Source organism: Mirounga leonina, unplaced genomic scaffold, assembly GCF_011800145.1.
Source record: "Mirounga leonina isolate KUSES-001 unplaced genomic scaffold, KU_Mleo_1.0 Mir_129, whole genome shotgun sequence".
In the NCBI taxonomy this organism is placed as follows: domain Eukaryota; kingdom Metazoa; phylum Chordata; class Mammalia; order Carnivora; family Phocidae; genus Mirounga; species Mirounga leonina.
In genome coordinates, this window is record NW_023270323.1 from 51,996,269 (window position 1) to 52,068,357 (window position 72,089).

The window sequence follows — 72,089 nt, forward strand, 5'->3', positions numbered from 1 at the left end:
AGCTACAAAGAAGGCAGGGCCTTTATTCTCAAGGAACTCATGTTTAGTAGAGGAAGACAAAAGCTAACAAGTAAGCAATAAATTAGGTAATACCAGGTATTGATCAATACTATGTAGATGATAAATAGTCTAATATGGAAGGGAGTAATTTAAGGGGATTTGCTTTATTCACACCTGTTGCTGAAAGTCTTTCTAAGGAAGCAATATTTGATTTAAAACATGATAAAAAGAGAGAAGAATTACAGAATTCAGAGAAAGGAGTGTTCTAAGAAGAAAGAACAGCAAATACAAACACTAGGGAATAAAAATAATCTTGAAGTGTTTAAGGAAACAAAATTTTTAAGTATGAATTGAGCGATTATAAACAAGGGTGGAGCAGAGGCAGATGATGTTGGGGAGAAAGTTAGATTATTAAGACCCTTTGGAGATCAAATAAAGAATAGTTTGTTTTAAAGTAAAGTTTTTTTTTTTTTTTAAGGTTTTGGTGTAATGTGGTTTGGTTTGCTCTGATTTCTGTGTGAAGGATGGAATTTGGGAAGTGGTGCGTGGTAGCTATGCATGCGTTAGACCAGTTGCAAGTTGATATAGTGTCTCAGGAGAACGGAAAAGATGATTGGGGTTTTAGGAATGGGAACAGTGAGGGGATTAGGGTTATATAATGGAGGAAAAGCTGACCAGCCTTATACATGGGAAGGTAAGAGATGAGATGAAAAGGGAAGACTCAAGAAAGTTGTAGGTTTTTGTTCTGCCTAATTGCAAAGAATGCAGTACAATTTTTCAGAACTATCTTTTGGCAATGGATTCAGAGGGAAAAATACAGAACGATCTTAAATAGAGCCAAGTAGAAACGTTATGTTGGCTGCTAGATATACCAGTAGAGAGCTCAGAGGAAACATCTGATCTAGAGACATACGTTTCAGGGCTATTATGGTATTGATGGTATTGGAAATAGTAGAAACTTATGAGCTTCCCCAGGAAGAGACTGTAACTAGAGAAGAAAAAAAGAATATGTGATCGAGTCCCATAGTATTGGTATTAAAATTATTCAAGAGGAAGAACCAGTAAAAGACAACAAGAAGATAGAGCCTACAAGGGAAGATGTGGGCCAGTTTAACTAAGGTATACCAGAAGCCTAGCTGAATGCTCAACCTAACCAAATGCTGCTCAGGGTTTATGTACAATGAGGACAAGAATTAACCACAGAACCTGATATAAGACCTGCTATATGATAACCTAATGTATGATATAAAGTTCTTTGTGACTGAGCATCTTAATTCTGACTGAAATATACTAGCAAGTACATTGAGTTCCATAATATGTAATTGTTTTGTATATTAACTTACCTTCAATACTGATTGCTAAGTATTTTGTAATCAACAACTTTTCCAATTTTCCATTTTGTGATGAACAAGATCTCACACTTATCATTCCTCATCTGTAATTTGCCTTTGATTTAAAATGTACTGTTATGGGGCGCCTGGGTGGCTCAGTCAGTTAAACGCCTGCCTTCGGCTCAGGTCATGATCCCAGGGTCCTGGGATCAAACCCCACATCAGGCTTTCTGCTCCATGGGAAGCCCGCTTCTCCCTCTCCCTCTGCCTGCTGCTCCCCCTGCCTATGCTCTCTCTCTCTGTCAAATAAATAAATAAAATCTTCAAAAAAAATAAAAGGTACTGTTACTGGATCATAAAGAATAACCTAAATATATTTTCAATTTGAATTAAAATAGAGCCTTGCAGGGCATCAGTAAGGGCAGAAGCAGTGTGGCTGGGATTGGAGCTGGGGTTCCATCCGCAATGGAACTCAGCGCCGCGTACCTCCGGGAGAAGCTGCAGCAGGACCTGGAGGCAGAGCATGTGGAAGTCGAGGACACGACTCCCAAGCATTGGCGTCCAGCTTCCGAGTCCTGGTGGTGTCGGCCAAGTTCAGGGGGAAGCCACTGCTTCAGAGACACCGGCTGGTGAACACGTGCCTAGCGGAAGAGCTTCTGCACATTCATGCCTTTGAGCAGAAAACCCTGACCCCAGAGCAGTGGGGCCGTGAGCAGCAGAAATAAGAGACCAAGGCCTGCACAGCCACTAAATTATGAATCAGGGCCAAAAAAAAAAAAAAAAAAATCCTTGCCAAACTATTTATGCTTTAGTACATTTCATTATCTGCCATTATTTTCCTTTCTTCCACCTCCATTTTTCCTTTTAGTTAAGGTGTTCTCTGGTAACATTTTTTTCATTGAATGTTTTCTAGTTTTCACTTTCTGAAAGCATTGGGGAAACCAGACACATGCACATATACACACACTGCTGAAGAAGCATTTTGAACAAACTGGAAATATTTTGAACTGAATCTGCAAGGTCAGATTTTTTTTTTTTAAGATTTTATTTATTTATTTGACACAGAGAGAGACACAGCGAGAGAGGGAACGCAAGCAGGGGGGGGAGTGGGAGAGGCAGAAGCAGGCTTCCCGCTGAGCGGGGAGCCCGATGTGGGGCTCGATCCCAGGACCCCGGGATCATGACCTGAGCCGAAGGCAGACGCTTAACGGCTGAGCCACCCAGGCCCCCATATTTTACCTTTCTGATTCCAGTTTCAAATCTCAAGGAAAGTTTTTCTTTGGTCTATTATGGGTTTAAATGGATTTAAATATCATTAGAAGACGATTATAATAAGAACCAAATATTATTAGACATACTCTCCCAACCCATTATTTTCTTCACATTCTGGCTATTTTGCAGTTGACCTTATGAAGCTTCTCATTCATTTCTTCCACATCCCTTGTAAAGAAGTCATTTTTTGTTAATGTTGATTATCTTCTTTGGAGTTTCAGTAGGTTACAATTTACCTTTCTCTGGAAATTCTTCGTGTGATTTTTGAGTCTAGCACCGATTTTCTTCTTACAGTAGGACCATTGGCATCAGGAGTCTTCAGCTTAACAGGCAGTGGATATCATAGTGGCAGTGAAATTACTGTGAATGGAGTTCATTTTGCTGATTAGAATACTCATCCACCCCTGGGGTGCCCTCTTCTATTGTCACCATCACTTGTCACACCTACACTGAAAGGAATGCAAAATGGTTATGTCAAAAGATAAAATTAGTCTCATAATAATTCACATGTTTAAAATACTTAGAACAAAAAAGAATATTCAGCCACCTTTTCTGTCACCGTTGTATATTAGCTTTGGCAACTGGATCTGACGCATTAGAACAGGAGGTGGATATCTGCTCTTCAGCAAGACAATACACATTTCACTCAAAGACTTGACTAGATTCTTTATGCTGAACTCAGGGAGATAAGCTAACTTTCCCTGAGTTGCCAAGGGCAACTTGATTGCACATGAAATTAGGAGCTACTCTGAGAAAATAATGTCTAGACACATTCTTATATTTCATTTCAGGGAAATATTCACCTTATATCTGTTACCTCCTACTGTCAAAACACTGCTGATGAATACTGCCTATCCCTTGAATCACCTATCTGAGCTCTATGAAGGAGTGAGCATAATAGAAGTGAATATTTCCATGTGGCAAGAAACTTCATTTCAGCATAAAATTGTCAAGTAGCACTAATACATTTGACTTCTCATATATGTATTTTTTATATTTGAAATTGTTGACACATGTTCAGGTTATGCCTCCACTTATTGCCTCAGAAATGTCATTCCATTGAAGATTTCCTCTGCCTCTCCCTCTTGCTTCTGTTATATATTCAATTCTTCTAATTACAATTCCAACTTTTTTTCATAGTAGATGGTAATTTATGCCACTTATTATATTCCCTATACTTAATTATGAAGAATCATAGTTACAATATGAATATGCCTGTATATAAGTGTGACTATGACTTTGACTGTGAAAGTTACAGGGAAGTAAGATACCAGAGATAGAGACGGTGAGCCCTCAGGCAGGCATTTTTATGTAGCTGTATCTTGGCAGTTTCCATGTCTCAACTTTTGGCATGGAGGTCTAGAGTCATTTACACTCAGAGTGAGTCAGAAACTAAAGAGGACTCATTAAAATAAAACTTACAAAAGACTGATGTATAAACCACATATTTTATGATAAATAATTGACAGGAAATCCTAATACTTATGCAAGCTCTTCGGGGTATAATCCAAATTCACCATTTGGAAAGTCTACACCAGAAATCAAGTTATACTTTGGAAATTGGTAAGTGATCCTGAGTTAGAGTAAGGGAGCAGATTGGAGGTGAATGGCACATCTGGCTCCACTGGGGTGCTCTTACCAACCATATAAGCATGATTGAGAGAGTACCTCTCCCGTAAGCAGATTGGAAACACACTGGCAATCATCTTTTTATGGCTCCTTTTTGAACTTTTCTTTTCTTTGGACTTTGGACAGACCATCCTTCTAATCCTAGTACTTTATTTCTCAGATACCCCAGGACATGTGTAAGTTTGACTTAATATGTCATGGGGTCTTCACTAGATTTCAAGACCCTGGCTTCCTGTATTGGGTCTTAGAGACATTCTTTTTTTTTTTTTTTTTTTTTTTTTTTAAGATTTTATTTATTCATCTGAGAGAGAGAGAGAGACAGAGCACAAGCAGGGGGAGAGGCAGAGCGAGAGGGAGAAGTGGGTTTCCCACCGAGTAGAGAGCCTGATGCGGGGCTTGATCCCAGGACTCTGGGATCATGACCTGAACCGAAGGCAGATGCTTAACTGACTGAGCCACCCAGGTGCCCCTTGTTCTGTTTTTTTTTTTGAAGATGGTGTTTGTAGTTATAGTGGTTCTCATGTGTCACATGCTAACTGTTGCCAATTCAGTAACTTTAGCTTATTTCAAGCTCTAGTGACACATGATGGGAGTCCCCTTTGTGCCTATTCAATCTCATGTGACCATCCCATGTAGCTTTCCCATACCCAGTTTATGAGTAGTAGAACCTTATTAATTACCAATGGGCTAAAGAGGATGAGGCCTTGCCTATTAACCTCCACACTGCCCAACACTTGCACATAGAGAAATCTATTTCAATGAGATAGAAACTATTCATTTTAGGGGTGCTTGGGTGGCTCAGTTGTTGGGTGTCTGCCTTCGGCTCAGGTCATGATCTCGGGGTCCTGGGATCGAGCCCTGCATCCGACTCTCTGCTCAGTGGGGAGCCTGCTTCTCCCTCTCCCGCTCCCCCTGCTTGTGTTCCCTCTCTCACTGTGTCTCTCTGTGTCAAATAAATAAATAAAATCTTAAAAAAAAAAAGAAACTATTCGTTTTAACCCTGAAAGTAGCATGACAGAATCGCTACAAAAGTGTACAGAGCACAGCTGAAAGAACTAGGAGTGGCAAACTCCCTCAGTATCGGGGACAAAGGGAAATGAGGATAGGGATGCAGAGAAATTTTGAAGTTCTATTGTTAAAAAAAAGAGTAATTGTGTTTAAAAAATATTCCCAAATTCTTTTCAGTAAGGTTGATGATTAAGTGGGGGAGGAAAACCTTTAAGGACTGAGGAAAAACTTGGGACAAACTGTGGAAAATGTGATAGGGAGATGTGAGAAAATGCCTCTTTCTTTTGTGATGTTAAATCCAGAGTTTCACAGGCAACTACTTGCAAGGACTCTTGATGGGTCGGTTAGCTAACTAGGGGACATCAGCCTGTTTTTGGAGGTTTCCAGAATTGTTCACCTTAAAGAACATGATTGATTGATTGATTGATTTATGACTTCCAGCAAAGCCAAGAGAGCCTGATGCTTCTAAGCTAAAATATCACAAGATAATATGAAGAAACGAAATGCTGAGATAATTAGAAACCTAAACAATTAAACTTACAAGAAAGAAGTTTGCACTCTCAAACTAACTGACCCCATCTTTTTACCCATAGAACCGCAAGAAAGAGTCTGGTTGTGCCTGTGTCTCTTACCTTTTTGTTCTTGTCTGTCACCATCTGTAATCTGTACCATAGAGGAGGGCCATTGTAGCTACACTATGAGAGTGTAGGAAAGAGACACAAATCTGAAGAAAATGCCTAACCTTTAGACAGTTACCTAAAACTTGTTATCCCTCTCTAATTTGCCAGCATGAATAGCAACTTCTTCAGATGATTATTTAAAATTAACCTGCCTTTCAGGTCAGTCCTCAAATTTGGAAGTAGATAACTGTATAGACTATGGTATCAAGACTATAGGTCTGTGGTCTATAGAAAGATGGAGTAGTTAAGACATTCATGTGGGGAAGAATGACATCTAAACTTTTCTTCAGAGGGTGTCATTCACTGATTACACAAACCATGCTCACCTAGGAAACAAGAAACACATACTTCAAATTATAAAGTTCAGGGACATGGTATGCAAGATGTAACAAACAAAAAATATTGGTTAAAATGTAACAAAACCATTCAAAATGGGGAGCTGAGCTCCTAAGAAACAAGGGAGAAACAAAGAGCCCCAAAATGAGGAAAATGAAAACCAGAGCAGGAAACATGAATGGAAGTTTGGACTGCCCTGTGAGAGTTTAAGGAGACTAGTAACAATGGATTTGGGTTTGGGTGGCTGGTGGGGACAGCAACTGGGATTCCAGTCAAGGGATGGTTTGGAACTGACTGTGTTGATTTTGCCTATACTGTATTTTTTATTAGCGCTCATTTCTGTTCAGTACTGTAAAATACATTTAAAATATGGGTCGACCAAGATAAATATCTGATAGAAGAAAAGGAAAAAAAGAATAAATGAAGGGAGGAATAAAAGAAGGTACATTTGTATATATACCTATCTATATAAGAAAAATGTAGTGTGTAAAGTACTTTTTGAGTACTTACGCTGTAAATTATCCTTTTTTTTTTTTTTATTCAGCTGGGGATTTAGTTTTCATTTAATGAGATCCTCCAACTATCACTCAATTTTTTTAAATCTAAAAAATGACATTTGAAGAACATGATCTATAACTTATTTAATTAATATATATTTAATTGCTTCAGGCACTTCAAAATATGAAACACTCAACCTTTATAAGAAATCACTTAGGGCTCAAATTCTAGCTCACAAACTATTTTCAAAGAGGATGAAAGAAACAATGAATCACTTTTGGCCATTCCAGTGAAAAATTCAGAATTAGAAACAAGGAATAAAAACACTGAAAATCTCTATTACTTCACTCATCTCTGATTTTGTTTTTGACCTTGTGAAAGTTCCCTCTGTGTTTTAGTTCTTTGCTTTTCAAAATGGAGTGTTTTTATTTTCCCCAGCAGTTTTTCAAAGAGGAGCTATCTAATGCACAGCTTTAAATAGTTTGGGGAATGAAGCAAAATATGAATTATTAAATAAATAACATCTAATGTTTATAGCCTAGAACAAAAATATTGTGGGTATAAGAAAAAAAAATCTTTCTGTTCTGTTTCTAATCCTGGAGATGAAATGTTCTCTTCTGTGATTCCATTCTCCTCCTGACCCAAAGAATGCAAGGAGATTTCATCAGGATGAAAACTTTATGATTATCTGCTCATAATAAGGGAGGATCAGGGTGAATACGTGAGAAACACCACAGGAAATATTAATAATTCCTTCCTATTTTTTGTTTTTGCCTCTCCTTTATGGGCCCAATTAAAATGTTATTTAAATTTTATTGGAACAGTTGTTTATACTTTTGCTGAATGAGCATTTTAAGCTATGCAAGTAGGCAATGAGAAATAGATTGACTATTCCACCCACTCTTAAACCTATAAACATGTTGAGACTTTTCACAACAATAATCTAAGAGGAATGTCTGTATTGGGCGCTATTTATCTAACAGTTAACACCATAGGAAAAAGCAACATAAAATATTAAATTACTCAGGAATTATGTCATTTATTTTAGAAAGCCATATTTATATGCAACTAATGAATCATTGAACACTATATCAAAAACTAATGATGTACTATACAGTGGCTAACTGAACATAATAAAAAAAAACATGATAAAGAATCAAAACCTAAAAAAAAAAAAGCAAGCTATATCTTTTTCTTTTACATAAGGGATTAGCTATATCTGTCAGTCCATCCATCAATCTATATATCTATGTTCACAACTACATCTAGCTTTTTACTTCATAATCTTGGATTCTAGTTGTATTAAGAGTCTCTGCCTTACTCACTTTAAATAGAAAACACATAAAAAGGCAATTTCTTTCACTTTCACCTGGCCTGGCACAATATGGGGTTCCAGGACTTTTATTAGAGAAGGAGTTGCATAACTTTCTTCATTTCTCTTTCCTCTGGGCTACATCTTCATGGCTGTGTGCTGGAAGTCATCACAGGAATTTCCAGCCGCATTTTCTGAGCCTTTTGGGATGGCCTGGAATTCCAGTCACTGGATGTGTCTTGGGTTTCTTCATTTTCTGGGGGGAGAAGCCCATAGTGGCCTTGAAAAACTTTTTTTTTTTTTTACTCTTTTTTTACTCTGACTCATTAAAATGTGTTTCTCCTGATAAATATTATAGAAAGTGAAGTTACTTTAAAAATGAAATTTTAAATAAAAAGGAATCTTCTTTTACAATTTATGATTACAGTTACCTCTTTCAATCAATTACTATATACCTTCTCTTGTCTTCCTCTGGGTGTTAGAGGTCCCTAAGATATTTTTCCTCAATTATACTTTAGGTGATCCTTATCTTTGAGTGAAGGTCACAGGAGGTATTCTATCCTTCAGTTAGTAATCTATCATAAGTTAGAATTTTTCTTCAAGAAATGTGCTAATGGAGTATGAAATTGTTTCTTTTGGTTTCCCATATAATTTTCAATGAAGCTTGTATTGTGACAGGGTGACAGGTTATGGCTGTTCAGACCCCTCAATTTCCATAAATTTTTTGTTAAAGATTTTATTTATTTATTTGACAGAGAGAGAGAGAAAGGGAACACAAGCAGGGAAAGGAGAGAAGCAGACTCCCCACTGAGCAGGGAGCCCGATGTGGGGCTTGATCCCAGGACCTTGGGACCATGACCTGAGTCGAAGGCAAAGGCTTAACTGCCTGACCCAACCGGGTCCCCATCTATAAATATTTTTTACTATAAATAGAACAAACTGATGGTTGCCAGAGGGAAAAGAGTTAGGGGGGTGCACAAAATGGGTGAAGAGGAGGAGATAAAGGCTTCTAGTTATGGAATGACTAAGTCATGGGGATAAAAGCCACAGCATTGGGAATATAGTCAATGGTATCGTAATAGTGTTGTATGGTGACAGACGGTAGCTACACTTGTGAACATAGCCTAACCTATAGAGAAGTTGAATCACTATGTTGTACACCTGAAACTAATGTAACATTGTGTGTCAACTATTCTCAAATAAAAAAAAATAAAGTAAGTGTGATTCACTTTTATTGGATTACAGATGTGTGGAATCTGCTCATGTCATTGTAAGTCTTCAGTGCAATCAGGCAGACTTTTGCCCACAAATGTGAGTTATATATTGACTCATAAACTCTTACTCCTAGTTTCTTCTACTGAAAAGAAAGCTTTAAAAACTTCTTCATTTTGGAAAATTTTCAATATATCTATAAATAGAAGAGTAAGGTAAACCTTTGTGTATACTCATCTTCTAGCTTCAACAATTATCAACATTTTGGTAGTCATGTTTCATTGACCGCACCTGCCATTTTTCTTAAGCTAAAGTATTTGAAAGAAAATCCCACATATCATGTCATTCCTCCAATAATGTTATCAGCATGTGCATCTAACTCAGAACCTTTAAAAAAAAAAAGCACACACATCGCATTATTACTCAAAGTCGAAACTAATCTTTAAAATTCTTTAATAACCATCCACATTTATATGGGCCTAATTGTCCAAAGATGACCCTTTATTAGGGTTCATTTGCTAATATCAGGATCCAAATAAAGCCCAGATATTGCTTTTTTTGATTATTTTTTTATGGGACAGATTTGTTGGGGGAATTCAAGTTGTTTGTCCTTGTAGCACGTCCTGTTTGGATTATTGCTTCCAATGATGTCATTTATCTTATCCTACTATCACCCACATATCACACTGGTAGTTAGATCTAGAACTTTAATTAGATTTAGATTCAACTGGTGGGGAGTTCAGGAATGTTTCATAGGACATCAGATCAGAAGCCATGTGGTCTGTGGTTGTCTCACTTTTGGTGATGCTTAAGCTGATTTGAGATAATGCCAGTGTGATCCTTCTTTCATAAAATTTCTTGTCAAATTTTATTCAGTGTTTGCAGTAGATCATTGTCAAGCTCTATTATTTTATTAGGTGGTGTAAGGTGATAACTTTATAATTCTATCATCCCTTTTGCATTTATTAGCTAGAATGCTGATTGCTGATTGATTGATTGATTTTTAAGTAGGCTCTCTGCCCAGTGTGAAGCCCAAGATGGAACTTCAACTCATGACCCTAAAGACCTGAGCTGAGATCAAGAGTCAGATGTTTAACTGACTGAGCCACTCAGGTGCCTTTTTAAAAAATGAATTTTCACACAACTGTTTTTTTTTTTTATCTTGAAATACAATTTGTGCAGAATAGACACTATAAATGATTGATTTGTGCAGAATAGACACTATAAATGATTGATTTGTTCACTTTATTATTGAGTTTTCAAAATAATGAGTTCATACCCTGGTAACTTTCAATGGAGAGCCATGTGTTGTGTGTTTATGTGCACTTGGGGGAGAGTAGTATTTTGAATTCATAAATATTATGTTTGATGCATTTCATTTTTTTAAAAATTCAGTACTATTTTAACATTTCCTGCAGGACAAGTGTGCTGGTAATGAATTCTCTTAGTTTTTGTCTAAAAAAAAAAATCTTTATTTCTCTTTTATTTTTTGCAGATAATTTTGTTGGATATAGAATTCTAGGTTGGAGTGGACGTGTGCATATGTGTTTAACATTTTAAATATTTCACTCTGCTTTCTTCTTGCTTGCATAATTTCCTCTATAGATGAGATGTTTTCCTACACTGGCTTCTTTCAAGATATTATCTTTCTCTTTGTTTGCAGATTGAATATGATATACTTAGGTGTAGTTTTGTTGATATTTATTCTGCTTGGTGTTTTCTGAACTTTCTGGATCTATGATTTGATGTCTGTCATTAATTTTGGAAAATTCTTAATTATTATTATTTCAAATTCTCCCCTGAGACTCCAATTATGAGTATTTTTTTCTACCTTATGAAATTGCCCACAGTTCTTGGATGTTCTGAGGTTTTTTTTGTTTGTTAATTTTTTTTTTTTTTTGTCTTTTTTTTTGGCATTTCTGTTTGGGAGGATTCTAGTAACATATCTTTAAGCCCACAGAATCTTTCCTTGGCCATGTCCAGTATCCTGATGAGCCTATCAATAGCATTCTTCATTCTTGTTGCAAGAATTTTAATTTATAGCATTTCTTTATGATTCTTTTTTTAGATTTGTTGTCTCAGTATTTAGATTACCTGTCTATTCTTGCATGGTGTCTACTTTTTCCATTAACCTGTAACATATAAATCATAGTTATATTAAATTCCCCGTCTGATAATTCCATTATCTGTATCATATTACAGTCTGGTTCTGATGCTTACTTTGTCTATTCATATTGTATTTTTATTTGCCCTTTGTTGTGTCTTATAATTTTTGTTGAAAGTTGGACGTGTTGTATCAGGTAATAGGAACTGAGCTATATAGGTCTTTAGTGTGAGGATTAACGTTAATCCAGTTAGGAACTGGGCTATGTTTAATGTTTTCTGTTGCTAAGGTGTCAGATTTCGAATTTCTCTAGTGTCTTAGTATATGCTGTTCCTCATAACCTTGAACTTTCCTATATATTCCTCCTGAGAGAGAATTTGTGTCTCTCAGCTCTTCCAGATGTAATCTGCTGCAATTATACTGGAGCCCTGTTTGTGTGTTGATCAGATGGTAGAAAGAGGAAGAATTCTGTAATCTTATTATAGACACGTCTTTCCCTGGACATGTATCTTTGTGCTGTGATCTTTAGAAATGTTTCTCCAGTAGTTTACTTTCCCTTCTGTTCTTTCTTCCCTGTCTCACCTCTCATTTCCAATTTTCTTGGAGACTTGACTCCTATTTATTATTTTTTTTTCCTGTTTATATGAGATAGGAAGTACTGAAGTGGGAGGAATGCCCTTCCCAGCTGGGATGAAGCACTGGTAAAGCCTTTTTCCATAGAAAGCAGATCTTTATTATGGAGAGGGCTCTGGGCCATTTCACATGTTTACTTTTCCCTTCTCCTTCCAGAACCAGGAGGGGGCTTATCTCAGGTGTTCACCCTAAGAACCTGGTGGGTTTCCCAAAAGTCATGCCCATGAAGTATCCTTCCTAAGACTGTGGCATCCAAGAACTTTTAATTTTCATATTAGGCCACACTCAGCTTCCAGCAATTTGTCAAAATTGCCATTTAAGTCTTCCTACCAGTTCATACTCCATAGGTTTCTGTACAGGTAAGAAGATCTTGGCTGTGATTTCTGGATTCACCTGTTTCTACAGATTTCAGAGTTGTAGTTTGCTTTGAAACCTCAGTTCTCTGATAGGTCCAAGAAAAGTGATTAATTTTTTTTTTTTAGCAAATTAACTTATTTAGTACTTTTTCCATTCCATATCATCAGGAGGATTGATTTCAACTTTCCTTTTACCTACATCAGACCAGTTGGTACTCAAAACTGTACCACCAGACTCCATAAACGATTTGTTCATAGCACGTTTCACTTCATCAGAACCATCTGAATAGATCTGCTGAAATAATTTGTTTAAAGCTGCATCTCCCTCCAACTTCTCATTTTTTTCTTCTTCTTTGATCTCACCAACCAATTTATCCCAATTTCTTGTATAATGAGATGATGATGGATATAAGTTCTTTACATCTGCTATGAACTGTTTGGTTTAGGCATATCTCCTTGCCCCTCTAGCTTTTCCCATCTCACAGCCTCTGTCTTTTTCATTTTAATTTCAATCTTGGTTGAAAGTACTTTAAATGTGCTCTGTTCTGGGATTATAGGATGAAGAAGTCTCAGTTGCAAATTGTAATCCTCTCCAGAAGGAAGTTTCACCAAAGCAGACAACTCTTTTTCTGAAAATTCCACATTTACATTATTCTTCTGAACATTCTTGATCATAAGTGTAATGATTACTTGAGATTCTGTTTGATACCAGTCATACTTGATTTTTGACTGATGAGTCCTCTGGGATGCACACACCTCAGATTGTGATCCATTCTGGGCCTCTTGACACGTTTTAATCCAGACGGTGAAATCAGGATCTGCACTATCTAATTTCTGTCCTCCTATAAAAGTTTCTAAAGCAGCAGCATAGTTTTTTTCATGGTATTCACATATCCCTTTTCTCAGCATAGCAGTGGAATTATTTGGATTAAGTCCAAGAGATTTCTTTGCATCAGCAACAGCATTGCAGTAATTCCCAAGAAGAATGTGACAACAAGCTCTTTGACAATAATATTGAGCATCCTCTGGTTTCTGTTCCAAAGCCTTAATCAGCTCCTCTCACGCCGCCTGGGGGTCCTCCTCGATCAGAGCATCTGAGAAGCTCTGGAAAAACTTCTGGGCTCTTGCAGGTTCTGCTGCAGCTGCCGCCATCCCTAAAAATCGCTGTTGCTGTTAGAGCAGCTTCCTCCGAGGTTATGAGCTACACCGCCACCGCCCAACGGGGAAACTTCTGGAGAAGCACCAACCGAGCTTCCGTCCTAAGTAAAAAGTGATTAATTTTCACCTTGTATAACTTTTTCTTCTTGTAAGTTTCTTCTTCCAAGTTCTTTAAATATCAGAGCTGAAACTGGAAGTCAAATTCAGTATTCTTGTTGAACCCTCAAATTATTCCATCCTAGAACCATGGGAGAGTCAGCAAATTGGATTGCATATCATTTAGATATGACCCAATTTTTATTTTACTGATTCCTTGCTTTCTGGTAAAAGATATCTTAAGCTCATCTTGTACATTGTCCTTGCCAAACTTACCATGAGCAAGTTTTTAAAGGAGCCCTAAAAGTAATCATTAAAAAGCAAAACAAACAAATAAAAAATAAGATATCCTTGTTGAAAGTTAAGCTAAACTCTGTGGTGTTGCTGCCTTGGCATCTATATTGTTTGGCCAAGTGATCTACAGGGACCTTAAACCAATACTAGCCCCTCATACAAGTGCATGTCCTAACTAGCAGCCCACAGAATCACAAGCATATGTAAGTTCCTAGTTTGATTTTCCAACGGCTCTTGTGATCAACAGTTTCCCTTGTCTCCCAGAACCTGTATGCTTTGTGTGTCTCTAAGAAAGATCCCTGTGGGGCTTCCCAAAGCCCCACTCTTTTAATTTGAATAAACCAATCTGGCCCTAACCCAGGAGCCCCAAGACTTTCCACCCATGCACTAATAAAGGCATTTTGCACAAGGTCCTGATTTCTCTTTCTGCACTCTGCCTGGACTTCCTAGTGTTGTCCCTCAAGGTGTGCCATGTGTTTCCTGGAAGGACTGATGAGTAATAAACTTCTCTACTTGAATTTCTTTTGTGGTCTGTTATTGAACTGTAGCTCACCACCTGGCACCCTGTGTTCCATTAAACAAATGTTCATTAGACAGATTTATATCAATCTTTGTGATAATTTTCTTATTAATCTGAAGATATATGTATTTATAAAGCATAATCTATTGATGAGTGTTAAGCATAGTTAGTATTTCTTCAATAATTCAGTAATATTTATTGAGCATCTCCTCTGTGCCAGGCACTATTCTAGGTGCCTGAAGGTATAGTAGTGAACAAAATAAGATCTCTGTAGTCATGGCACTTCATTTTAGAAAGGGCAAGCAACACACAATCAACTCTAATGAACAATTAAATACATAGAGTATTATAAATTGCTAGGTACAGTGGAAAAAGAAAAAAAATAGAACAGAGTAAGAGGGATCAGGAGTATGTGAATTTGTATGGTGAATTGCAATTTTGAAAACAGTGGTCAGGGTAGTCTTATTAAGTGATAATTGAGTCAAACCTAAAATGAGTGAGGGGGTCAACCATCCTGATATCTGTGTCAGAGTGTTCTAGACATATTCCATTGCCATATATCCAACAACTACCATGTCCAATTAAACAGTAATGACAACATTTCTCTACCCTTGGATTTAAGTATCCATGAGACATCACATTAGAGACATCTTTAATCTTTTGGAGACCTGAAGCACTAAGTTGAGAAATTTAAATTTAAATTTAAATTAAATTAAATTAAATTAAAATTAAAATTTTTGTATTCTAATCTGTCTAAAGAAATCCTAATCTGTCTAAAAAGAAAAATAATTGTATTATATAAAAGTACTTCTCTAACATTTAAGGAACATTTTTGAAAACTTTCCAGATAATTTTTACTAGATGTGTCTACAGTGAATTGAAAGCAATACTATGCCTCGGACCGTCAGTTTCTGACTTTTCCATCTCAGTCACATTTAATTAAAGAAAATGTTCTTGTCAAGTAAAATTCTTTCATGTACATAAAGAGAACTGAAAGATCACTAACTGTGATCTCCAATGTAAGAAAATAATTAAGATTTAATTATTAAACTAAAAATGAATTTGCCATATATATATGAAAGAGAATAAGTAAAATAAAATCAAGTCTCTTGGCATAACCTTGGAAAAGGTATGATTCTGGAAAACCAGAAGAATGAGATAATCTAAAGGAACATCATGAATAAAAAATATTTCTGAACTGGAAACAATAAGACAAAATCTTCAAGAGTACATCATAGTTAACATATTTTTTCATGTATTTTTCCACTTTGACATTTTAACATATCTTTTGAAGTTGCATATGTTAATTTACAATGTTTGAAATTGGAATTTTAATGAGTCCAATCATAATACTCCTTCATACATAAAAGTCAAAGACTTTAATATACATTACCTTCTTAATTAGCCACAATTCTAAGTTTTAGAAAGGAGAAAGCTTATTATCCAAACAAAAATCAGAGAGGTTAAAAGATTGATTCTAACTTATAATATAGCCAAAATTAGAAATTATATCTTACTGCTGTTAGTCCAGGGAACTCTTTTGCAAATCATTTCTTACATAAAATGGATCTTTATTTTAAAAAAAACAAAAAAACAAAAAAACAGCCTGGGTCACTGGTGCTTTTAAAACAGAATACTTTTGTTTGGGAAGTTATAGGATAATAATATGCAAGGGGAGAGAGATTGACTGAAATAGGGAAAAAGAGATCATTTAAGTTGTCCATTTAAAGTTGATTTTAAATTAGGAATTCTTCCTACTGACAGCTTAAAAAGAATTGAAGCAATAACAAAACAGTAATTTTTCTGCAGCCTGTGATTTCCCAATGATGAGATAAGCTAAGCTACTATCAAGGATCCACCCTATATGACAGTTAAACATGGCCACAAATTCTTTGATATTTCTCTTATTGAGGGATGGAGTCTATTTTCCTTTCTTTTTAATTTGGGTGGGGTCTGTGATTGCTTGACCCCTTTAGGAAATAGTAGAAGTAATGTTGAGTCATTTTCTGGGCCCAAGCCTTAAGAAATTAGAAGCCATCATGTATGTTGCCCAACTACCTTGCTGGAAAGACCATGGATGGAAGCCTTGAGATAACCTGATGAGTCCAGCCTTCCAGCCATCCCAGCAGGACTGACTTCCCAGACTCACCCAGGTAGCTTAATGTCCCAGTGGATGCCAAATGAAACTGTAGAATCATCCAGGCAAACCTCACCAACTCCTGATTTATAAAACAATGAAATATAATAAAATGGTTCTTGTTTCAGTCACTGAATTTTGGAGATGTTTGTAGTGCAGCCCTAGATAAGGGCAACATCCCCTACCCTTACCTGATCTCTTACTGGCTTATGGGACTCTTTCAGCTATTTCTCTCTCTCTCTCTCTCTCTCTTTTTTTTTTATTATTGTGTTATGTTAATCATCATACATTACATCATTAGTTTTTGATGTAGTGTTCCATGATTCATTGTTTGCGTATAACACCCAGTGCTCCATGCAGAACGTGCCCTCTTTAATACCCATCACCAGGCTAACCCATCCCCCTACCCCCCTCACCTCGAGAACCCTCAGTTTGTTTTTCAGAATCCATAGTCTCTCATAGTTTGTCTCCCCCTCCGATTCCCCCCTTCATTCTTCCCTTCCTGCTATCTTCTTCTTCTTTTTTTTTAACATATAATGTATTATTTGTTTTAGAGGTACAGGTCTGTGATTCAACAGTCTTACACAATTCACAGCACTCACCATAGCACATACCCTCCCCAATGTTTATCACCCAGCCACCCCATCCCTCCCACCCCCCACCACTCCAGCAACCCATATGAGGAATTCTTAATCTTTTTTTTTTTAAGATTTATTTATTTTAGAGAGAGTGCTTGAGTGGGCAGGGCGGAGGAGAGGGAGAGAGAATCTCAAGCAGACTCTGTGCTGCGCATGAAGCCCGATGCGGGGCTCAATCCCACGACCCTGAGATCATGACCCAACCTGAAACCAAGAGTCAGAGGCTCAACTGACCACACCACCCAGGTGCCCCTCAGGTATTTCTATATAAGGTGCTCATGAAATCCAAAAAGGGAGAAAATTTCTCCCTAAGAGATGAACATAATGTTCACAAGTATTTCTCATGCCACAATGTAATCTTCCTTCTTTACTCAGTCATTGACTTGGAGCTTTAAATCTCACTTCTGTAAAATGGGTTTCCCTGCCATTTATCAGCCTATGTACCGTGGGCATCTCGCCCTACTCCCTCTCCCATCTGCTCTTAAAGTAAAAGACATCATCAGAAACTGTAAACCTAAATTTTGTTGTTCATTTCTGCGGCTCTCTTTTACTGACAAATTATGCCCATAAGGTCCTTCTACAAATGAACAGAAGAAGAGACCATGGGATGTGCAGGTACTCACTGTTCTTAATCTTACTTTGCTCCTTATTCTCCCCAACTAGCTATAAACAGTCTATATAACCAGTTGAAATCCCAGTTTTCATTAACAGAGTAACCTCTGGAGCAAAAGCACTGACTCCAGAAAGCCACTCTTAAAATGCATGCATCATGACTGGGAGGATAGAAATAACAGAAGCGCTAGCTCAAATGTGGCCAATTGTTTTTATCTTATGTATGAATTCCTGCTTATTGGTAGTGGCTGTATGCTGTGCTTTGATTTGAAGAAGTCTGACTAAGCTCAGAGAGAATGAGTTCAAGGGTCAATTATTGATGTCTTCCATGAGTGCAAAAGGAGGAATTTGCTATTGTTGATAGTTTATCGCCATAGGTAAGGAAGACTCCAAGGGAAACACAGATATGTAGAAAAGAGGCAAAGACAAGAGGTACATTTGGTTTGCTTAGACCACAGCTCCAGTACTGAGGCATTGGTGATAATTGGAGCATGATCATGGGTCCTTTAGAGTCAACAAGAAGTATAATTTTAACTATATATTTTGCTGACAGCTAGTCTTCTCTGAAGCTCCTCTTGGATTACTCAGTGTTAGGGTGAGTGGATTTTTTACAATAGCAATAACTTTGTGTAAGTTTTTTAAAAAAATACCTTTACTAATATTATCTCATTATGCATTTTATCACAACTCTGTGATTAGGCCAACCAGGATTGGTATGTTTGTTTCCATCAAAGAGGGAATAATTAAGGGCACCTGGGTGGCTCAGTCAGTTAAGCAACTGCCTTCAGCTCATGTCCTGCTCATTGGGCTCCCTACTTAGTGGGGTACTTGCTTCTCCCTCTCCCTCTGCTGCTCCACCTACTTGTGCTCTCTCGCTCTCTTCTTATGTCAAATAAATAAATAAAATCTTTTTTTTTAAAGAGGGAATAAATGTAAAAAAGTTAAGGATCTTGTCCAATATCATACATCAGGTGGAGAACCATAATTTCCTGATGTTGGATTATTGCAGATTTTTCTGCCCACTGTGAAATCCTTAATCTTGATGTTTTTTTCAGGACATCTAAAAAACTGCTGCTTGATACTTTGCTCTAAAATACGCTTTATCTCTTTGCAGTGAAACAGAAGACTTAAAATGAAATGCTCATCTTTTATTAAAATTTTCTAGCATGTTTGATGTGACAAGATAAGAAGTGGAAAAACTTTAAAGGAACCAAATCTGTTAGGTCTTTAAGATTTAAAATAAATTGCTACAAACAACTGAAATACAAACTGAAATACAAACTTGAAAGTATAATATGTATATATATATAGGAAACCAGACTTCACTTCCACTGAGGTCTGATTAATAGTTGAAAAATATTCATTGAAAAATTAATGCTATAACTGTCAACATGAAACACAATTCACCTTTATCAAGAATATCTGAATGCCAACTTCCAAATGACACAAGTTTAAAGATAAAATTCAGTGGGTATTTCCTGACAGAAATAATATCCCAAAGACAGTATTTCCTAATGGAACATTAATATAATTCTTTTCTTCTTCCCTTCTGTTCTTTACTCTAAAGTTTGTGGATCTCAGATTTACCCAAAGAATACAAAAATACAGATTCAAAGGTGGTACATGAGCCCTCATGTTTTTTTTTTTTTTTTTTTAAGATTTTATTTATTTTTTTGACAGAGAGAGACATAGCAAGAGCAGGAACACAAGCAGGGGGAGTGGGAGAGGGAGAAGCAGGCTTCCCGCAGAGCAGGGAGCCCGATGTGGGACTCGATCCCAGGACCCTGGGATCATGACCTGAGCCGAAGGCAGACGCTTAACGACTGAGCCACCCAGGCTCCCAGCCCTCATGTTTATAGCAGCTTTATTAATAATAGCCAAACTATGGAGACAGCCCAAATATCCATTGACTGATGAATGGATAAGGAAGAAAATTGGCATATGTATACAATGGAATATAACTCAGCCATCAAAAAATGAAATATTGCATTTGCAACAATGTGGATGAAGTTAGAGTTTATTATGTTAAGTGAAATGTCAGTCATTGAAGGACAAATACCATATGATCTCAATCATATGTGCAATTTAAGAAAGAAAACAGATCAACATATGGAAAGGGGGAAAAGAAAAAAAGGAGAGAGGAAAACAAACCATAAGAGACTCTTTTTTTTTTTTTAAAGATTTTATTTATTTATTTGAGACAGAGAGAATGAGAGACAGAGAGAATGAGAGGGAGGAGGGTCAGAGGGAGAAGCAGACTCCCTGCCAAGCAGGGACCCCATGCGGGACTCGATCCCGGGACTCCAGGATCATGACCTGAGCCGAAGGCAGTCGCTTAACCAACTGAGCCACCCAGGTGCCCAAGAGACTCTTAATGATAGAGAACAAACTGAGGGATGGTGGAGGGAGCTGGGTGAGGGATGGGCTAGATGGGTGATGGGGATTAAAGAGGGCACTTCTGTTGAGCACTGGGTATTGTATGTAAGTGATGAATAACTGAATTCTACTCCAGAAACCAATATTGCACTCTATGTTCACTAACTGAAATTTAAATTTTAAAAAAGTTACGGGGAAAAAAATAAGGTTCGTAGATCTCTATAGTCATGTCCTCATTAATTATCTCTATTCTAGACTTTAGCCATTGAGAAATTAATAAGGGAATAGTATTAATTATTCTCCAAGTTTCAAAATTCAGTACTATGGGAAGATAACTATTACTTCTCTTTAAGTTTTATCTCTTGCTGCCTATCTCTGTCCTGTTTTAGGAGTCTTGTTTTCTGGTTCCTTACCTTACTCTGGCCACCATCCTTCCCAGGAATAAGCACCTTACTCCAGTTTAATAACAAATTGTTGGTTTGTGACTATATAGTTATGGTAATATTTATTGTTACAATCATGGATACCATCACGAAGCTGGTCAACAACTTATGTTTATATTTTATATAAATAAGAATTTTTTTAATGAATATAAAACAGCAGGAATTCAATTTTCCTTAAGAATAAATGAGAAAGATTGTTCTAAATTAAAGCAGGGGACCAACAAGAAAATATTTCAATGAAATATCAAAATAAATGGTAGATATTTTATCTTGATGAAGAAAATGGACAACTCTCTGTCCTGGATTAATTAGATATTCATGTCAGTGAAAGTGTCTTTTAGGGGCGCCTGGGTGGCTCAGTCATTTAGCATCTGCTTTCGGCTCAGGTCATGGTCCCAGGGTCCTGGGATCAAGCCCCGCATCGGGCTCCCTGCCTAGCAGGAAGACTGCTTCTCCCTCTCCCACTCCCCCTGCTTGTGTTCCCTCTCTCACTGTTTTTCTCTGTCAAAAAAATAAATAAAATCTTAAAAAAAAAAAAAGAAAGTGTCTTTTAAATCTACAAGTGTATATTGGTAAACATAGTTTATTCTTCTCAAAAATATCTATGTAGGTCAGTTAGATACTTACCCCATCGCCTAATAAAAATCATAAGATGATCTTGTTGTGGAAGTAATTTAAAAACAAAAGATCTCCCAACTCAGAAAAATTGTCCACAAACATAGTAGAGAAAGAAAATAATTTTATAATTGACAAGCATTCCACCAGAATATAATGCGCGTCATAGGCAATCCACTAAGCGATTGCAGAGACAGAAAGAAGTCTCATCCTGTATATAGTCAAGCAGATAGGGTCCATTACATTCATGTTTTCAAGATAAACGGTAACTGGTCCTCAGGTAAGAGGACTTCACATCACCATTTGTCACGCATAATGTATCTTAACTTTACCTAGTAAGATAATAATCTGTATTTGCTAAAATTGCCTTTATCTGGAGAAAAAAAAATGCTCATATGTTTATGGCGGGAGGAAATTTTACAACTTGGACTGAGGACACACAGAAGTTAGGTTCCTTCCCTCCATAGTCAGTGGGACATAGGGGATAGATCTCCTTTAGTTTTTACATTTTGAAGAGATAGCTCCAGAGTCCTTGAGAAAGACTTAGGTCAGAAAGCTGACAAAATGCCTATCTAGTTGTCTTCAAAAGGATTTATGTACATTTTAAAGAGAGGAGGAAGTACATACCAGTTTTCTAAGGCAAATAGTTTAGGAAAAGGAAAGGGAAGGAGATCTCTTCCCTTATTTTCAACAGGGAGAATTAAGCCTCTATTTTTAATTTGTATTCGTCCTTAGAAGGTCTAAACTCTCTGATACAGATATAAGTTTCTTTACAGTGTTTTCATCACAAAGAAGTCTGGCACTTTTAAGCCATCAGATCTCCTTCCAGTTTAGAGGTAGAAGGGTATTAATAGAGTGTGATAAGGTTATTTTTGCAAAGTATGAGGAGAACATCAGTACAGTATACTGTATATAAGCGACTGCCTTCGGCTCAGGTCATCAAGTTGTTATATGACAAAGAAAAAGAGAAGTAAGAAAAAACATATAATCTCAATTATTTCACACAACTGGAAGCCTGCCATGAACTGGAATCAAAACCCAAGATTTCAGACAATTGTCCCTCTTCTTTTCATTTTTTGATGCAATTCCGGGTCTCTTGAAATCAATTTTCAAATTGACCATTTTTTTAGGTTTACTCTCTAAAGCCCACACACCAGATTATTTGGCACTTTGTGGCTTGGTTGATCAGATTAAAATTCATGGAAATCAGTATTCCAATTTCTACTTGATTCTTTTTGTGTAGTCCTGGCTGAGGGGTCTGCTTTTAACTAGCTCTATTTTCTCCCTCTCTCTCTCTCCCTCTCACTTTCTCTCCCTCTCCTTCTCTCTCTCTTATCTTTCTCTCCCTCTGTGTGGGTGTGATTTCCACCTTCAAATTGAATAAAATGTTGAAATGCTGTCTACCTTCATTCTATTCACCCTGTAGGCATTCAAATCCCCCCCCCCCAAAATTCCTGAGATAAATAATCAACTCATGGGTTAACTACAATTTATTTGCAATTTAATGAATTTTTCAAGCAACAATTGTATTTTTTTCATTGCAGCAATAGTATACATAATTTATATCTTGTTTCTAAGCCTAACAAATGTGTTTTCTAGAGATAAGAGGTCTATTTCCACTATGTTTGTTCTCTGCATAGCCAAACTTTTTGAAAAGGTTTATGAACATTACTTATGATACATATGTTAATCATTTCCCCCCTTTAATTGTGGATTTAGACTCAGTTTTGCATGTTGAAATCTCAGTCTCAGTCTCAGTCTGTTTTGTTATTTTGGCAATTTAATATGATCAGATTTGACTTCCAAGAACTTATTAACCTAATGTAGAATTAATCTTTCTCTCCTACAAACACATGTATATTAACCCACATATTGACAATTTTAAATAAGTTAAATACAAAATTTCATTGTTGATGGGAAATGAAACAAAATATAGTGTTAACTTGATTTTATGACTTTTTGGAATCTTGCTCCTGAGAATGTCTTATTTATTTATGTTCTATTTCCTTAGTTATTTGTAAACCTCAGAAACAAAGGTGAACATTTTTCTTTAAATTCAATAGAGGTTAATCGTCAAGAGGTTGTGCAAATTTAAATGAAATTTCCCATGAGGTACTGAAACCTAATAACAGTGGTCATTCCATATTTGTTTTTATCAAATTTTAGAGTTGATACAAAATAACTCTTTTGGAAAGTAAGTTTTTGGAAAGTAAAAATATCAGAGTAACTGGCTTAGAATTTTTCAATATTTAGTATTTTAATAGATATACACCCCCAATATATTTTCACTAACAATTGTTTATGTTATTTCTTAAGATAACATAATCAGGGTCTAGCTATTAATATTATAATAAGAAAAAAAGCTACGACTTATCAAACTCTGTCTATATCCTAGGCATTTGTTGAGTGCTTACGTGCATTATCTTATAAATCTTCACAACAACCGTCCAAAAGATAAGCACTTATTATTTCTACTTTTTTAGAAGAGGAAATGGGGCTTAGAAGGGTTAGGTGGCAGGCACCTGGGTGGCTCAGTTGGTTAAGCGACTGCCTTCGGCTCAGGTCATGATCCCGGAGTCCTGGGATCGAGTCCTGCATTGGGCTCCCTGCTCGGCGGGGAGTCTGCTTCTCCCTCTGACCCTCCCCCCTCTCATGCTCTCTATCTCATTCTCTCTCTCAAATAAATAAATAAAATCTTTAAAAAAAAAAAAAAAAAAGAAGAAGAAGGGTTAGGTGGCTTGGACAGGCTGGGCACCAGTAAGTTCCGGGGCTTGAATGTGAAGCCAGGTCTGCCTGCATAAATGTCACTGTTCTTAACTAGGATGTTAACTGCCTCGTTCAGAAACTGCCTAGCTCAGGGCGCCTGGGTGGCTCAGATGGTTAAGCGTCTGCCTTCAGCTCAGGTCATGATCCCAGGGTCCTGGAATCGAGTCCCGCATCGGGCTCCCTGCTCCTTGGGAGCCTGCTTCTTCCTCTGCCTCTCTCTCTCTCTCTCTGTCTCTCATGAATGAATAAATAAAAATCTTTAAAAAAAAAAAAAAAGAAACTGCCTAGCTCAGTAATATAAAATTAATTAAGTGGGAGATTATATTAGAAACCTATACAGCATCAGCTAATATTTCCCCTCTTGATTCTTCCCCCATAGCCTCTAGAGATCCACCTGTTGTATCTTCGCTCTCTCTCTCTCTCTTTTTTTTTTTTGTATTTCAGGATAAATTCCTGACTGGTTATTTGCTGGATCTGACTCACCCTCTGTGCTTCGTTGTGTCATGTTATTTCATTCCCATAACCACTTAGTGTGTGCTATTGTTCTCCTTTTGCAGAGAAGTATATGGAGGCTCAAACTGGTTAAAAAAATTTATTAAGATCTTTGGGCTCTTTATAATGATTTTTCCATTATGACTCTGTGATGGTTAGCTTTATGTGTTAAGCTGGAGTGTGTTTTTGGATGAGATTAACATTGACATCAATGAACTCTGAGTAAAGCAGATTGTTCTCCATGATAGGGTGGGCCTTATCTAATCAGCTGAAGGAAGACCTAACTAGAGTGAAAAGACTGACCTCTCTGAACAAGGGGCGATTTTTCAGCAGATTACCTTCAGGCCTTCAGGCTTTATCTGCACCATCGGCTTTCATGGGTATCCAGGCTGCTGGTCCACATTGCAGATTTGGAACTTGTTAGCCTCCAGAATCTGTGAACCACTTCCTTATAATAAATCTTTCTATATAAATACACAACCTATTGGTTCTGTTTCTCTGGGGAATTCTGACTAATACACACATAGTTCTTGCCGTGCACAATTAAAATGCTTGGTAATTTGCAGCAAGGCATATACCACTCACTATTTACCCCACCTGGGAACTTCCATCAGGAATCTATTTGGATCTTTTAAATGTGACCTTGGGTAAAAAAGGAATTAAATAATAATAAATATTTAAAGGAAAATAGTGGTTGCAGAGTAATTATCATTCAATTATAAATATAAACAAATTATCATATATAAGCAACATCCTTCATGCAAATTCTAAAAATCATTATTTAGTAGAGCTGGGAATTACAGTATATTAGATTTTTTAAAAGGATTTGAATTAGGTTGGGGGAAAGATGGCGGAGGAGTAGGGGACCCTATTTCAACTGGTCCCCGGAATTGAGCTGGATATCTACCAGACCACTCTGGGCACCCACGAAACCAGCCTGAGATGTAAGAAGATCTGGATCTCTACAAACAGAATATTGCAGGCAGTTGGTTTTGAGGTACGAAACAGAGACCCGTGATGCTGCGGGCAGATATCGGAGGATAAACGGCAGCGGGAGGGTGCCTGGATGTGGGGATCCTACACCACCGGTGAGTGACAGCCTCACACACTGAGGACGGGCACAGACTCGCAGACCGGTAGCGTCAGGAAAGGACTTTAGGGCAGCCCCCGGGGTGGAAAACCAGACTGGCGGGGTCGCGCGCATGAGAACTGCAGTCCCCCGGACAGAAACCGGAGCGACGGTCATGTGCACGCGAACTGCAGCCTCTGAGATGGAAACCCGGTGTGCCGGGGTCGCGCCAGTGAACTGCAAACCCCGGGGTGGAAACCCCGAGCGGTGAGCGGCGGAGTCGCGCGCACGCGAACTGCAGTCCCCGGACGGAATCCCAAGCGGCGGAGTCACGTGTGCGCCAACTGGGAGCGGCTGGTGGTTTTAGAAGCACAAAGGGCAGAGACATGCCCCGACCTGGAGGCAGGACTGGGAGCACTATGGAGGGGCACACAACCCAGGACTCTGCAGTTTATAGCAGCATGGACAGAAACGGAGACAGTGTGGCCTGGAGAGCTCACTGAAGAACAGACTGAGGTCTCTCTGCTCTGAGGCAGAGGGTTGGAAACCGTCTCTTCTGCTCTGACTCGCAGAAGAGACGCGGAAAGCCGCCAGGAAAAGGTGCCAGAGAACAAAAGCCCCAAAGACTGATTCCCACTGAGCCCATCCCCCGCCACAGGGGCGCAGGGCAACTCCTCCCAAACAGGGTTGCCTGAGTAACAGTGAGGCAGGCCCCTCCTGCAGAAGACAGGCTGGGAAAACAAGAGGCCAGCAACCCTAAGGTCCCAAGAAAACAGGGGCATCTTGCTTGGGTTCTGGTCAATAATTTGAACTCTATACATTCCCTCAAACACCCATCAACAGAATGACTAGGAGGAGGAGCCCCCAAAACAGAAAAGACTCAGAGATTATGACTTATGCTGCAGATTTACAAATGGATGCAGATATAACCAAGATGTCGGAGATAGAATTCAGGCTAGCAATTGTGAAGACAATGGCTAGAATGGAGAAATCAATTAATGGCAGCATAGAGTCTCTAAGGGCAGAAATAAAAGGTGAATTGGCAGAACTTAAAAATGCTATCAATGAGATTCAATCCAATCTAGATAATCTAACAGCTAGGGTAACTGAGACAGAAGAGAGAATAAGTGAACTGGAAGACAGTATAATAGATTAAAAGGGAAAAGAGGAGGCCAGGGAAAAACAACTCAGAATCCATGAAAATAGAATCAGAGAAATAAGTGACACCATGAGGCATTCCAATGTCAGAATAATTGGAATCCCGGAGGGAGTGGAGAGGGAGAGAGGGCTAGAAGATGTATTTGAGCAAATCATAGCCGAGACCTTCCCTAATCTGGGGAATGAAACAAACATTCGAGTCCTAGAGGCAGAGAGGACCCCTCCTAAGATCAAGGAAAACAGGCCAACACCCTGGCATGTAATAGTAAAACTTGCAAATCTTAGAACCAAGGAAACCATCTTAAGGGCAGTTAGGGGGGAAGAGATTCCTTACGTACTGAGGGAGGAACATCAGAATAATGTCAGACCTATCCACAGAGATCTGGCAAGCCAGAAAGGCCTGGCAAGACATATTCAGGGTACTAAATGAGAAGAACATTCAGCCAAGAATACTTTATCTGGCAAGGCTTTCATTTAGAATGGATGGAGAGATGCAGAGCTTCCACGACCGGCAGAATTTGAAAGAATATGTGACCACTAAGCCGGCCCTGCAAGAAATATTAAGGGGGGTTCTATAAAAGGAGAAAGACCCCAAGAGTGATCTACAACAGAAATTTACAGGGACAGTCTATAAAAACAACATCTTCACAGGCAACATGATGACAATTAATTCATATCTTTCAATAATCACTCTCAACGTGAATGGCCTAAACGCTCCCATAAAACGGCATGGGGTTGCAGATTGGATAAAAAGACAGGACCCATCCATATGCTGTCTACAAGAGACTCATTTTGAACCTGAAGATACATCCAGACTGAAAGTGAAGGGATGGAGATCTATCTTCCATGCCAGTGGACCTCAAAAGAAAGCTGGGGTAGCAATTCTTATATCAGACAAATTGGATTTTAAACTAAAGTCTGCAATTAGAGACACAGAAGGACACTATATCATTCTTAAAGGGTCTATCCAACAAGAAAATCTAACAATTTTAAATATCTATGCCCCCAACATGGGAGCAGCCATATACATGAGCCAACTGTTAACCAAAATAGTCATATTTTAACAATACATTAATTGTAGGAGACCTCAATACCCCACTCTCAGCAATGGACAGATCATCTAAGCAGAAAATCAACAAGGAAACAAGAGCTTTGAATGATACATTGGACCAGATGGACCTCATAGATATTTACAGAACATTCCACCCTAAAACAACAGAATACTCATTCTTCTCGAGCACACATGGAACCTTCTCCAGAATAGACCATACACTGGGTCACAAATCAGGTCTCAACCGATACCAAAAGATTGAGATTATTCCCTGCATATTCTCAGACCACAATGCTCTAAAACTGGAACTCAACCATAAGAAAAAATTTGGCAGAAATTCAAACACTTGGAAGCTAAAGACCACTCTGCTCAAGAATGTTTGGGTCAACCAAGAAATCAAAGAAGAACTTAAACAATTCATGGAAATCAATGAGAACGAAAACACATCGGTTCAAAACCTATGGGATACTGCAAAGGCAGTCTTAAGGGGGAAATACATAGCCATCCAAGCCTCACTCAAAAAAATAGAAAAATCCCGAATTCACCAACTAACTCTACACCTTAAAGAAGTAGAGAAAAAGCAACAAATGACACCTAAGCCACACATTAGAAGAGAAATAATTAAAATTAGAGCAGAAATCAATGAATTAGAAACCAGAAACAGTAGATCAGATCAACAAAACTAGAAGTTGGTTCTTTGAAAGAATTAATAAGATTGATAAACCACTGGTCAGACTTATCCAAAAGAAGAGAGAAAGGACCCAAATTAATAAAATTATGAATGAAAGGGGAGAGATCATGACTAACACCAAGGAAATAGAAACAATTATTAGAAATTATTATCAACAACTATATGCCAATAAACTGAGCAATCTGGATGAAATGGAGGCCTTCCTGGAAACCTATAAGTTGCCAAGACTGAAACAGGAAGAAATTGACAACCTGAATAGGCCAATAACCAGTAACGAGATTGAAGCAGTGATCAAAAACCTCCCAAAAAACAAGGGTCCAGGGCCTGATGGATTCCCTGTGGAATTCTACCAAACATTCAAAGAAGAAATAATACCTATTCTACTGAAGCTGTTTCAAAAAACAGAAACAGAAGGCAAACTTCCAAACTCATTCTATGAGGCCAGCATTACCTTAATCCCCAAACCAGGCAAAGACCCCATCAAAAAGGAGAATTTCAGACCGATATCCCTGATGAATATGGATTCCAAAATCCTCAACAAAATCCTAGCTAATAGGACCCAACAATACATTAAAAGGATCATCCATCACAACCAAGTGGAATTTATCCCCGGGATGCAAAGGTGGTTCAACTTTTGCAAATCAATCAATGTGAAAGAACACATTAATAAGAGGAGAGAGAAGAACCATATGGTCTTCCAATTGATGCAGAAAAAGCATTTGACAAAATACAACATCCTTTCCTGATTAAAACTCTCCAGAGTATAGGGATAGAGGGAACATTCCTCAAGCTCATAAAATTCATCTATGAAAAACCCACAGCGAATATCAGTCTCAATGGGGAAAAGCTGAGAGCCTTTCCCTTAAGATCAGGAACACGTCAGGGGTGCCCACTCTCACCACTTGTTCAACATAGTACTAGAAGTCCTAGCAACAGCAATCAGACAACAAAAAGAAATAAAATGTATTCAAATTGGCAAAGAAGAAGTCAAGCTCTCTCTTTTCGCAGATGACATGATACTTTATGTGGAAAACCCAAAAGACTCCACCCCCAAATTACTAGAACTCATCCGGCAATTCAGTAATGTGGCAGGATACAAAATCAATGCACAGAAATCAGTTGCTTTCTTATACACTAACAACGCAACTGTAGAAAGAGAAATTAAAGAAACAATTCCATTTACAATAGCACCAAAAACCATAAGGTACCTTGGAATAAACCTAACCAAAGAGGAAGGATCTATACTCTAGGAACTACAAAACACTCATGAAAGAAATTGAAGAAGACACAAAAAGATGGAAAAATATTCCATGCTCATGGATCAGAAGAATAAACATTGTTAAAATGTCTATGCTACCCAAGAGCAATCTATACCTTCAATGCCATCCTGATCAAAATTCCAATGATATTTTTCAAAGTGCTGGAACAAACAATCCTAAAATTTGTATGGAATCAGAAAAGACCCCGAATCGCCAAGGAGATGTTGAAAAAGAAAAACAAAGCTGGGGACATCACGTTGCCTGATTTCAAGCTATATTACAAAGCAGTGATCACCAAGACAGCATGGTACTGGCACAAAAACACATACAGACCAATGGAATAGAATAGAGAACCCAGATATGAACCCTCAACTCTGTGGTCAAATAATCTTTAACAAAGCAGGAAAAAACATGCAATGGAAAAAAGACAGTCTCTTCAATAAATGGTGCTGGGAAAATTGGACAGCCACATGAAGAAGAATGAAACTCGACCATTCTCTAACACCATTCACAAAGATAAACTCAAAGTGGATGAAAGACCTCAATGTGAGACAGGAATCCATCAAAATCCTAGAGGAGAACATAGGCAGTAACTCTTTGACATCGGCCACAGCAACTTCTTTCAAGATACATCTCCAAAAGCGAGTGAAACAAAAGCAAAAATGAACTTTTGGGACTTCATCAAGATAAAAAGCTTCTGCACAGCAAAGGAAACAGTCAACAAAACAAAGAGGCAATCCACAGAATGGGAGAAGACATCTGCAAATGACACTACAGATAAAAGGCTGGTATCCAAGATCTATAAAGAACTTCTCAAACTCAACACCCAAAAAAACAAATAATCAAGTCAAAAAGTGGGCAGAAGAGATGAACAGACACTTCTCTGAAGAAAACATACAAATGGCTAACAGACACACGAAAAAATGTTCATTATCATTAGCCATCAGGGAAATCCAAATCAAAACCACACTGAGATACCACCTTACACCAGTTAGAATGGCCAAAATGGACAGGAAAAGAAACAACAAATGTTGGAGAGGTTGTGGAGAAAGGGGAACCCTGTTACACTGTTGGTGGGAATGCAAGTTGGTACAGCCACTTTGGAAAACAGTGTGGAGGTTCCTCAAAAATTTAAAAATAGAGCTACCCTATGACCCAGCAATTGCACTCCTGGGTATTTACCCCAAAGACACAGATGTAGTGAAAAGAAGGGCCATATGCACCCCAATGTTCATAGCAGCAATGTCCGCAATAGCCAAACTGTGGAAAGAGCCAAGATGCCCTTCAATAGATGAATGGATAAAGAAGATGTGGTCCATAGATACAACGGAATATTACTCAGCCATCAGAAAAGATGAATACCCAACTTTTACATCAACATGGATGGGACTGGAGGAGATTATGCTAAGTGAAATAAGTCAAGCAGAGAAAGTCAATTATCATATGGTTTCACTTATTTGTGGAACATAAGGAATAACATGGAGGACATTAGGAGAAGGGAAAAATGGGGGGGGGGGAATTGGAGGGAGAGATGAACCATGAGAGACTATGGACCTGAGAAACAAACAGGGCTTTAGAGGGGAGGGGGGAGGGGGGATTGGTTAGCCCGGTGATGGGTATTAAGGAGGGCAGGTATTGCATGGAGCACTGGGTGTTATATGAAAACAATGGATCGTGGATCACTACATCAAAAACTAATGATGTATTGTATGGTGACTAACATAACATAATAAAATTAAAAACTACAAAAAAAAATGAATTTGAATTAGGTACTGGGTAACTGACCATAAAACATAATGGCTAGATGTTTATCTCAGTCTGTCGGATTCCACCCATAGTGCCTTGTCTTTTACTATAAAAAATTCAAAGGCGTTTCTCAAATGTATATTTCTCAAATATAAATGTTGTTATATGTTTATTTGAAAGTTTACCAAAACAATGAATATAAGCATACAACAGGGCACTTAACATGCTTTTTAAAAATAAAAATGGAGTTTCCAGAATTTCTTCTCTTAAATTTGGCCTGGACAGCAACCAGGGCATGTATGCTTCTGGCTTTTATTAAGGAAAATTTTATAAATTATAAAAGAAGCTGCACATCTGTTAAATGTATGGTTCAAAAACAAACAAGGGATAGAAGTTAAACTTGACTACAATATATATACATAATATAATCTTAGAAAAACTGAGTAACACAAAAAGTGGATTCAAATCTATTGAAACTAAGGAGCCACTCCATAGAGTGGATTTAACTACAAAAAAAAAAGAAATAAGAGGAACCAAATAAAATATCTAATTTTAATCACAGTGATATCTAGTATATTGAAATTTAAAAAGAGGAAATCTAAGATAAGAAAAGAATGCATTCAGGGGCACCTGGGTGGCTCAGTCAGTTAAGCATCTGCCTTCCGCTCAGGTCATGACCTCGGATTGAGCCCCACATCGCATTGGGCTCCTTGCTCAGCAGGGAGCCTGCTTCTAACCTCTACCCCTCCCCCTGCTTGTGAGCGCGTACGCTCTCTCTCTCTAATAATAAATAAATAAATAAATAAATAAATAAATAAATAAATAAAATCTTTTAAAAAAAGATTTAAAAAAGAAAAGAATGCATTCATGTAAAAAGCATTATGACAAAACTTAAAAACAGAGATAATTATCATTTGATTGGATTTTGCAGAAAATCTATCCATTTGGAGAATAAGATTTGCAAGATACTGGGTAAGGATTCAGAAGAACCAATATACTGCTATTTGAAAGAGGTGATGGAGAGATAATCATCAAATAAACACTTTAAAACGTTTCCTAATCTGAGGAAAGATTTGAAACTTCAAATCAAAAGAGGTCAGTGAGTACCAGGCAAATTTAGTGAAAATAGACACCCTGCATATACAGCAGAAAAGATGAGTTGCTTTCAAAGGATATAATGAGGTTCGTGTTAGATTTTTTTCTTCTGATCACTAAGGGTCAGAAATCAATAAAGCAACATCAGCAGCTTTGAAGGAAAAAATGATTAAGGCCTAAGAATTCTATACCCAGAGAAGCCATCATTTATTTGCAAGGGCAGGAGAAAGATACTCTCTGACATGGAAGGGCATAAAAATTATACCACCTAAGTAGTCACCCTGAAAAAATTACCTGAAGATATAGTCAGCTAATGGAAACATGAATCAGAATAAATTCTTCAAGAAGAGAAGTGCTGGTATAAAAAAACTGTGATGAGCAATGAAACCAGAAAATAGTAACATAGAAATAATAATTGTTAATATTAAAGAAAATGAGAATTTTGTAAAGAGATCTCTAAAAGAGGAAATTTGAAGGAAAAATCTTATTTGTAACAAAATAAGTCCATTTCAATAAAAATAGGAAAGAAGCAGTAAAAGGGTGGCAATTTTCAATTTATAATAGAAGTCAGTAATTTAAGATTAATTACTTGATACTGATTTTTCAAAAATAATGAATCCTGTGTTTCCAAGACTAAATGTAATTAGCCTTGTCTGGGCACATTTTTAAGCATATATACCTCCAAGATTCATCTCAGACCTTCAGAAACAGAATTTAGGTGTGCCTGGTAATCAAAACTATTTAAAAAGCTTGCCACAATAACTTTTGTGCAGCTGAAATGTAAAAATTTACATATATAGTTTAGCATAGCTCCCAGTTGTTCTGGGAGACAATCAAATCTCCCTTAAGAGAAATAAAGATCCTAACCCTACTCTGGAACCAATATTTATCTTTATCTTTTCTTTGGGCAGTTGATAAGGGTGGGGAAAAAAAAAACAAAACTGTGATTATCTATTGTATTAAAAGTTCCCAGAAGAGGGGCTCCTGGGTGGTTCAGTCTGTTAAGTGTCCCACTCCCAGTTTTGGCTCAGGTCATGATCTCAGGGTCCTGGGATCAAGCCCCACGTCAGGCTCCACAATGAGTCTGGCATCTGCTTGAGATCCTCTCTGCCCCTCTAGATCATACTCTTGAACTCTGTCTAAAATAAATAAACAAATTAAAGAAAAAAGTTCCCAGAAGATATCACATTAAAATAGAGGCAAGAACATATAGTGTCTTCAAAAATGCTATGAAAATTCTCTAATTGTTTTGTTTCCTTTTTAAAGTTTTACTGAGAGAAGAGATTGCTTTTTAAGGCCTTAAGGAGGTCAGCAAACAACCTTGGAATGGACATCACCATTGATGCTGTGATGGTAAATAAAATGAATAAATTTGTGATTTGTGGTTACAACAGTCAATCTTTCCTGCCCCAGGGGAAATAATAAAAGGGGTAAGGACACATTCTCCTTTGAAACTGTCATCTGGTCATGACCTCAGGGATTAGTTATGAGTTATGGGTGAAAAAATTTCTAGGTTTGCCCCACGATCAAATAAACACTGGGCTTTACCTTTGTGGAGTGTTGAAGACAGGAAATGAATGTTCCTCAGGGAACAGATTCTCAGTGCATTGTTGAAATAGAGTTGCTATTATAAATAGGACCAAAAGTCTGTAAAGACTCAAAGCTCTAGAAGCTTATTTCTCACACACATGACAATTCAAGGAGGGTGCTATTTGTTGGTAGGCAACTCCACTGGGCGGTACAAACATCAGAATTCGTTCTATCCTACGGCTCTGTCATCCCTTAGGGCCAGTTGTCTAGAATATGCGACTGGCAAGGTGGAGGAATGAGAAGGTCTCTATTGGGAAAACTAAAGAAGCAGTTAGAACTAGGGAAGCAGAATTCCTTAAAACATATTTCCTGAAACAAAATTCTTGGCTAGATAGCCTCCAATAGATAGCTGTCTCTGCTATAGGATATAAAAAGCTTAGACTGTACTCTTTTTCAACATCCTGTAACTTCTATCTTATTACCCTGAAAAGAATCCAAATTGATCCTAGTTCTCTGAAAGGTGTCACTCCAATACATGTAGACTAAAGGTTTATGAAATTAATAAAAAGGAAAGACGGAATGCTAACTGAAAAATAAAGGACCATATTTACAAAAGAAGAAATAAAAATAGAAATAAAAAAATATATTCAATTTCACTGAAAGTGCAAAATGCAATTAAATTTTCTTCCCCAAACTGACACAATGTTCAACTTAGTATTATTCAGTGTCAATGAGGCTGAATGAGGCTGTATTATCCATTCTCATCCATTGTTGTTGGATTTTTTTTTAAAGAAAGTAGACTTTTTTTGCTTACTGAGAAATAACTAAAAATATGTATTTATAGTCATGAAATCATGTGTACCCTTTGACTCTGTAAATTCACTTACAGCCACTTACCCTAAGGAAATCAACCAAGATGTGGATCATGATTTATAAATAAGGACATTCATTGCAACATTATTTATAATAATGAAATCTTGGTGGAAAATTCCAGCTACAGTAGAATAACTAAATGAATCATGTTACAGCCATATGGTAGGCTGTCACTCACTTATTTAATAATATATTTCACAGAAGTTAGATATGGAAAAATTCTCACAGTATAACATTAATTGAAAAAGATAAACTATAAAATTATATATATGACATACAGACTATTAATTTGGTCCACAAGAAAGTAAAAGCAAAAATTAATAATCTAAATTAAAATGATGTTCATAGAAGAAAAATGTCCAGTAAGATATATGTTAAAATATTAATAGCCACTCTTATTTTTTAGGTTTTAATATTATGAGTGATAAATCTTTTCTTTTATGCATTTCCATATTACCCACAATCTTTACAGCTAACATATATCACTTTCGTATTTAAAATATCCTGTTAAGGATAAAATATAACCTTATATGGAGTCATAGAAACAAATTTGAAATAGACTTTAGATGTTATGTATTCTGAACTTCTACTCAATGCAATAATCCTCTCCATACTAAATTAAATCATTGCTGACTAGTGCTAGTCACCAAAAATGGTTACTTTCAAGTTTGATAATCTTTTCTATATATAAGAGAGCTGTTAGGAAGCCAGTAGACAAAATCTGGGCTCTAGCAATTTATTTTTATTTACTTTAAGTCTATTCTATGTGTATATATATATATTTCAAGTCTATTCTATATATATACACACACACATATATATATGTTTCATTTCTTACAAATAATTATGTTTTTCCTCACCCAAGATATATTTGAGTAAAAATTGAATATAATGAATAAGTTACATTTAACATTTTCATTAACAATTTGGATACTTGTAAAGAAATTTGAGATCTTTCTCTCTCTTACTCTTTTTCTCCCTCTCTCTCTCTTTTTTCTTTCTCTCTCAATTTCTTTTCCTGCTAAATGAAAACTATAGTACCTATATGATAGGAGCATCTCCTTCTCACTTTTGGAGATGCGGACTTTTTAAGAAGCCATTTCACAAGAATTTCACAAGATGTTTTTAGATAACTCTATTCTATTTGTTTTGAAAAAGTGCCTCTAAAGTAATCTATTATAAAGTATGCAGTTTTCCAAAAGCCATAGCTAGTTGCCTAGCAACACAGTTGGTTATGTCATATAATGAAGTAATATGATAAAATGCTATTTTTCAGGTATTAATTTTTAAACACTTTTCTAACTAAAAGAATATATTTTATGGGTGAAAACTATTGAGAGATGGGTCTTGTAAAAACAAAATAAGAGAGGGTAAATGCCACACTAATTGAGAGTCATTTTCTTAATGACACGATATTAAAATTCATGCCCAACCATAAGGATTTGAAAACTCCTTACCAGGCCCTCAGGCTCTACCTTGTACTCCCTAAAGCACTCCCTGCATTAAGAGCCCGCAGTAAGAGGATCAAATTGCATGTCTGTGAAGGGAACTTAATGGCATTATGACATTTGCTGAACACACAGAGTGCCTTAAATGCAACAGCAAATATCTAATTTTGTAAAAGTTCTTTATTTTTTTAAATGTCAGAACTGTTAGAGCAGGAAAATTTTAAAAGCTAAATTTAAATCCTAGCATGAAAATGAGAACAATCACCACTTGGGTTTTTTTTTTTTTTTTTTTTAATAACTCCTTTCTATTTTTCTTTCCATTTCAAAGAGTTTCTTGAGAAATCCTATGTCCCCTGTTTGCTTTTGCGCAAACATTTTTGTGATATTCACTAATATTAGAGATCACCCAGATCTCCTATTTCCTCTCTGTTTTCTTTCCAAAATTTCATCTGCTTTTTCTGTTTCCCACAAAACTCAACTTCTTTTTTCCATTGTCTTTTTGTACCCGTGTGTGTGTGTGTGTGTGCACCTGGTGGTGGGGGTGAGGGTGGGGGGTGGTGGTAGGACATGTTGAGAGAGTTCATAAAAGAGGGGAGACCCTCTCATATGAAAACACATTGAACTAGAAGTCAAAGATACGGTCTTCTTGTCAAGTTTGAGGGTTTAGAATCAATCTAAAACTAGGCTACTGTTCAGAATTTTTCATTTTTAACTGATTTCTCTTTGATGCTTAGATTCACTCTGATCTTTAAGCCTGCATACTGTAATCTGCAGCAGTATACAGCTTGTCTTTGCCAAAATATCTCAACTGGCCCACCTACCACTCTTCCATAATACCCTGTGTTTAAATCCTTGCCATATGATCCTCTTATTATATAAACGGTTTATATCTCTTTTGAGGAGATGTAGGCTATTGATATTCATTTTCACATTAATATGGTATTTTTAAAAGAATTCACTGAGTTACCATAGAGATTCCTGAGTGTGTGTATGTGTGCGTGTGTGCCAGGAATGGAGTGGCAGGAAAAGCACCGATTGTATAAGAAGGCAACATTTGAGGAGATATTAGGGTATCAAGAAGCCAGATGTCACTACTATATGTTCTCTACTCCTCTATGTGACAACATAATGCTTCTTCCTAATTTTTTTATTGTATTAAGATACACATAACATCAAACATACCATTTTAACTATTTTTCTCCTTTTGCACTTCTGTCTTAGTGTCTCCCCATGCCCAATTTAATAAGCAGGCTTAAGGGCTGCAAAGTAATTGATAACATAGGGAAAGAGGGTAGCCTCAGGTGCTCAAGCTTCTCTCATCCACGAGCATGACCATGGTTACAACTTCCTGCCTTCACTTTAGGACACTGTCCCTAGTTACGTCAACCTTCAAGGAAGGATAACTTCTTAAGTTTCGATACCATTGCTACTCTAGGTGTGACAAAACTCAGAGGCAGGGCTTTATGGAGGGGAGGGGCACTGGGGGGTAAGATGATAATGCTCCAAGGTTACTTTAGAAGAAGCAAAAAGTGTCAATGTGGGGATGGATCACAGTAAAATATTCTGTATTATACTGTTTTAAGGTCAATTTGCTCTTGCTAATTAGTTTTCAACATCCCTGCCTTTTCCAAATCTACCTTTTGCCAACATTTTTTTCAAATGTAAACTGTCAAACATTAACTATTTTTAAGTACATGTTTCAGTGATCTTAAATGTATTCATAATATTGTGCAACCATCAGCACCATCCAACAACGCAACTCTTCATCTAACTGAAACCCTGTACCCATTAAACAACTCCCCATTCTCCCTTCCCCCCTCAGCTCCTAGCAACCACCATTCTGCTTTCTGTCTCTATAATTTTGACTAACCTAAGTTTTAAAGATATCATTTCTATTCCTTGTTTTTGTTCCTCATATTTTCTTTTACCCTTTGTCACCTTCCCCAATCCACCCTCTGACCATTTCAGGATAGTATTTACGGTCTCAGTGAAGGAAAGCATGGATTTTTTTGAAAAAAGGGTGGGAGTGGAAAGAATGGGAAACAGAATTCCAGGCAAAGACAACATATTTTGGGAAAAACATGGTAAAAATGATGATTTCAGAGCAAAACGTCTTGTCTCTGAGATTTATAAAGGTTTCTGGTCTGGGAGTCAGGAAAAATTTAGAGGGGAAACAAGAATGTTGCAAATCCTATAGGATTTCTGGATGGAAGAACAGAGAGTAGAGTCCCTGAGAATATATGATTTTGTGATATGCTTAGGGAGACAGGATTTTAGACACCTTCAAGGAATTCCCAGAAAAGTACAGAAGCAGCAAAATGAGTCTCACATACCTAGGAGTGGCAAGAATGTCGTGGAACAGAGTGTGTCTGGGTAGACAGCTGCATAAGATGTTCTGTACATGGCAAATAAACTCCATTTGTTTAAAAACATCAGGGAAGTGGGAGTGAGAAAGGACTGTATCCAACACTTTAAAATTTTTACCAAAGCAGAAAAGTGTTACTTGTTCACCAGACTGATTAAAAGCTGTAAGACCTAAAAAGCTGCAATTGTGAGAAAACTGACAGGGGGCCACAGAGGAAAGATTTAACTCATTGACAGATTACACTGAATACATATAATAAATTTGATTGATCAGCTCAATTCCATCTCCATTCCATACCTTGCCATTATAGAAAGGCTCCTGATTTTAGAAACAGCTTCAAGGAAGAAGTCGAAGAAAACCAAAAGTAATGAGACTAACTTCTGCCACATGGTGAAGTGGGGCTTCATGTTAGAAGTTAAATCCAGAGTTGAAAATGAAATTATATGTATTGTCCATGTGAGTCTCATATAGAGAATTACAACTGTTACAGTAAGTACACTTATAGATCAGCCTTCTCAAACTTTACTTCTTGGTTTACATTGGAGCTTCAGGAATGCTTAGGATTGGCTCTGATCTTTCTGTGTTCAGTAGTTTCCTGGAGAGTAGTTCCTTCACATTTGAAGTCTATCCATCATTCACTTATGTCCTCCCAGGTGAGTAGTACTGCTTTAAACATTCACTTTGATTTGTCACACTAACTGCAGTCTAAAACTCATCTCCTCTTACTAATTGTCAAAAACAGTTCTTGGGTAACTGCAAAGCTCCATGAAGGCAGTTATGCCATTTGGAGCTACTAGAATCCAAAGAATTTCAAGAATCTCTGGGGAGAGATTTTTAAATCAGAATCGAGAGGGCTTTGTCAGAATTTCCCCCCATTTCAAAGGATCTGATGTAATCTTTAAGTGTAGTTGGAGAGAGGCAGCAGTTTGAAAAACTTTTTCAAAGCTCCCTTTCGTTAATTCACTATTCGTGGTTATTAATACTATTTCTAATGCGTTCATAATGTATTTGGGAGGATTGTTAATTCATTTCGTAGATATTTATTTTGAATATCCTCCATGTAAGACAATATTCTAGGGGTTGAAAATACAAGAATGATGAGAGTATACAAAGTCCTTGCTGCCATAAGGATTATAAAGTAGCGTGGAGAACAAGAAAGAAAGAAATGTTAAGCTGCAATAGTGATATAGTGATATCTATCTATCTATCTATCTATCTATCATCTAAAGAAGGACAAAGTAAAAGAAAATGGTAGAGGGGTCTCTTTTTAGGGTGGTCCGGAAAAGTATCTGAGAGCTGGTACTTTATTGATATTTGTAGGAAATTAGGGCCAAGCCACATAGTTATCCTGGGAAAGGCATTCTGGGAGGAAAAAATAGTAGGTGTAAAATCCCAGACATGGTAACTTGTCCAAGCATGTTGGAAGAATGACGATAACCTGAACCAGAGACCTGCATTAAATTGCTGGGAAAGAGAGAGGTAGGCAATGAATTCATGGTGGTAAAGGGCATTAGATCACGTAGAGCTTTTATAGAATTAGGCTTTTCCTGTGAGTGGGATGGTAAATTACTAGAGAGTTTTAAGCAAGGGAAGAAAATGATCTAATTTATATTTTGAGAACGTTTGTGGCCTAAAGGAAGCAAGGACAGAATCAGGGAGACTAGTTAGGAAGCTATGTTTAACAAAGCAGGGAAGAGTCGATGTTGTCTTGGGCCAGGGTGATAGCAGCAGAAGTGGTGAGAAGTGTTCAATTCTGCAATTATTTTAAGATAAAGTGAACAGAATTTGCTGATATAATGGAGATTAAATGTGGTAAAGAGAGAAGAATTCTGCCTAGACAAGTAGATACATGAAGTTGCCATTTACTGGGATGGGGAAGATTGAAGGAGGAGCAGATTGTAGCAAAGGTTGAATTGTTTTGTACATATACTAAATTTGAGATTTATAACTTTGAATATTATACATTAAAGAGAAGATGTTGAACAGGGAGCCGAGTTCAGGACATAGGCCTTGGTTGAAGATACAAATTTGAGTATTTCTAAGCATCAAATTGGTAATTAAATGTAAGGGATTAAATCAGATCAGCTAAGAGTCTAATGCAGATAAAGAAGATGTCTAAACTTTAATTCCTAATCTAATATTCAGAAATCAGAATAGTGATGAAAGCATAAGAAAGAAAAATAAGAAGTAGCAACCAGTGAGATGAAGAAAAAATTCTAAAGAAAAATGATATTCCAGAAATCAATTGACAAAAAACCAGTATAAAATACTGGCGTGATTAGACCCCGGGTGCCCTTGGAGGGTCTTGGCCCTGCGGGTAATGACTGGTCCCGTCCAGGGCGGTGGGGCAAGGGCCCTGGACCTGCTCCGGGCCTCGCCCCGTGTGAGCTTGGCCAACCTACGTAAACCGGAAAGAGGGCGAAGAGGTCGGAGAAGAGGTAGAAAATGTAGCGGAGGCCATAAGGGAGAGCGTTAGAGGGGAACCCCGCCCAGACTGGGCTTTGAGGGAGGCCAGACTCATTTTATATTCGAATCCCAAAATACGGGTTTAATGAAGGTCATAGCTTCAGACGCCAGTATCAGCCTTTGAGTCTCAATAGATTGCAATATCTTATTGATTTGGGTTGAGTGGATCCCATTTAACCTATTGACTTAACTTAGCTTGTCGATGGGAGAGGTGTGACCATCCAGCCACTTAAAAGGGATTATGGTGTCCAGCTGGTAGAGGAGGGTGCTGACACCTTTAAGGCAAAAGTAAATATTGAAGTACAGTTGGCTTCAGAACTAGCCATTGCTGCAATTGAAACAAAACAAAACGGTGGTGTTGTTACTACGGCCTTCTATAACCCAAGAAGTCTAGAAATTCTGTGTAAACCCGTTCCATTCTTTCTGCGTAGACAACCCATTCCAAAACGAATGCTTCCGCCTGAAGCACTGGTACCGTATTATACTGATGCAAAGAATCGTGGTTATCTGGCCGATCCTGCCAAATTTCCTGAAGCAAGTCTTGAACTTGCCAAGAAGTATGGCTATATTTTACCTGATATCACTAAAGATGAACTCTTCAAAATGCTTAGTACTCGAAAGGATCCAAGGCAGATTTTCTTTGGTTTTGCCCCTGGATGGGTGGTGAATATGGCAGATAAGAAAATCCTCAAACCTGCAGATGAAAATCTCCTCAAGTATTACAGCTCATGAATTCCCTTCCAAGAAAGCGGAGTTGTAAAAGAGTTCTGGAAGAAAACTGACTGAAACACGCTTATTTCTCATCATCTTGTCTTGATTTGTGATTCTCTAGATGTTGATGTTAATTTTCCACGTAGCCTTATATACATTTTTATCTAAAATTGGAATAAAAAATGGAATAAGCAAGGGCTGCATAGGGGAAAAATATTGGAGTGACTAAATATAGATGCTACATTAAGGGAGAAGTGGATTAAAAAACGACCACTGAATTTAGCCAAAGAGGATGTCATTGGTGACCTTGCTAACAGCAGTTCTAGAGATAAAAATCTTAATTGGTATGGTTTCAAGAAAGAATGAAAAGAATGGACCTAGATGAATTTTACTATAAAAGGGAACAGAAGGTTGGAGAAGTAGGTGAAGGGGAATGAAGGATGAAGGAAGTTCACTTTTCAGATGTGAAATAATTTATATATGTATATTTAATTAACATATTATGATATATATTAAACATAATATATTTAAAGGTTGGTCAGGTAGAAGGGGAAAAGAATGATTCATGATCCATGAATGACATTGAATAGGACAGGAGTCTGGATGAGTTGGCAAGTAGATAGGTAGGAGAATAAAAGTTCCAACAAAGAGGGAAGGAAGGGAAAATCTGGGCACGGATGCAACTAGGCTGATGGATTTGGTGGGAGGATGTGGCAGCTCTCTACTGATAGCTTCATTTGATCATGAAATAAAAAAGATCATCAGGTGAAATTTAGAAAGAAGGAAGGAATGTTGGATGTAGAGAATCAAGAGAGTATCAGAGAGTCACCTCAGTAAGTAGGAGAACATACTGACCAGTGAAATGCAGTAGTATTTTGTGTTAGCATTATACCGAGAACTCATTTGCTATTTGATTTCACAAATATGAAAAGATATAATGTAACATGGTTTTATTTTTTTTTAATTTAGTTTGTTTTTCCTTTGAAATCTGCTCAACTGCTCAGTTCCAACAATGAGTAAGCAGAGAGGTAGACTGAGCCAGCCAAACGAGCATGTCCGAGGGAGAGATAGGCAAGGAGTTGTGTATATTGGTTAGGGTAGTCTAAATGGCTGTAAAAATAGATTCTTAATGTAATGGTTCAACATAAAATAGATGTATTTCTCACACACATATCAGGTTGGTGGGTATCTTTTTCCCATTAGGTGATTCAGGAACCCATCTTTCCCTTTTGTGGCCTTGCTGTGCCTGATAGTCTTAACTTTAAGGTTTTTCTAGAAGGCCTAGAAAAGAAGACCAATTTTTAGAAAACATTCTGGCAGTAGCACACATCACAGTCACTCACATTCTGCTGGGGAGAACTAATCTTATGACCATACCTGCTTCCAGCATGCCTAGGTAAGGTAATTCCTGGCTGGATACCTTCTTTTTAGCTTACATATTTATTTCTCTTACATATTTACCTAGAAGTGTAGAACAACTTTTGGTTGAATTCTAGTTGTCTCTGCCATATTGGTTATAATGATGGGTATGGAACTTAACTAGATATGGCGGGAAATGGGAATATGAAGAGTTACTGAATGGCATTACATGGATTGGAGAATCTGACGCTAGTGGAAGAATTGTTGAAATTGGACTACTAGAGGTAGCGACCCAAAAAGATAGGAGGGGGTGGTCAGTAAGTAGGATACTTAAAAGGGTAAAGAAAAGTGACTGGTTGGCTACCAATTTGGATGACTCACAAAGCTAGTGTTGAGTAAACAGAATAACTCAACATCAGAGCAGATATGAATTCTAATATCTGATTCAGATATTGAATTCTTCTATTGAAAATCTGTTCTAGAACAAATTTCTTATTTTCCCTGAATTTCAACTTTGTCTTATAAGATAAAAATACCAAAACATCCTATTGTATTATTAGAAAATTAAGTGAGAGAGTACAGATAATAACTGTAAACTTTGTACTTTCTAAGTGTTTAGTTTTTCATATTATTCTAGCTGAGTTTCAGGACACTGCTGACTACCATGAATTTGGAATTTTTATAAGCATGAGGGTGAAATCAGAGTTGCTTCTGACTTGTCATGTATCTTCCCTGAAAGAATACAAAATGACTTTTCAAAAAAGATGTCAGAATATTAACATAGTAAATGGAGAGTATAGGCTGGTGTAGGATAAATTATACTGTTCTATAATGTTACAGAGCAAAATTGTGTCCCACTTTCTTAGAAAGAGTAATTCATTCCTGAGTTCTGCATTCTCTCCTCAGGCCTACCATACCAATGATATATTCAAATGAAGGTTAAAATATTTTGTTAAAATAAAATGTCTTTTCCTATTTGTCATAAAATAGGACAGTAAGCTTGTTCTAAATTTGAACATTTTTCCCAATTTATGATATATAGAAGAGAAGATACGAGCCTAAATTTGGGCCACAGTAAGAAATAAAACTACCAAAGATGTAATTGTGTCTTCTCTACTTAGAGGAAGCAAGAAAATAAATAAAAGATATTTGAAATTTCTCTTTCCCTTTCTTCTCCATTATCCCCATGAGGAATTTTTTACATTCTGACAATAAAAAACAAAAACAAAAACACCTGGAGAAGATTGGAAGATTGAGAGGCTATCAGGATTTCACTACAGAAGAGAGAATTTAGGGCAGAAGATAATTAAATTTGCAGAGGAGAAATGAAAGGAGAAAGACATTTGAGAGTCAATGAGGACTTGACTGGATTTTGAAAAGAGATTTTAGAGGAGTTTTAAAAGACGTGTGAGAGATTTTAAGACTATATAAATGTTGGTGGCCTGCTGTCTTAGTCTGGGCTGCTATAATGAAGTACCTTAGACCAGGTGGCTAATACAGAAATTTGTATTTGTATTTGTACTGTATTTCTTACAGTATTGGAAGCTGGAAGTGTAAGATCAGGGTGCTACCTGGTTGAGCTCTGCTGAAAGCCTTCTTTGGGTTGCAGACTGCCTACTTCTCATTGTTTGCTCCCAAATAGGCAGAGATGGGAAGTGAGCTCTCTGTGACTCTTATAAGGGTGTTTTTCCCATTCGTGAGGACTCCACCCTCACGACCTCATCTAATCCTAATTACCTCCCCAAAGCCCCACCTCCTTATACTATTGCTTTGGGGGTTAGGGTTTCAACAGGTGAATATGCAGAGGACACATTCAGTCCACAGCACCTACAGATTAAGTTAGTGATGTGATGATAGTAGAAAGGAAAGAAGTAGTGGTGGAAATTGAGAATGGTGGGCAGATAGTGATATTTAAGAGAGAGAATTGGCCTGGAGATTCATGATTTGGGTCCAATTTGATGCGGGGAAGAGGGAACATGCTCCTTCCTCTGTCTGAAATGCCCTCCCCATTCAACCCTTTTCTGCTATTCACCTTCATATTCTTTTTTGTCTTCAGATTTAAGCTCAGTCATCACTTCCTCAGGAAATCTTTCCCACACTTAGTCTTAAATGCTGTCACAGAAGCCCGTTGATGTCCTTGTAGGGCCTAGCCATTCTCCTTATTTCATTAAATTATCTCTTTCCCATTAGACTGTCAGCTACCTGAGAATGGGGACTGGTTTTATTCTGTTCAATACCTCAAACACTGCTTGGTATACAGAACATATTCTATAAAAATTTTGTCAAGAAATTAATAACTATGTGTGTTCTTGGTAAGAAATTGGTGGGAAACCACTTGGGTAGTGTTGTCACTCACTGGGGGAGGGCATAAACAGGTGGGAGAAAGCACTTAAGTTCACTATGTTTGGTGTTGAGTTTAAGATGCCTAGGTGTCAGTGGCACCTGGGTGACTCAGTCAGTTGAGGGTCTGACTCTTGGTTTCAGCTCAGGTAATGATCTTGGGTTGTGGGATTGAGCCCTCGCTCAGCAGAGTCTGCTTGAGATTCTCTCCCTCTGCCCCTCCCCCTGCTCTCTCTCTCTCAAATAAATAAATAAACAAACCTTAAAAAATGCTTATGGGTCATGTCAGTGGAGATGTTGAGGCAGTCTTCGGGTCTTGTGGAGGTTGTACTTTAAATGTCAAGAAAAAGAATTTAAAATTCATTCAGTTGGAGCAGGATCTAGAAAAAAAAAGACTGAAAGAGAGTGAATGGACAGAGAGGTAGGAAGAAAGTCAAGAAAGACATTTTCACAGAAGCAAAACTGATGAGGGAGCAGAAAACTCTGCTGACATTCTTTCACTCATGGAAGGAGCTGGAGAATAGACGGTGTGGATGTTGCAGCTTCTTAGCACCCAGTCTGTTACTTAGCTGCATAGCAGCATTAATGCTTAATCAGAGGTTCCAACACACGGAGAAATTACTTCTCCTGTTTTTATTCATATTTATGAGAATCTGTACCTTATAATTTTGCCAGATATAAAATAGCCAGAGGCCTTAGTGACCAATCATTTAAATGTATATTTGAGTCAAATGAAACCTTGAGAAATCCAGACCCTACAAAATGTTACCTTAGAATATTTTTGCATACATTATGGAAAGAAATGGTTTTAGGCTAATTTGTATAACTCACCGGTGTAATACAATGCAATTTATTAGGTTGAAAAAAAAGAAAAAAAAAAAAACAGTGATTTTTTTTCTCTATCAGAAACCTATAAATCACAGAGTGATAACTTAGCCAATACATTTGTTAAACTGGTATAGCTAAACTTTTTTTTTATTTCTGTAAAAGTATTGAGAACTGTATCTCTTTTTTTTAATTGAGATATAATTGGCATGTAACCTTGTTTAAGGTGCTCTTTCTCTTCTTAAAGTAACTAAAAAATATCTCTTTGTTATTGTCCAAGCAAAATTTTATTTCTCATACAGCATTTTAGACATTAATCAGAAACAAAGCTAACTTTGGCCAGGAAGACCTTTGCTTTAGAAACTAACATTTACCCTGCGCTTTTCATTTGAAAAGCCATTTAAGAACATAAATTAATCTTTACAACACTGCTGAGAAGTAGTTAGTGACAGGAAGCGTGATCATTATTCCCATATTACAGATGAGTAAAACTACACTGCAAGTTTAGCGACCAAATTAAAATTATTACTCATGTGGCAAATCATTTATGACTATCCCCATCTGATATTTCATGCTTCAAGTTTTTTTAATGCATAATCATCTCTTGGATGAATAACCGTATTGCTCTCAGGTCTTTAAGAGAGAAAATACTAAAGTAATAAGACAAGGCACATGGAGTTTGGTCAGTACATGATGGAATATCATTATTCTACTGCATACACAGTGGGGGAGCAAACTACACATCACTGACAGACTTCATCACTTCCCGTACAGACATCATATTCAATTAAGTAGAGAGCTCTCTGTCAACATACTTGACATGCTCACCAAGGGAATGTCACAACCTCCCCCCCAAATCAATGTTCAAGTTATGATGGACTGACAGCTTCACAGATGAATGAGTGTCCCTTGATTTTTACCTACGTTTGCTGCAGAACAGAGAAAAGTGCTGAAAGCATGAACAAACAAACTTAATTAAGCTTAAGGGATATGGTTGAGTAATGTAAATCCGGAGCAAACAAAGTCATGGAGCATTAAAGAACAGCTTAATGAAATTCTGATCAACAGGAAATAAAATGAAGAGCTGCTTCAGCTGATTCAATAAAGTTGGTTCTTGGTGATTTAGGAAGGCAAATGTTCATGTGTAAGCGGTTACTTTTGAGAAATGATTTCCTAGACTCTTTAGACCGATGCATATCTTGAGAATTTCTATATTTTCTAATATATTTGACAAATTGCTGACAGTTTCCCCTTTCTTCTGTGATCTCTAAAATGATTCATAATGGCTCCAGAAATGGAAAGAAAAAACATCTTAAAACTTTAGAGGAAAAGCACAAAGACTAGGGTTATCAGAAAACACAAGTGCCCAGCCTCAGATGTTTTGACAGATGCCATTTTCTGGGCCATCTTTTCTTCCAGTGGAAAGCTATTTCTTCTGATAGAGTTGAAGTCATCTAACTCACCTTCTTTCTGATCCATTGTTTTATTCTCTGACTTTTCCTTTTAGACTCTAATCTTCTCAGGAATGTCACATTAGCCACTTCTTTGGGTTAAGATAGCTATGAACTAAATTAAATGGCAAAGGTTAAGACATCCATGAAATAATTTAAATTAGAAATGATATCATTAATTTATAACAGTGCAAGTTGACACGGGTCAGCTAGGAAAACCCTTCTGAACAGGGCGTATTGTAAGGAAATTTTACTGGGAGAAAGAAAGGACTAGGATAGTGAACCATGACATATTTGTCCAGAGGATGCCATTTTTTTTTCTGTTTGGATATTGTGCTACCTCTAATTTTAGATTACAGGTGACTCTGTGGGAAAAAAATGGGGAAAGAGAGAGAGAGAATGAGAAACAGAGATCCATTTCTATAGCTGAACATAATTTTATCCATAAGAAAAAATAATAAATAATAGCGCTGTGTTCACATGCACCTATAAATACATACTTTTCCTCCTTTTGATGACTTACATTTCAGAAGGGAAATAAAGGACAGATGGTGTTTAACATTAACATATAAATTATAAAAACACAAACAAAAACAAAACCAGAAAAATCCAGAAAAACTCAGATGTCTAGCAGTTCCTCTAATATAATTCAAAATCAGGAAGTTAAAAAAAAAGAAGAAGAAGGCAATGAGGGTCCTAAATGTTACAAAGTTTCATGCTGAATGACATGCATTCATCCACAAACATTCTCTTGTTTTTCACTCAAATATAGTTCTATAAAGTTTGTTTAAAATTTTCCAAGCCAGCATCAGTTAGATATAGAAATGTGAAGGGAAAAGCATAATAGGCATTCTGATTTTAAGGATATTTTAATGATGGCTCTATGTTACCAACAAAAGCTTAAGCCCTTCCTCCACATATTTTTTTCTATTATTCTTTCCTTTTCTTAATTTATGTCTTCATAGACTCAGTAAATATCGTGTGCATATAATAAATATACCAGGCATAATGCTGGTCACTGAGGTTAGAAATATTTTGTTATACAGGGGCAGGGCAATTTCACAGGTTATAATTTAGGCAGGTTTCTATTTTAAAAGACTAGAATAAATCTTTTTGGTATTTTGCATTTTTATTTATTACTAGCTTTGAATATTTGGACAAGTTACTCAATATTTTGATACTTAGTTTTTTCTTCCATAAAATAAGGAAATAAGAGGAAATTCTTAAGCACCCAGTCAGCACCTGGCACATAATAGGCATGTGACATAAATTAGTTTCATTTAGTAGCAAAGACAAAAATTTCAGCCATTCTGAAAATGTACCTACTGTAACCCAGTTTACCCCCAAAGTAAATTTTATTACTTTTTTGTCTCTCCCCAGTTTATTTCTGGGCTCTTTCCCCCTTTGAAGAGTTTCAAATATAAGGCACTCTGAAACTCAAAGATAATAGGGAATTCAAGTAGAAGTTGTGTTTTAGGGTGTCTTGACAATTAAATAATCCAATCTATTTTTTACCAGCTGATGAATTCACTGTATAGTTTTTCAAATTCTCTACTTTTTATTATCTTTAGAAAGAACCTGTGCATTTAAAATTTCTGGCTTTCATGCAAATGTTAGGTGTTTATTTCAATTCTGATCTTTTCCTTTTTACTTAGAAAAAAGAGCAGCGACAAACGCATCAACTTCTGCCATAAAAATATTGATTTGGATTCTTCATGGTACATGTTGTTACCTCTAGAATCATTATGTTGACTCAGTAATTCCCGGAAGCAAGTTTTCCTACCTTTTTAGAAACACAGCGAGCCATCCACAATGTCACCCAGAGCTGTAATTGTAATTATGGGTAAAAATTTCCTGGCTTCAAACTGGTTAGATATGTTTGAAGATAAACACAGACATAAATGTGGCACAGTATTCGCACAATGTCTTGTCTCCTGAGTGCTGCCCAACATCTGTGTTGGAAAGAAAGAAGCAAATGCACAAGCAGGCCCCGGTTTCTCCATCTCTGCACGTGTGTTCTGAGATGACACACTAGGGTATATGCGAACAAATAATGAGAGAATGTTGTGATCAGCACGAGTCATTACCCAAATCTCAGGTGGGTTCCTGTTGGTAGTTTTGTTGTCAATTTGTGCCTCACTAGCTCTGCGGTCCTGGACAGAAAACAAACTGAAATCAGAGTTAAAGGTAATAATATGCGTTTATTTCTAGGTATTCGAATGAAACGTCTCAGGTTATGTATAGTTACAGTTTCTTGAAATAGTGGAAGGTGGGTATCAATTCCATTTATAACGGAGCCCACTTTTTTGTTAATTCTAGCTGCAGAGCGTAATGCTTCCAGATATTCTTCCCTCATTGGCACTGTTTTGTGTATCATAGACTTGAGTTACAAAAAGCTTTGGACTCAGGTGCTCCAAAAATAAGTGCTGATTGTGTGATGGGGAGAATAAATGTATTCACCAAATCACACTCCTGGGATTGGGTTGAGTCAATTTGAGCATAATGCCCTTCATGGTGAGTTAAAGTACACATTTATTAATTGACCTTTGTGATCTAATAAACTGTGCTACGTGCTGGGATGTAATGAGGAGCAAAAATTGACAAGAGTTTTGACTGGTGCAGCTGGGGATCTTGTGGGAAAGAAAATTTTAATTATATACTCAAAAACTACAACTTGGAGTAAGTGCTAAGAAATGAGACATAGTAGTACTAGCTCACAGAAGAGGAGAGGGAAGAACGGTTCATGCTGAGGAACTGGAGAGACTGCATGACTGCAGTGCCTAGACTGAAGGAGGAATCTAACTCAAAATGAGGCTGGGGAAATAGTTAGGAACCCAACTACGTACAATATTTTGTTGTGAGAGAAATGGGAAACCATTAAGGAAACATCACTGTGGCTGGAGAATATAAAGAACGAAATTGGGGCGCCTGGGTGGCTCAGTTGGTTGGGTGACTGCCTTCGGCTCAGGTCATGATCCTGGAGTCCCTGGATCAAGTCCCACATCAGGCTCTCTGCTCGGTAGGGAGCCTGCTTCTCCCTCTGACCCTCCCCCCTCTCATGTGCTCTCTCTCATTCTCTCTCAAATAAATAAATAAAATCTTTAAAAAAAAAAAAAAGAACGAAATTTATTCAAAGGAGTCAGTGTAGAAGAAGATGAACAAGCGTGTAGTAAATCGGCCTTACCCAAAGAGAGGTCTGGGCTTTGTCCCTGGCTCCTTTCAGGTGACCTCTAATTCCCTAGAATTTTCTGAGTGATAGGATGGCCTTGTTATTTATAGTGGGTTCCATGGATGATATCTGATAGTTTATGCTAATAATGTGGCCCATGATGGGCTCCTTGGGCCACATGATATCAGCCTGACTTCCAGAGAGGAGAGAGGTTGAGTTCAACCACATGGATAATCAATCATGCCTGCACAACGAGCTTCTTGGGTGGTTAATACTCTCTGTAGATTGTCACACATTGATACTGAGAAGGTAACACACTCTGCGGGGACCAAGAGTCCATCCTATGTGTCTTTTCCTTTGGCTGATTTTCTGTATCCTTTCCTTGATATAAATATAACTATGAGTACAATAGGTTGCTATGGGTTTCATGAATTTTTTCTAGTGAATTATCAAATCTGATTTTGGGACATGCTGATGGTTAATTGTGTGTGTTAATGTGGTTGGGCCAGGGTGCACACATATTTTATCAAACATTATCCTAGATGTTCATAGATGAGATTAACATTAAACCAGTGGATTTTGAATAAAGATGATTACCCTTCCTTATCTGGGTGAACTTCATCCAATCAGTTGAAGGTCTTAATAGAACAAAGGCTGACCCCTGAGCAAGGCGTTCTCTCAACAGACTTCCCTTGGACTCCAGCAGCAACTCCTTTCCGGCTCTCCAGCCCACTGGCCTACCCTACAGATATGGGACTTACCAAGCCTCTACAATTGCATGAGTCAATTCCTTAAGACAAAGTGCTCTCAATCTCTCTCCCTCTCTTTCATCCTCTCTCTCTCCCTCTACACACACACACACACACACACCGTATTAGTTCTGTTTCTCTGGAAAACTCTGACTAATATACTTTCTAAACTTGCAGTTCGTGTTAGAACTGAGGGTGGTCTATGTGGACTCTGACCCCTAACTGTAGTTGAACCTTAACTTGCAGTAGGGATCAGAAGTTTTGGGCAGACTTGGCAGTCTGGAGCACTTAACCTTGTGGCTTGGGTAACTCCAGGTAACAAGTTAAATGGAACTCCTATAGTCCTAGAGAAGATGTGCTTTTGGAATAAATGGAATTAAATAGATGGATTTGATAATTATTTGTTAAATAAAATCAATGGGACTTAGTGAGAGTGATGAATAATGACAAGATTTTTTTTTTTTTAAAGATTTTATTTATTTCTTTGACAGAGACACAGCGAGAGAGGGAACACAAGCAGGGGGAGTGGGAGAGGGAGAAGCAGGCTTCCCGCTGAGCAGGAAGCCTGATGTGGGGCTTGATCCCAGGGCCCTGGATCATGACCTGAGCCGAAGGCAGACGCTTAACAACTGAGCCACCCAGGCGCCCTGAATAATGACAAGATTTAATGTACACTCAGGGAGTATACAAATGTTCTCAGAGGATCATTAAGGGAGTATATAGTTTGCCAGGAATAAAGTCTGTTTGGATAGCTGGAGTATAAAAATTATGTGTTAAAGCTAACAGCTAAAGCCCTTATCATCCCTTCATTGTTTTATTCCTCTGACCTTTCCCAGCAAGCTAGAGAACCAGTCACTTTAGCTGATTCAGGATGAGCCAGTCATCATGAGAGCAGACTTTACAATTTGAGGCACCTCCAAACAATGCTGGCTAGAGGAAAACCAACAAGAACAAGCAATGGGTCTATAAAATCTGTGAGCCATTTGAAAGAACACTGACATTTGTATTTTCCTTAGAGATACCAAAAGCAGAAATGTTTAAAGAGAAAGGATTGTGGAGAGTAAGGGGAGAAACGATAGAGATAAAGAACTTGGGATGTTTAAGTAAAACATCATCTGAGGGTGTGGGGACCATCCCTTACCCTTTTTCCCTATTCCAGTTGCTCAAGCAAGGAGGCTTCTTTGAAGTGTGGCTTGTGGACCAGGGATACATGCTCTGATTCTCTGCCTCACCAGTCCCTATCCCTCCATACTTGGGTAAAGAACTGCTTAAATCCTCCTCAGAGCATTTTCTGGCAATATTTGGGATAAGTGAAAAAGTGACAGTCTCTTCCTCTTGGACACAGGGAGGCTCTGGTAGCATCATTTTTGTGGATCATGTGTCATGGAGCATCTTCTTTTGTGGAACATTCTAATTAAAGAAATAATATGGTAAGTTATTAAAATCCTGCTCTCCCTACAAATTCTGAGTGTGTTGTGGCACATTGTGTGGGCCAAGAAAAGAATGGGGTTACTACATTCATTATGATTGCCTTTTTCATATTTCAATTTAGACAAACTTTTAGCCATTCAAGTCCTTTGATGATAAAACACAATAAAAGAGTTCTTTTTTTTTTTAATATTTATTTATTTATTAGAGAGAGAGCATGCAAGCAGGGGAAGGAGCAGAGGGAGAGAATCTCAAGCCGACTACCCACTGAGCCACTGAGCACAGAGCCCTACTCAGGGCTTGATCTCATGACTCTGAGATCATGACCTAAGCTGAAACCAGGAGTCCAGTGCTTAACCCACTGAGCCACCCAGGCACCCCAAGGGAGTTGATTCTACTGTAAATGAGAAGAAGCTATTACCTTCTTGAATTGGTATACTTACTCATTTTACAGATAAAGGAGGAGAGGTGTCAAGACATTCCAGATGAAGACAGAATCACTCAATATTAATACTTATGTGAAGGGTTCTAAAGTGGGAGTCAAGAGACACTAGTGAGCAGGGAACAACGCCAGTGACCTTAATTGAAACAACAGAAAATTCCATACCTTGACTCCGAGCCTCAGGCCATGATGCATGATACAAGCCTGTCTGACTGCCTTTCCAAAGAATCTAGAAATTCCTCGTATAACAGTATCAACTTTATTGCATTCTAGAAATTTGCTGAAAAGGACAATTACAGGGAGTAAATTGAGTCCAAATAATGGTATATATATATATATATATATATAGTCCTTGTTCTAAATAACTTTAATGATGAGAGGAGGTTTTTTGAAGGTTAGGTTTGAGAAGTATTTCTGAGGCACAAATTCTAGCCTTGCATGTATCGAGTAAATTTGTTTATGGCAATACATAGAGCATTTTGAATGTGTCCAAATTCAGTGATAATATATTGCACATGCTTTAGTATTTTAAAATTGTCAGTTGAAAATTATGTGGGTTATACTGTTTATGCTGTTTAATGTGTATTTCCAAAGTCTCACAATCGCATATAATAAATAGATACCCTGTCCTTGTAAAACTCTATTTACTGCATATTCCATTAATGCAGTACATGTATTTCTGGGCATATCGTGGAGAAAGATGGAGCCTCAGGTGTCTACTGTAAATACCAAATGATGTTCAAAGTTATCTTTATCCTTATATTTAATATAGACTTCTCATGAGAAAATACTATAATGACACACCTGCTTCTTTAAACTTAGTATGTTTCGGGGCACCTGGGTGGCTCAGTCATTAAGTGTCTGCCTTCAGCTCAGGTCATGATCCCAGGGTCCTGGGATCGAGCCCCGCATCGGGCTCCCTGCTCGGCGGGAAGCCTGCTTCTCTCTCTCCTACTCCCCCTGCTTGTGTTGCCTCTCTCGCTGTGTCTCTCTCTGTCAAATAAATAAATAAATCTAAAAATAAAAAAATAAAAATAAACTTAGTATGTTTCATGTAAAAATAAGGGATCAATTGTCATTTCAGCAGGGAGATTAAGTGTAGTTTAGTCATCTTAAGGAAATACCTCTTTTGCACCATTTTGGGAGTCTGGTAACTTAACAGCTTGAAAGTATTATATGCTTTTCAGAAATGGAGGTATATTTACTCAAGAAACCTTAGGAACATGTAATTGAGAACATTTTGAACTTGTTTAAGCTTTTTAGAATTCAAAATGTACCTTTATAAGTCAATTTTTTAAATTGTTCTAAGGCTAACACTCCTCCAATAGGAAAATGTTGAAGTGGCATTGTCATTAAACTGAAGACTTAAATTTGAGCACTGTGAATTTGTCAGGTTTGGGGGAAATGTGAGTGAATGATAGTAATTACGATGGTAAGGTCTTCTAATGACAGTAAGTAGTCCTCTTGCTCTTTCAGTATGCACCATGATCTCTGCCTGCACCAGCCGCCAACCAACTGGTGTCGGGGGACTGGCTCATTATATGAACCTAACTTCACCTGCCTAGGTTAGTTAGGACTTTATGAAACTGGGGCAGGCAATATTAGTGTAGTAATATTCACCAAGCCGAATAGGGGAATACTTCAGAGCACATGTGTTAGGCTCAAACTCTGAAGGCATTAGCAAATACAATCAGTCATTATGCCTTTTCCTTCCTTTTTTCTTTTTTAGATTTATTATTTATTTGAGAGAGAGAGCACAGGGGGAGGGGTGGTGGGAAAGGGATAGAGAGAATCTAGAGCAGACTCCCTGCTGAGCATGGAGCCCAATGCAGAGCTGGACCTCAGGACCCTAAGATTATGAACGACCTGAAGTGAAACCAAGAGTCTGAGGCTCAACCGACTGAGCCACCCAGGCGCCCCCTTTCCCTTCTTTTTTAAAAGCATTTAGTAAATTGAAAAACACGAAACAAACATTAGCTACTGTTACTTACAGATCTTAATCTCCAGAATGTTGCCAACATCATAAACTGCTCATAGATATTCTGTGAGGTAGTTGTAAGGTGAGCTCTCTACCTTAATACCTCTAACAGATGACAAAACCAGCTGAGAGAGCTTATGAAACTACCTGAATGAAGTTCATACTGCAGGCCAGGAGACAATGAGTTAGAACCAGGGTTTTCAACTCTTATTTCAGAACTGTTTTCATATTATAACTAACACTGATTTTTTTTTTTTTAAGATTTTATTTATTTATTTGAGACAGAGAGAATGAGAGACAGAGAGCATGAGAGGGAGGAGGGTCAGAGAGAGAAGCAGACTCCCTGCCGAGCAGGGAGCCCGATGTGGGACTCGATCCCGGGACTCCAGGATCATGACCTGAGCCGAAGGCAGTCGCTTAACCAACTGAGCCACCCAGGCGCCCTAACACTGATTTTTTAAAAAATATTAATTCTTGAGCTAAGTCTCTGCTCTTAATTGTGAAAAGCTGCCTCAAATCGATATATTCCAACTTGTCCATGTGTAACAGTGGTAATGTCAAAAGGTCAAATGATATCGTGAAGTCCCATTGTGTCTCAACTCAGTAATGAGCAAACCCTGGCAGAGAGAGGCATCGAGACACTCCATGATTCCTAAGGTCATTGGTGACAAAGACAGGACTCAAGTGGGTTTTGTTGACTTTGCAACCATGGTAAAAGTTAAAGTTGTGCCTAAACAGTATCAGCGCTATGGGAAAGAAAGAGTAGAATGGGGAAATGTGTCAGTACTGAGTGGGTTCAGTGAGGCTTTGACCCCAAGGGCTTGCAAGTAAGGGAGCAGGATGGTTGCCTTTTCTTGCAGAGCCACCTTCTGTTTTGCTCAACTCAATTTTGCTGTTATCATATAGGAGGCCCCTGACCCAAGACATGAATTAAAGACAATCATGATGATTCCATTTCTTTTTGCCAGGGATTGGATTAGTGATAGCTGTGTGGCCCGGGTCTGGCAAAAAAGATATAAGGGAAAATTTTCTGGGGAAAATTACCAGATCTAGCAAAGAGAAATATAAAGAAAAAACTCCCTGACCCTCTTCTTCTTGGCTTTGAACTTACTCGTGTAATGATGTGATGTTTGGAAATACAGTAGTCTTCTTTGATCAGGAGAGAAAATCAGGAGACTCTTGAAGAAGTTTAACTAGTGTCCTAACATTATTAAGCTGCTAAACTGGCTCTGAAATTTCTATCATCAGACATTTTTTTTAATGAGAAAAATAATTACATTTTGCATAAGCCACCTTTAGGCAGGCAATGTATTACTTATAACTAAAAGCTTCCATAAAGGACCCTGGTTCCCATTAGACTTCCTTTGTCCTCAGGTCCACTTTTTGACCTTATCTGTCTTGCTGTGTGCCCTGGAAGGCTGACCCTTGTGGACTACATCACGTGAACCTCTTTGCCCTCTGGTTTCTGGCTGGCATCAGCTAATGGGAGACTCCTATAGATCAGAGTATTTTTCCTATCACTGTGTTATGGCTCAGCATAGTTCTAACCATGCTGTGCTCCCTAAGATGGTGGTTTCTGTCCGGTAGACTTTATTTTATAGCTACAGCTCTCAATAAGACTTATTGACTATTTTTTTTTTTTTTCTTTTTCTCTTTCAGGCAGAGGGGGATGATATCAGCCTCTTGCTATTTCTTCCTCTTATGGGTCCCAACATCCTGTGGGTTCCTTTAGCCTCACCCATACCTCAAAAGATAGTTTCTTCATTAAAAATTCTCAGCTGAGACTGTTAACTGTTTCTAATTGGGACCCTGGATGATACATATACTTTCTAAAATCTTTTAACAATGAATCTGAACAGAGATATGACATTTCTTTTTAAAAGCAGAATAATTTTAGGGGTGCCTGGGTGACTCAGTCAGTTGAGCATCCAAGTTTCAGCTCACGTCATGGTCTTGGGGTTGTGGGATCCAGCTCTGCACTCAGTGAGGAGTCTGCTTGAGATTCTCTCTCTCCCTCTCCCTCTCCACCTCCCCTGCTAGCGTGCATTCTCTAAATAAATAAATAAAAAAAAATAAATAAATAGAATCTTTAAAAAAATAAAAGAATAATTTTAGGTCAACACAAGTTGTTTATAATTAGGATTGAAGTCTTATCCTGTGTATTCATTTGGTAGGGCTGCTGACAGAATTACACAAACTGGGTGGCTTAAACACCATTAATTTGTTGTCTCACAGTTCTGGAGGCTAAAAGTCCAAGACTGAGGTACTGGCAGGGTTCGTTCCTTCTGAGAGCTACGAAGGAGAATCTTTACCATGCCTTGCCTAGCTTCTGTGAATTGCTGGCAATCTTTGGCGTTTCCTTGGTTTGTGGATGCATCATCCTGATCTCTGCCTTTATTTTCATGTGGCGTTCTCCCAGTGTGCGTGCCTGTGTCCAAACTTTTCCCTTTGGTAAGAAGCTAGTCATATCGAATTAAAGGCCCAACATACTCCAATATGACCACAACTAAATTAATTACATCTGCAATGATCCTATTTTAAAATAAGATCACATTCTGATGCCCTGGGGTTAGGTCTTCAACATAATGAATTTCAGGAGAACATGGTTTGATCCATAGCACCCTGTCTAAAGAAACCAGTATGGGCTAGTTCTGCTATGGAACAGAAAAAGGATTTAGAAAAAAACTTGCCAAACACTTGCTATGGTTGATGATACCCTGGACTAGGGATATAAACTTTCCACATAAACTCTCCAGTTGGCATAGTAGATACACCAGCATCTTAGAAATGGTTATCTCACACAACTTTAACCTTATTCACCAAGAAATATTCTGACTATTATTTATCTGCCCATTTATAATGTAAACATTTATTGAACATTTAAGGCACTGCTCAAAAACTTCACATGTTTTATTGGATTTAATACTTATAAAAGTCTCATAAGTTACAATTATTAACATCAATTTTTTAGATGAATAAGTAAAGTTTTGGATCAAGTCACTTGACCAAAGTTTCCTCACTTGGTCAAGCCAGAATGGTGAAGCCAGAATGAAAACCCAAGACCTCAGGCTTGAGAATGAGCATTTCAAACTACAATACTTTATTTGACCACAGCAAGAGAAAGTGACAGCTAAGGATGATGGGACATCTTGACTTTCAAGTGTTTTGTTTGTTTGTTCAAATTGTGAAACTGGAAATCGCATGTGCACATCAGTATCAGTAATTTATTGAATGTTGGTCTGTCCTAGGACTGATGTTTTACACTGTCAACTCCAGTTCCCAATACTCAAGTCTGAAGTTCACTTGTGGCTGTGTTTCTACTCATTTTCTTTAAATAATAGACAGTGGAGTTACTCTGAAACAGATTTAGTTAAAAAAAAATACTCCTATACATCCTAAATATAATTTTAGTATGCTTCCTTAAAAAACTTTTTATATGATGAATATGAAGAGAATATTCCTCAATGCCACTCATACCCAACCACATAAGAAATTATAACCTTCTATAGAAGCCAACTAAATGGGAAACTGAAGAGAAGCTGGTAGGAATTGCAGCTTGCATTAAGAGTTAGGATATTTGATCTTTGGCATTGACCACCCCCTACCCCCCCAAAAAAAAACCATGGTGAAGAACCTGCCCCCCTTTCATTCAGTGGGAAATAAGCAACAAAGAGGGATACATTGTAAAGCAGATCAAGTTGGAGGATTGAAAGATTAGCATAACTCCAGCAGTCAGACATTTCAACCTAAATTGCTTTTCTTTTCACATATTACTTACTAATGGATGTAATTCCTTACATTTAGTCAGAGAAAAATTGCCTTATTGAGCCAGATAAACTTTTCAGGTAAATCTTGTTATCTTTAAGGATGATTAGATGCCTATAGTCAGAGTGGGTTTTGCTACTGTTTTACCATTTATAATGTAATTTAAGAGCTTTGATTACATTTCAAGCCAATATCCTCTTCTTTCATCCCCTCATAATTGGGCTTCAGAGACTTGAGATTCAAATTGGTCTCTATATAAAGTCATAAATGGAAAATCTATGGATGTCAAATAAAATAAAGTGTTGGATTCTCAGTATTAAGGAGATTTGGGGAGATGAGTGTCCATGATGTGCCAGCCAATCTCTTTCACATAGGTGAATGCCCTTAATTCCTTCAACAAAGATTTAAGATGTGTATGCTTACATTTATCAACTTTGCGAGGATGCTGACATTCAGAGACATTAACTTGTCCAAGATCTCATAGGTAGTAAACAGAAGAGCTGGGAATGTGTGTATCTATCATCTATCTATCTATCTATCTATCTATCTATCTATCTATCTATCATCTATCTTAGTTCTAATCTTAAATTCTTATAATATAGCAAATTGCTTATATATAAAATTAAATTCCTTACCAGATATATTATAACACAGTATTACAAAAAGTGTGCTTTGTAGTAACTGCACCAGCCAATTCACATAAGTATATTTCCTTCCTTCCCTCTCTCCTTCTTCCTTCCCTTCCTTCTTTCTTTCCTTCCAACACATTTATTATACACCAGATCATGTTTCAGTTTAATGGGATGTGGGTTCATTGATCCATATGTCTTAGGGGATGAATGACTGCTGACTCAGAGGGTAGCAGGCATTAGAGAGCAGAAACCTAGGACTATATAGTAAATGAGCTAGGGAATTCTATCCCCATTGCCCAGCTAGAGAGTGTGCATCTGGTGGGAGAAAAGGAAAATTTGAGAATGACTCACAGTCTAGGTACCTCTAGATAGAGCAACATGGCTAGGCCTCTTTTTCACATGGAAATTTTATCACCTTAATTTTAGCTAACAGAGCAAATTTAAGGCTTAAATATAAAGTCACATTACCATCTTTATACTTCTTGGTCAGGTATTTCTGTGTTTAGAAGTCAGGCTGGGAAAGCAGAGATTGGATGTGGAGATGTGGCTGCTGAACAATCCTTTGCCCCACATCTCCAGAGTCAGATTTAATGCATTTTTGACATACTACTTCTATGCCTGCAAATCTTAATTAGAAATCCATTTCTGACTTTTTATATGTTCATGATATACTTTAATTATGATTTTTTACTTTTGTTCATTCATTATCCATAAACTAAATATAAATTGAAGTTCAACTTTTTCTCAGTTCAGTTGTAGGCTCTGGAATTAAAGAAGAGAAGATACTGGAAAGGTCTCTTTTTCTGAATGCTATCCAGAATGTGATTGGAGTATGCTTGCTGTATTCACATTTTCTATTCAGCTTTCACCAATAAGCATATCGATGAGTATTATCAGAATGTGCATATCAATGTATTTAACAGAAGTCAACATTTTAACACGTTAACATAACAGCTCCTAGAATTTGAGTATTAAATTATTTCATTGATGTAATACATTACATGTTAACATAGTACATGTGATCAAAAAGAGTACACAAGGATCTACCATTCAGATTTAAGTATTGCACCAAACAGCTCTTTAGGGAAAGTCCCAAGACATCACTTAAAAAATGTTGAGAGGAGTCTGAGATGAGTTGATTGCCATCTTGAGACAAGGCAGTGCTGAACTTTGTCAGGTTTCAAGTCCGTCCAATTACCTTTCTTCTCTTCCCTTTCGGAACTTGATTTTGCATTCAACACAATCTCTTGGCATTTGAAGCTCCGTCAGACTAAACAGCTCTGTTTTAGACACATGTTTTGAAAAGCCTCACAGGCTCTCACTTTGCACATACAGTATGTCTTTTAAATAATGTAACCCTGAAGCATCACTGAGATATTATTTTCATAAAAGGAAAGTAGAAACCAGTGAAGCTTACATATTTGCTGTCTTCACAGAAAAAGGAATGTACTCCTTGCCTTATTGTCACACTGTAGTGGAGTTCTGCCATTTTGAGATTGTAAGCACATTTTTTTTTTTTTTCAAATAATTCGGAGCCAAGATATGGGTTTGCTTCGTTTCTTCCTAAACCTAAGAGCCTTTTCAACCAGAAAGTAAATGTTTTCTCAAAAAATTGAAACTCTGGGACACACATTTACCTATTATTTGTAGTCCAAAATTACAATGAATATTATTGGTAGCATATGAATTCAAAGACTGGTGACAACACAGAGCCTACAACAGTTTGTACTTAAAAAGCGGAGTACGGACAATAGGGGAAAAATCATTTTTGTGGTTCTCTTTTTGTTATGCCATGATGCTATCTACATTTGTACCTTAATATTAAACCCTTTATAAGATAGCATACTATCTTACATATTAAATAAAATTTCTTCTCAGACATTATAACACAATATTTACAAAAGGTATGTTTGTAGTAATTGATCCAGCCAATTCATAGAAGTATATTTTCTTTCTATCCTCTTTTCCACCCTCCTTCCTCCTGCAGTTACTCCCTTTCTCCTCCCTTGACTTCCTCCTCCTTCCCTTCTCTCTTTCCATCCATCATGCACCACAGTGAACCAGGTCATGTTCCATCTCCATGGAATACAAGTCCATTGATCTATAATGCTTGCAGGATGATCCTTTCTCATCCCAGAGGTCCCAAGTCTTCAGAAATCGGAGACCTGGAACTAAATAAACTTTTCAAAGTTTAGAAATCTCATTTTTGTTCCCTACCTAGTTCCATGATGGATATATATGAACCATTCCCTTCTAGAGGCGTTAATATCTCTTAGCCTTTTCTAGTCTCTGGACTTAGTACTGCATATACAGACCTGAATTCTATAGGTGCTACTTGAAATTCTGAATCTAAAGCCTGCAAACTTACATTAGAAATTTGATTAAAAGAAGAACATTTTAAGGGGCAAATTGTGGGACTGGAGGAGTTTGGTGATTAAATTTTGCACATTCCATTTTAGCCCAGTTAATGCCACAAGTTTTCTAGTTCATATCCAACAGAGATGAGCACCTTAACAGGCTTAGCTAAAATTCACACTGTCAGCTCATAAATAAAATTATAGGCATTGTTCAATAATAGATAACATTATCTAGAAGAAAAAAATCAACACAGAAGAAGAGACAAAGGGAAAGAGCATCCTGAAATGTGACATTTCCATGGTCTCCTCACCACAGGCTTATGAGGATATTTATAAAAGATAGGTAAATTATCTGAGTTCTTTTAGTTCATAGGTAAGCACACTGGTATTCATAAGTTTAAAATTTTATTTTATTTTATTAAATTTTCTTTTTAATTTTAGAACTCTATATTCAAGTCTATACTCACCCCACTATACTGTAGTGCCTCTCACACTGATATGATCCTTCCATTTGCTCGTCTGAGGCATACATTTCTGTAATTATGTATTTATTCAGTCTTTTGATATTTATTGAATATCTATCATGCGTCGGGTATAGATTTATAAGAGGTGCAAAAGTGAATGAGGTAACATGATGTAGTTGAATATCTATTAGAATCAGCCAGACTTGGATTGAATTATTATTATTATTATGGAGACTCAAGCTAGTAGTGGTAATAGTCATGCATCAACAGAATATAATAATGTCAAAAGTAGCACATTTGTAGTTCCAGGTGAATATGACAAGACAAATTCTTAGAATTCCCTGGAGGGAAACTTTACAGTGTATGTGTGTGTGTATCTTAGTGCACAGGTGTGTGTGTGTTTGCATTTAGTTATTTTACATCTATATACATAAATCTATCTAGTACAATCAGTCTAAGAAGGACACTCATGTCTTTAGAAGTCCCCTTGGAATTATTGAATTATATAGAACATTTCTACAGTTTTGTTATATTTAAAATAAAACTGCTAAAAATTTAACAACATTGAATAATCCTACTGTAACACCATGTCTTTAGCTTTACTTTCTAGAATGGGGTACACATTTTAAAAATATGTATAAATGGATTACAAATATTCCTAATTTATTAAACAGAATCTATTTAACAGGACTCCAGGACTCCGTTTTAAAAGATGTTAACCTCAGTGCGTTATATCCTGTCTGTTGAAAAACTGGAAGGGGAAGAAGAGAAATAAACTCATTTGGAAACATTTTTTACTGGTTTATCCCATCCTTGCCTCTCTTGGATTCCTGTGCTATCTTGGCCCTTAACAAATCTAAGTGCTATACTGAGTGTGTTTTCCTATCAGAGGTTGCAAACCGGCAGCTGGAGGGCCCCAGGTGGTCCACAGATGTATTTTGTTTGATTCATACAGTGTTGGCCCACACAGTATTTATATTGTATTCTTAATTAGAACTGGGAGATTTTACTTCATATGTGAATAATTAACTTTTCTTGAAAAAAAAAAAAAGAAAATTTAATACCGGTGAATCTTTTTCTAACATCCTGACTACTGGCTGGATTGAGGTTACCTTCCCTGCAGTTCACCTCAGTACCCACCATTTCCTATTGCATCCTAACATGGAGACCAAATGCCATTTGCTATTTAGCAGAGCACTAGTGCTATTCGTTTTCTTGTTGTTGAGTGAGAAGGAAAATTCAATATTTCTTATAGTCCTGCCACTATCTAATACAAGGCCAACATTGCATATTTATACTATCTACCTTCCTCTAAAATTATATGGTTTTAGGGCTCTTATGTCATTGGATAGTTAACCCAGTGTAGTGAAAAGAATCAAGAAGATTTAGAGCCTGATGGAACTGGGTTCAAATCCGTTTGCCATTTACCAATGACATAAAATTATATGAATTAAGCGAAGTGATTTAACCTTGCTGGGCTTTGAAGTATCTAAAAAAAAAAGTCTTAAAAGTATCCCTTAACCAATCCAGGCTTCAGCAGGTCTAAAGTCCATTCCTACGTTTCATATTAGGAAAAGACCCAGTGGAATGATGTCTGGCACCAAAGCAACATTTGCCAGGTTTACGTTTCCAGCAGGTATTAGGCTTTCAATACTGAGGCATCAACAGATAATTTAAGCCTTGATTTTATGATTGTCTCCCCTTATCCAAGAATGCTGAAACACATTAGATCAGAATTAAACACGTGGGAACATCACAGAAGTGAGTCCCTTAGGTGGAGTATTTGGCAGTCATCCTACTCTTCCCTTCCTCCTTTTTCCAGGGTAGAATTTCCATTCACTTATGGCACCCTTCCTTTTGAGATTAGATATGGCTTCATGATTCTTGTCATGACGGCACACCAGTGCCATCAGCAGGGACTGAGCTGAACTGGTATGTGAGATGAAACAATCAGGCGGCCCCGGATTTACATATGATGAGCCAGGGATACATTCTTTACCATGCCTCCATTTTGGAAAGCTTCCTCATTGCTGGTGCTGTTCAGTAACTCAGTGACTAGAGTAAACTGGGAGGATGGAAAATGAAGGAACGCTGGTTTAAAAATGTATTATTTAAAGTTTCTAAAGCTTTAGTCATATAATGAACCCCCAAAGATTCCCACCATTGCCACAGTAAAGGAACAGATCCTATTCATATATGAACAGTTTTCCTCCACATGACCTCAGTGATGTTTTCTCTTCCAAGAATTCCCTTGACATTAATTATAATATAATGTAATCTAGTTAATAGGATCAGTTGAACAATTGCTAAGGAGAGAGTTTTACTTATCCTGTCATAATTCATAACTGCCAGGAATTCACAACTCTGCTATAGCCCTGAATTTGGGAGATGAGGAAAGAGCAACTAAAGACCTAGGCTAGGCTAGAATTTCAAAATAATATGGCTAGTCATAACCAAGTTATTTTGTTAAAGATTTAGACATTGTTACTTCTCTAATAACTACAATGTGCCAGCCAGGGGGAGGTATAATGTAATAGGTAATATAGTTGAAGAACATTTATTTTGAGAAGGTTTTGAAAGACATTCAAGGATTGGGAAGATTTCAAATATTAGTGTTTTATCATAAAGTTATCATATTTTAAAGTAATTTTAAAATTTTGCTGAATTCATTTTTTATTATAAGAACTGACCCATCTCTTTTCGTTAGATGCACTTGGTTTTACAGATCACATAAAATAGAAAGAAGTATTCCCTTTATATAAATTCGGGTTACGAAGAAATGTATGCTAGAATCTTTTCTTCCCCCTTAACCAAATGGGGATGTGTCACTTAACATTTCCATTATTTAGTATCTTTATTTGAAAAATGGGAAGATAGATACCTATTTGTATTTAAGTGTCACTTTTAAGTAAAAAAAAAAAAAAGTAAGCTAATTGTGACATGAATCTTTCTCTTTCCTGGGAATTGTGGTAGAGCTAGGGTCCGTCAAGAGTGGACCCAGGACTCGATATTGTCAATTCTCTCAATCCCTTTCTCTGTCTCTCTCTTCACCACATAGCTTTGCTCCTTTCACATGGTAAGGAAGACCTCACCAGTGGCTCCAGAATCATATCCCCTTCAGCCTCATGACAGTGGGGAGAGAGACAGTCTTTGGCGACAACTATAGCTGGAAGTTCCACACTTGACTGGTTGACTCAACCTGGATCACACCATCATCCCTGGCTGTTATGAGTGGCTGGACCTCGGTCCCATGCTCATATGTGTGATACAAGAGATAGGCTGGATCTGTTATGAGAAGAAGAATAAAAGAAAGGTAAAAATAAAGGGCAGCCTAAATCAGTTACTACCACAGTTATTTAAGGTAAAAAAAGGGCCATGTTTTGGTTTAGGCCTGATGCCTGGCCTTTATTCTAACTCTTTCCTATTTTAAAGACGGATTATTACTATTTGCTTTAAAGTAAAACAGGATAAATTTGATCAGCGTCCAGTTGGTACTTCCAGCTTCTGCTGTGGTGTCTTCCAGCACTTGCGTGAAATGCATGTGTTGTGAAGAGAGAACTCGTTTCAACACCTAGTTAAATGTGCAAAACAAAAGAAAACAAAACTGAGATACCTCCCTCTCTTCTCCTGACCTTTTCCCAGCATGTAAAATACTCCCTGATGAAATGAATTCAGACACAAGCAGCTAGTCAACTAACTCCTGGTCTGGGGTGGTAGTGGGTGAAGTGTTGAGCTGATGTTCCCGCCTTTCTGCCACCATGCCAGCCAGTTGTGCTCTGGTCCATGTTCGGCTTGAGAGATGCAGGAAGGCTGCCAATTAATGGGCTCCGGGGTAAACATGGAAAATCATAGGTTCAGTACTCATGAAATACATTCGGGAAATAGGGACCAAGCTGTTTTGCCATAGAGAATAGCCTGAACTGTCTTGCAAGAGTGATTTTTGTCACATTGTGTGGTGTAAATCAACAGCGATTTATCTTATTTTTGGTAACAATTTCTTTTCAAATTTTGCAATAACCCTTTCAACAGTAATGAATTAAATGCAAATGAAAATACATTTTTGATGGAATATTAAGACAGTGAATATGACAATGTGCAACTTGCACAAAAACATGAATATTCAACATGCAACTTGCATAAAATATTTTGACATTTACCATCTACCACGGAGATCATGGTGATGTTGCTGACCACATGCAATTCAGAAGAAACAAATATAATGAGGAAGCAACAGTGCTGAGTTCGAAATTTAAAGAAGACAATGCCCAGGGAAGATTTAACCCCATAAAGTGTTTTTAGGTTGGTATGGAAAACATGATTTTTTATTTTGATCAGAAACTGTTCTTCTAAATTAAATTTGGTAATTTCCAAGTTTGTTATTCATTTACAACAAGTTGGGTTGATATGTATTAATATATTTGCTACATTATTAGAAGAATTTTGTTGTTTCTCAAAAAACAAAATAGTATCATTTTTATATCAGTGTCATTGCATGCTGCAAACAAAATATCAGTTAACTAAGCACAATGATTTAATTTTCTAACCAATTCAATGAAAAGATATTTGAATTTCATTCTTTTGAAGGTGAAGTATCTGTTACTATTGCAAATACTATTGTAAATTCTGTTAAATTTTTTTTGCTTTCACAGTGATATTAAGAATCCTTTTCTTTTTTTTTTTTGCTTGAAGAAGTTATCATGGCAAAAATTGATGTCCTTAATGAATTAAGAATTCTGTGGAGCAGAAATGTACTTTGAATTAGTTGAGCTGTACACACAATTCCTAATTGTCTCTAACCAAGCTGTGATATACTACCAATCAAAATAGAAGCTATAGTTGTCAAAACTGACAAATATTAGAATACTATACACACACAGAGTAACTACACATTTTTTTGAAACAAGGATGATGTTGGATACAAAATAATGTATCTTCATGAAAACTTGTGCTTTTTTTGCTGCTTATCACCAATTAGATTTTAAAATGTTTGACCCTTAGAGGAACTTCTAAGCAGAACCTAGAAGAACTTAGACCCTCAGTGTCCTGCAGTGATATTGGACATTTTAAGACATCTTTAAAACTTGGTTTGCATTTTGGTCAAAATCAGTTGAAGATCTTTAATTATTCCATGAATCAGGCACTGTGCAACTGCTAAAACAAAACCTGCAAATAAAAGGACATTGAACTTTATTCTAAAAATATCAAGGCAGAAACTAAAAATTAATTGGTAACTGAAATTATGTATGGATTTATGTTTTGTAATTCTATAAATGTATTTTGGATATCTTGACCCACGGAAAGTATCTTTGTTGGAACTCTTATTTTTAATTTTACACATTTCTTTCTGCACCATTATGGAATAAAATTGAAAATGCCTATTATTTTGCAGATCTAATTTTGCTAAAAATAATTTTATTTGATAAGTTTATCTTCTATAATATACTTGTCAAAGAAATGTACTTTTAATGGAGACAAATAATATTAACTGTGGATATTTTAGGGATACAATATTTATGAATTTTAATATAAAAATTGAATTTAGAATATTTTACTTTGAGCATATTAGCTTTCTATGGAAAGATTAAAAAAAAAAAAAAAGAGTGTGGCTACTCATATTTTCCTTTCAGAGAAACTGCTGTAAGGAGAGTAGTTGTCTCACAGCCTCCAGTTGCCACCTAGGGATCTAGCATTCACGCTGAGGCATATTTTTTCTGAGATCAATCCAGTTGAAGTGAATTGAATTGTATCTTCCAAATTTATATGTTGAAGCACTAATCCCCAATGTGACTGTATTTCAAAATAGGACCTGTAAGGAGGTAACTAAGGTTAAATGAGGTCATAAGGATGGGGCCCTGATCTAACAGAAGTGGTGTCTTTAGAAGAGACACCAGAGAGCTTGCTTTCTCCCTCTCCTTCTGCCATTTTGAGAATTCGGCAAAATGGTGGCCATCTGCAAGCCAACAAGAGAGCTCTCACCAGGAATCAAATTTGCCAGCATATTGATCTTGGACTTCCCAGCCTCCGGAACTGTGAGAAATAAATTTCTATTGTTTAAGCTAGCCAGAATGCGGTATTGTATCATACCAGTCTGAGCAGACTAAGACACCAGCCAGCAACTGAGTGTGATGGAGCACCAGAGCTGGGTCCTTTTGTACACACAATGAGCAGCCTCGCTAGATTTTCCCAGACCTGTGCTTTTCTATAGTATCTTCATTTTTTCAATCTTTCCTTTCACAGATATCTGACCTGCATCACGGTCTTGAGATTTTTCCTGCCAACACTTGGTCTTTCTCTCCTTTATCCTCCATAATTTTTCAGGTATAAATCCATCTTGGCATCTTCTAGAAGGACCTGAACTGACACAAAAACCAACTGAAAGTGATGACGATTTACACGTAAGTTTTAATTCTGAAGTAGATTTCAGGTAATTCAATGAGAACAAAAAAGAATAGTAAGACCATATTGAAAAAATGCATTTTTTTGAAAAATACAATATTAAATACAATAAACACAATATTAAAGAGATAAAGCTAAGAAACTAGTTAAAGTGTATGATTATGTACCAAGGATATTTTTTTCTGTTCTTTTTCAATTTTAACTTATAATTAGATCTTAATATATAGTTTCTTTTACATTTTTATTTTTATATTTGCTAACAATTTAATTTCTGGAAATAGCTATTTCTTTATTTTCTTTTTAATTTAAAGATTTTTTTTAATGAAAATAAGTATTTCTGGAAATAACTTTTAAGCAGAAGTATTACATAAGCCTTCCGAGATAACACACTTTCAATAGAAAAATAAATATTTCAAAAAGTATATAATTGTAATTATTTTAGTACTCTGTTTTAGGACTTCAGAGTGTCTGGTTTAGACAATAAATAATATAGACACTTTACCCTCAGGGTGCTAATCATGACCACACTGACCATTTAGGTAAAAAGGCTATGAAGATTTTAAAGTGATGTATCAGTCAGGATAATTTAGGTTATTCGGTGACAACAAATAACTAATATTGTAGTGGCTTTAAGCAACAAGCAGTGGCCTGTTTCCCATTTCAGAATAATTTCTTCCTATCCTTCCTTTCCTCCTCAATTCCACTTCTCTCTTACCTTCTTCAAACGTGAATAAAACATCTACTCTGTTCATTGCTTTGTATTCTGAGCTGTGGAGTTACAGACTCAGCAGTTTACAAGAAATTTCTCACAACAAAGCTCCAAAAATTTTTTAAAAAGCTTCTAAAGAAGTATTTGATTAAGTATCAAATGACATTGAGGAGAAATAATTATATATTTATTCAAAAATATTTATTGACAAGCTACTGCATGCATTATGCTGGCATTAGGATAGAGAAGGAGGAAAATAGGGAAAAAAAAATATTTCCTCATTGAGTTTACATTCTAGTCAAGAGAGGTCAATACTAAACAGAAAAACAAGAAAAACTTCCATTTTTCAGATGTAATAATTGCTGTATGTCAAGGAAAGCTTCATTCAAATGTGACATTTAAGCACAGACTTTAATGGAGATAAAAGATCAAGTTACATATATATTTGGATGAACATTCAAAGCAGTTAGTGGCTCCATTTAGACTATGGAACTAACAGGGTTTGCTGATGGATGGGACTGTCAAAGTATGAAGTTCCCATTTATAGACATAGGGATAGACTTGGAAGAACAGGTTTGGGGTAGGTGAGAAGATCAGAACTTTGGACAACTAAGGATTGATGTTGGCAGCTGAATTTATGAGATTGAGGTTCAGGGATAAAGTTCTGGCTCTACATAAAAATGTGGAAATCATTAGCATATAGATAACATTTAAAGTCAAGTGGCTAGATAAGATCACATAGAAAATAAGTATAGAAAAAAATGGAAGTATTTGTGGAGGGGGTTCACATCGAAATATAGTGGTTGGGGCAATTGGGAAATACCAAAAAAGGAAATTGAGAAGGGAAGAGCATGGTAAAGAAGAAAACTCAAAAGAGAATGATGTCTAAGGAGCCAAGGATGCGTCTCAAGGGAAAAGAATGAAATTCGTCAAATGCTGCTGATAGGTTAAGTAAGGTAACTGAAAACTGACTGTTGGAATTACCAGCTTAGAGCAATTCCTGACCTTGGTTTTTGTAGTGTCAGTGGAACCCCGGGGACAATGGTTTTATATGCAAGGGTTCAAACAGGTGCAATAAAATGAAAGAACAGTGAGTACATACAAGCATTGGAAAGAGAAAAGAAAGGAGTCAGTAGATGGAGGGGGATGGTCAGGGCGCAGTATTGCCAAGTAGATGCTTTTAAATACATCAATACAATCAGATACATATGCTTTTTTTAGTGTGGTTTTTTTATTGTTATGTTAATCACCATACATTGCATCATTAGTTTTTGATGGAGTGTTCCATGATTCATTGTTTGCATATAACACCCAGTGCTCCATTCAATACGTGCCCTCTTTAATACCCATCACCAGGCTAACCCATCCCCCCACCCTCCTCCCCTCTAGAACTCTCAGTTTGTTTCTCAGAGTCCATCATCTCTCATGGGTTCATCTCCCTATCACATATCTGATTGTATTGAATGTATTTAAAAGCAACTACTTGGCAATAAACTACTTAGAGGAAGCAAAAAAAAAGAAAAAGAAAAAGAAATGCGTGTTTGCTTCTGGGACTAATTCATTGGAGAGGGAGAAATTGAAGAAGACAATGAGAGTCAGGTAGAACAGAGTGTGGAAGTAGGAATCTGTGCTGCAGGAGGCATAGAGAACCTGGGACGTCTCCCAGGAACGGAGACATTTCTGTTTTCTAAACAGGAAAGAAGTTTGTCAAAAGGATATTTTCTTGCTTTGATTTAAACCCATTTCTTTTTGTACATACATCTGTAGCCAGAGAGAGCAACTAAAGAGATCCCCACCACGAAAAAGCCTGATCACAAATAGCGATACATATCTTCTTTTTTTTTTTTATTTTTTTTTTAAGATTTTATTTATTTATTTGAGAGAGAGAGAAAGCATGAGGTGGGGAGGGTCAGAGGGAGAAGCAGACTCCTCGCCGAGCAAGGAGCCCAATGCGGGACTCGATCCCAGCACTCCAGGACCATGACCTGAGACGAAGGCAGTCGCTTAACCAACTGAGCCACCCAGGCGCCAGCGATACATATCTT

The 72,089-nt window shown here is 37.2% G+C and overlaps 3 pseudogenes; 2 read left to right on the top strand and 1 right to left on the bottom strand.

The window, feature by feature from the left end:
* Window positions 1–1,796: 1,796 nt before the first annotated feature.
* LOC118010261 lies at window positions 1,797–2,072 on the top strand (annotated as a pseudogene).
* Window positions 2,073–12,493: 10,421 nt separating this feature from the next.
* Window positions 12,494–13,575, bottom strand: LOC118010262 (annotated as a pseudogene).
* A 27,548-nt stretch (window positions 13,576–41,123) lies between these two features.
* On the top strand, window positions 41,124–42,001 carry LOC118010263 (annotated as a pseudogene).
* The last annotated feature ends 30,088 nt before the right edge of the window (window positions 42,002–72,089 follow it).